The sequence below is a fragment of the Argopecten irradians genome, chromosome 5, assembly GCF_041381155.1.
Source record: "Argopecten irradians isolate NY chromosome 5, Ai_NY, whole genome shotgun sequence".
NCBI lineage: Eukaryota > Metazoa > Mollusca > Bivalvia > Pectinida > Pectinidae > Argopecten > Argopecten irradians.
Window position 1 is genome coordinate 20,038,516 of NC_091138.1, and position 58,334 is coordinate 20,096,849.

The 58,334-nt window shown below is 36.2% G+C and overlaps 5 protein-coding genes across 5 annotated transcripts; 2 read left to right on the plus strand and 3 right to left on the minus strand.

Moving 5' to 3' along the window:
* Positions 1-1,270: 1,270 nt before the first annotated feature.
* LOC138324310 (uncharacterized) lies at positions 1,271-34,812 on the minus strand. The gene is made up of 27 exons (XM_069269386.1): positions 34,687-34,812; positions 31,502-31,569; positions 28,989-29,066; positions 28,137-28,259; positions 27,676-27,803; positions 27,107-27,212; positions 26,505-26,622; positions 25,934-26,031; positions 25,660-25,740; positions 25,222-25,306; positions 24,449-24,550; positions 23,891-23,922; positions 23,381-23,474; positions 22,922-23,013; positions 22,430-22,510; positions 22,078-22,197; positions 21,501-21,698; positions 18,232-18,357; positions 17,818-17,907; positions 13,384-13,439; positions 11,891-11,949; positions 11,525-11,681; positions 10,964-11,028; positions 10,417-10,551; positions 9,913-10,061; positions 9,460-9,572; positions 1,271-2,303 (listed from the first exon to the last, which is right to left on the minus strand). Exons 2-27 carry the CDS (start codon positions 31,547-31,549, stop codon positions 1,271-1,273), a joined length of 3,567 nt encoding a protein of 1,188 aa, XP_069125487.1. The 5' UTR covers positions 31,550-31,569; positions 34,687-34,812.
* Positions 34,813-35,033: 221 nt separating this feature from the next.
* LOC138323152 (small ribosomal subunit protein uS5) lies at positions 35,034-37,147 on the plus strand. The gene is made up of 5 exons (XM_069267558.1): positions 35,034-35,293; positions 35,635-35,742; positions 35,998-36,171; positions 36,429-36,588; positions 36,893-37,147. The coding sequence occupies exons 1-5, from the start codon at positions 35,063-35,065 to the stop codon at positions 37,060-37,062; spliced, it is 843 nt and encodes a 280-aa protein (XP_069123659.1). The 5' UTR covers positions 35,034-35,062; the 3' UTR covers positions 37,063-37,147.
* Positions 37,148-41,396: 4,249 nt separating this feature from the next.
* On the minus strand, positions 41,397-45,557 carry LOC138323154 (actin-5). Its single transcript, XM_069267559.1, has 2 exons — positions 44,139-45,557; positions 41,397-42,481 (listed from the first exon to the last, which is right to left on the minus strand). The coding sequence occupies exons 1-2, from the start codon at positions 44,268-44,270 to the stop codon at positions 41,477-41,479; spliced, it is 1,137 nt and encodes a 378-aa protein (XP_069123660.1). The 5' UTR covers positions 44,271-45,557; the 3' UTR covers positions 41,397-41,476.
* A 147-nt stretch (positions 45,558-45,704) lies between these two features.
* On the minus strand, positions 45,705-49,783 carry LOC138323155 (uncharacterized). Its single transcript, XM_069267560.1, has 2 exons — positions 49,307-49,783; positions 45,705-48,310 (listed from the first exon to the last, which is right to left on the minus strand). The coding sequence occupies exons 1-2, from the start codon at positions 49,707-49,709 to the stop codon at positions 47,643-47,645; spliced, it is 1,071 nt and encodes a 356-aa protein (XP_069123661.1). The 5' UTR covers positions 49,710-49,783; the 3' UTR covers positions 45,705-47,642.
* Positions 49,784-50,564: 781 nt separating this feature from the next.
* Positions 50,565-53,491, plus strand: LOC138323156 (uncharacterized). Its single transcript, XM_069267561.1, has one exon. It carries the CDS (start codon positions 51,635-51,637, stop codon positions 52,952-52,954), a length of 1,320 nt encoding a protein of 439 aa, XP_069123662.1. The 5' UTR covers positions 50,565-51,634; the 3' UTR covers positions 52,955-53,491.
* The last annotated feature ends 4,843 nt before the right edge of the window (positions 53,492-58,334 follow it).

Genomic DNA, 58,334 nt, shown 5'->3' on the forward strand with positions numbered 1-58,334 from the left:
ACCGTCTCACTTCCTACAAGGGCAGGGTCAATCTAACAGCTTCCTAAGTAACCAGGCATGTCTGTATCTGCCCACCGAAACAATCCCCTACACATATAAACTTTACTAAACATTGTTCTAACACTGTATTTTTTAAATGCACCATTCATCAAGTTTACTCACAGCTAGCTGACATCTGCAACATCGCAGGGGTCAAAAGGTTAAATGTTTGTACCTCTCAATCCAAACTTACAAAAACATCATTATCGTTTTCAGATAAAACCACTTCACCGTTAACTTATCATTATAGCATACATATTTTTTAAGGCTCAGGATATAAACATTCAATGTACCTGAATTTTATCTGTCCTTCTTAATTTTTCTTTCTTTTTTATTTTTTTTTTTGCAAACAAAATGACTGGGTCAAAATTAGAAAACTAGGTTATAAGCCCTCCACAGAATAAAGGCAAATCCCTATGCCCCCAGACAAAAGAGAACAGGATGCTATAGGACAGCCTATGTACAATCTGACAGATATGCGAGCAACACTATTTGCCTGCCATTTCATTGGGTCATCAGATTTAGTTTCATACTTTGGAATAATATTTATTACATTTTAATTTGTTTCCAAATTAGTGATTCATAATCTGTCTATAATGTTCAATGAGACATCTTGTTGACAAAATGATGAGCTGCTACTATCTAATTTTATTTACTGTTATAATCTTACATTGAAGAATATGTTATTATCCCAAGGTTTGAAGTATGTTGTATTCTGCAGAAATGTCTTTTTCTCAATAGCTTAATAAAACAGTTACACATTATCATTATGAACAAAGAAAGAATTAAACGAAAAAACATAACATAAATGTTCCAGTGAGAAGTTACAAGTATATATCAAACACTAAAGTAACCCTGTCAATGTTGTGACAATGAAGACATTTGCCCTTGACAAGGTCAATTGGCTTCCGTGATCGACTGAGGAATGTATACCAGAGGAGAATGATTCTGCCAGACAATTGGTTGTATAAGTGTTGGTTTAGCCTCTCCATCAACCCTGTACCTGCCCCATCACAGTCCTACAAACGATTTCTATTGTTGATGTAACAAGCTTTTAGTGGCATTCTCCCACAAATTCTCACCACATGCTGATTGTTTATAGATGCTGTAAAAACAGAAAAGGAACAAACTGAGAGGCATGTCTGACAGATATATTTGTTGATATACAAGTTCCAGGTTAAAATCATGCAAGTCTGAACCAAGATCTGTATAATGGTGGTTGTCCTTGATGTTATGTACACCAAGCCTGAACCAAGATCTGTATAATGGTAGTTGTCCTTGGTGCTGTGTACACCAAGTCTGAACTAAGATCTGTATAATGGTGGTTGTCCTTGATGCTGTGTAAAGCCAAGTCTGAACCAAGATCTGTATAATGGTGGTTGTCCTTTGATGTGTTGTGTAAGCAAGTCTGAACCAAGATCTGTATAATGGTGTTGTCCTTGATGCTGTGTAAAGCCAAGTCTGAACCAAGATCTGTATAATGTAGTTGTGGTGGTTGTCCGATTGATGTGTTGTCCTTGATGCTGTTACCAAGTCTGAACCAAGATCTGTATAAATGGTGTTGTCCTTGATGCTGTGTAAAGCCAAGGCAAGCTGATATAATGGTTGTCCTTGTCTGTAACCAAGCCTGAACCAAGATCTGTATAATGGTTTGTCCTTGTGCTTGTAACAAGCTGACAATCTGTATATGTTGTCCTGATGCTGTGTAAACCAAGTCTGAACCAAGATCTGTATAATGGTGGTTGTCCTTGATGCTGTGTACACCAAGCCTGAACCAAGATCTGTATAATGGTGGTTGTCCTTGATGCTGTGTAAAGCCAAGTCTGAACCAAGATCTGTATAATGGTAGTTGTTCTTGATGCTGTGTACACCAAGCCTGAACCAAGATCTGTATAATGGTGGTTGTCCTTGATGCTGTGTAAAGCCAAGTCTGAACCAAGATCTGTATAATGGTGGTTGTCCTTGATGCTGTGTAAAGCCAAGTCTGAACCAAGATCTGTATAATGGTGGTTGTCCTTGATGCTGTGTTCACCAAGCCTGAACCAAGATCTGTATAATGGTGGTTGTCCTTGATGCTGTGTAAAGCCAAGTCTGAACCAAGATCTGTATAATGGTGGTTGTCCTTGATGCTGTGTAAAGCCAAGTCTGAACCAAGATCTGTATAATGGTAGTTGTCCTTGATGCTGTGTAAAGCCAAGTCTGAACCAAGATCTGTATAATGGTGGTTGTCCTTGATGCTGTGTTCACCAAGCCTGAACCAAGATCTGTATAATGGTGGTTGTCCTTGATGCTGTGTAAAGCCAAGTCGGAACCAAGATCTTATAATGTGTTGTCTTGTTGTAACCAAGCTGAACCAAGATCTTATAATGGTAGTTGTCCTTGATGCTGTGTAAAGCCAAGTCTGAACCAAGATCGTATAATATGTTGTCTTTGTTGTGTAAAGCAAGTCTGAACCAAATCTATAATGGTAGTTGTCCTTGATGCTGTGTAAAGCCAAGTCTGAACCAAGATCTATATAATGGTGGTTTTCTTGACATGAAATTTGTTTGTCCTATAGTGATAAACCAAGTCTGAACCAAGATCTTATAATGGTGGTTGTCCTTGATGTGTGTAAGCCAGTCTGAACAAGTCTGTATAATGTGGTTGTCCTTGATGTGTGTAAGCCAAGTCTGAACCAAGATCTGTATAACTTGATGTTGTCCAGTTGATCTGAGGTGTTGTCAAGCCAAGTCTGAAAAATCTGATAATGGTGTTGTCCAAGCCTGAACCAAGTCAAGATCTGTATAATGGTGGTTGTCCTTGATGCTGTGTAAAGCCAAGTCTGAACCAAGATCTGTATAATGGTGGTTGTCCTTGATGTTATGTACACCAAGCCTGAACCAAGATCTGTATAATGGTAGTTGTCCTTTGATGCTGTGTACACCAAGCCTGAACCAAGATCTGTATAATGGTAGTTGTCTTTGATGCTGTGTACACCAAGCCTGAACCAAGATCTGTATAATGGTGGTTGTCCTTGATGTTGTGCACACCAAGCCTGAACCAAGATCTGTTATTGATGGTTGTCCTTTATAGCTGGTAAACCAAGCCTGAACCAAGATCTGTATAATGGTAGTTGTCCTTGATGTTGTGTAAAGCCAAGTCTGAACCAAGATCTGTATAATGGTGGTTGTCCTTGATGTTATGTACACCAAGCCTGAACCAAAATCTATATAATGGTAGTTGTCCTTGATGCTGTGTAAAGCCAAGTCTGAACCAAGATCTGTATAATGGTGGTTGTCCTTGATGCTGTGTAAAGCCAAGTCTGAACCAAGATCTGTATAATGGTGGTTGTCCTTGATGTTATGTACACTAAGCCTGAACCAAGATCTGTATAATGGTAGTTGTCCTTGGTGCTGTGTACACCAAGTCTGAACCAAGATCTGTATAATGGTGGTTGTCCTTGATGCTGTGTAAAGCCAAGTCTGAACCAAGATCTGTATAATGGTGGTTGTCCTTGATGCTGTGTAAAGCCAAGTCTGAACCAAGATCTGTATAATGGTGGTTGTCCTTGATGCTGTGTAAAGCTAAGTCTGAACCAAGATCTGTATAATGGTGGTTGTCCTTGATGCTGTGTTCACCAAGCCTGAACCAAGATCTGTATAATGGTGGTTGTCCTTGATGCTGTGTAAAGCCAAGTCTGAACCAAGATCTATATAATGGTAGTTTTTCTTGATACTGTGTAAAGCTAAGTCTGAACCAAGATCTGTATAATGGTGGTTGTCCTTGATGCTGTGTTCACCAAGCCTGAACCAAGATCTGTATAATGGTGGTTGTCCTTAATGCTGTGTAAAGCCAAGTCTGAACCAAGATCTGTATAATATTAGTTTTCCTTGATATTATCTACACCAAGCCTGAACCAAAATCTGTATAATTGTAGTTGTCCTTGATGCTGTGTACACCAAGCCTGAACCAAGATCTGTATAATGGTAGTTGTCTTTGATGCTGTGTACACCAAGCCTGAACCAAGATCTGTATAATGGTGGTTGTCCTTGATGCTGTATTATGCACACTAAGCCTGATCAAGATCTGTATAATGGTATTTGTCCTTGATGCTGTGTAAAGCCAAGTCAGAACCAAGATCTATATAATGGTAGTTGTCCTTGTTGTTGTGTAAAGCCAAGTCTGAACCAAGATCTATATAATGGTAGTTGTCGTTGATGCTGTGTAAAGCAAAGTCTGAACCAAGATCTGTATAATGATGGTTGTCCTATATGTTGTGTAAAGTCAAGTCTGAACCAAAATCAGTATAATGGTAGTTGTCCTTATAGCTGATAAACCAAGTCTGAACCAAGATCTATATAATGGTGGTTTTCCTTGATGTTGTGTAAAGCCAAGTCTGAACTAAAATCTGTATAATGGTGGTTGTCCTTATAGCTGATAAACCAAGTCTGAACCAAGATCTGTATAATGGTGGTTGTCCTTGATGCTGTGTAAAGCCAAGTCTGAACCAAGATCTGTATAATGGTGGTTGTCCTTGATGTTGTGTAAAGCCAAGTCTGAACCAAGATCTGTATAATGGTGGTTGTCCTTGATGCTGTGTAAAGCCAAGTCTGAACCAAGATCTGTATAATGGTGGTTGTCCTTGATGCTGTGTAAAGCCAAGTCTGAACTAAAATCTGTATAATGGTGGTTGTCCTTATAGCTGATAAACCAAGTCTTTACCAAGATCTGTATAATGGTGGTTGCCCTTGATGCTGTGTAAAGCCAAGTCGGAACCAAGATTTGTATAAAGGTGGTTGTCCTTGATGTTATGTACACCAAGCCTGAACCAAGATCTGTATAATGGTGGTTGTCCTTGATGTTATGTACACCAAGCCTGAACCAAGATCTGTATAATGATGGTTGTCTTTATAGCTGGTAAACCAAGCCTGAACCAAGATCTGTATAATGATAGTTGTCCTTGATGTTGTGTACACCAAGCCTGAACCAAGATCTGTATAATGATGGTTGTCTTTATAGCTGATAAACCAAGCCTGAACCAAGATCTGTATAATGGTAGTTGTCCTTGATGTTGTGTACACCAAGCCTGAACCAAGATCTGTATAATGGTAGTTGTCCTTGATGTTGTGTACACCAAGCCTGAACCAAGATCTGTATAATGAAGTTGTCCTTGATGTTGTGTACACCAAGCCTGAACCAAGATCTGTATAATGATGGTTGTCTTGTAGCTGGTAAACCAAGCCTGAACCAAGATCTGTATAATGATAGTTGTCCTAGATGTTGTGTTCACCAAGCCTGAACCTAGATCTGTATAATGATGGTTGTCTTTATAGCTGATAAACCAAGCCTGAACCAAGATCTGTATAATGGTAGTTGTCCTTGATGTTGTGTACACCAATCCTGAACCAAGATCTATATAATGATAGTTGTCCTTGATGTTGTATACACCAAGCCTGAACCAAGATCTGTATAATGATGGTTGTCCTTGATGTTGTGTACACCAAGCCTGAACCAAGATCTGTATAATGATGGTTGTCCTTGATGTTGTGTACACCAAGCCTGAACCAAGATCTGTATAATGATGGTTGTCTTTATAGCTGATAAACCAAGCCTGAACCAAGATCTGTATAATGATAGTTGTCCTTGATGTTGTGTACACCAAGCCTGAACCAAGATCTGTATAATGATGGTTGTCTTTATAGCTGATAAACCAAGCCTGAACCAAGATCTGTATAATGATAGTTGTCCTTGATGTTGTGTACACCAAGCCTGAACCAAGATCTGTATAATGATTGTTGTCTTTATAGCTGATAAACCAAGCCTGAACCAAGATCTGTATAATGGTAGTTGTCCTTGATGTTGTGTACACCAAGCCTGAACCAAGATCTGTATAATGGTGGTTGTCCTTGATGTTATGTACACCAAGCCTGAACAAAGATCTGTATAATGGTAGTTGTCCTTGATGTTAAAAAATGGTAGTCCTTGATGAAGACAATGCTCACTCTCTTGGAGCACCTGTTTCAATTACCATTGTTTCTTTCAGGAATCTAGGTACAAATTTCAACCAAGTCAGCAAGTCTAATATACACGTGTTTCTTTAAAAAAACAATTTACAATACCACTTGTAAGAGTTCCAAGATAAAATTTAAATTTGCCTGGGTAAAATCTAGATTTTGTTTTGTCCTGGAACAACTGTTCTTTTCCCGGAGTACCGTATTTCACCGCAAATAAGACCCCCCTCCCAGAGAAGAAATAAAGGTCAAAAGTGGTGGGAGGTCTTATTTGCGGACAACAATATTTTAACTGATTTATGCTCCTGTATAAACTTTATTGCATTTTGAAAACATTTTTGCTGTCACTTCATAATTAGTTGTTGCTTTTGGTTTCACCAAAGTACTTTTAATATGAACTGCCCCATGACTAAAGAATATGCAGAACTGCATTCCTCTGGTATGTTTTCCCAGAAATAGAACCATGAATCATTGTGCATCAGTTTCCATGTCAATATTTTGAGGAGGAGACACATTAGTGTAACCTCTTCAAATCTATACAGCTTTCCGTGTAAAAACCCGACAGAGAAACTCGTTCACCTAAATCAAGTGATGTTTGGTGAGGATCACCAGAAGGAAGAGCCACTTGTTCTGATGTAAACAAGTCTTCTTGACTCGGAAATTATCTAATTAAATCACCGCCAGCACATCACTCTGTACTCTTATTGGTCATGCTGGCAGCGCATCCCAACTAAATGTACTTTCTAAGGCAATAATGTCATTTGCATCATAACCAGCTATGTAACAATAAATGTTAATTTGGTTTGAGTGGGAGATATGTTCTTACGTTGAAGTCTATTGTGGCCAAGTCTGTTTTATGAGCAGCTGTTATAAGGAGAATATATTCCAGCACTAAATCTATGAATACCTCAAACCAAAACTGACAATAGTTTTCATATAGTTTTACATGAAATAACTTTAGAAGGATAACTTCAAATATTCACGCTTATAAAATTTTCAGTTAAAATATGATGATGTACGTACATTATCTTCAGAACCAGATAAAACCATTAACTGTAAATTTTGAAAATTTGATATGAGGAAATGTTGTGTGTTCACAATGCTTTTTATCAGACTTTATGTGGAAAATGAAGATCATAAACCACGAAATTTGTAGCTTTCCAGAATCACAAACTATAATTCAATTAAGGCCATCCTCCCTGACAAACCTACAGCCTGGAGATTTATTTCCTATGTTAATTTGTAGGTCGGTAGTTTTTACATTAAAAAGTCTTGGCTATGACACATGAAGAGCTATAAACTTCACGTAATGGAAGTGAACCTGGCTGACACCAACAGGCCAGTCACCAGTCACTTAGAAACTTACACTAAAATTACAACATTGGTGAATAAGGTCAACTTACTTACAACATGTCAAGGTCAAATTTCACCTACTGACAGGGTCACATACCAAGTAAGAATTTTATATTAAACAAATACACTTGATCTTCAGCCAGAAACAACATTTCTAGTATCATCAAATATTGTTTTCTATCTCTAGTATCATCGAATATTGTTTTCTATCTCTCTAATATCATCAAATATTGTTTTCTATATCTCAAAATGGAAATTTTGATAATTTATTACTTTTACATGTAATTTAAATGAATTGAAAATGACAATTTCTGCATATTTCTCATTTGATTATTCATAAATGTCTGATGAATATATATTATATCACAATATTTATCATTTTGATAATTTAGTTACTATGTCATTTTTTATAAAAGGAGTAAATATTTTTCTCATCTATCTACAATCTGTCACTCCATCACACACTGGTGTAAAAAGGTGTTAACATCTCTGACTGGTATCAGGCACCAAGGTCAATCAAAGTCAAGGTCACTGAGCCAACTACTGACCTCCACATTGATGTATAACCAATTCCTCATCATCTTTGATGAAATGATACATATTTTTTTACATGAGTTTAGGAGGAGAGTTATAGTTGTTTAACATTTTACAAATATTCTCCAAATATCCCAACATATTGCCAGGGTTGGAGAAGGTCAGTCTGTAACATGTTTGTGAGATGGTAATCATGAGCACTATTTTTACATGCAAATCCCAAAGTAAACCCAGCTTATCTTTGTTACTGCACATTAATGTAGCAGCATGTCGAGTCTGATCCCTTAGACGTACAAAACTCCACTACAGGAAGTGCAGTCTATCCCGTCCACACTAACAGGAAGTCCGCTGATACCAAGTCTTAACATTTATCTCTTACATACAAAAGCTGTGTACATACAAACAAACACTAAGTCTCTTGGATGTATTCCACCATGTAGAACTGTTTAACAGCAATATATGTCAACTGTTATATGTCTCCCTGGGGTGTGGCCTAAAACCTACCAATATATAATTGGAAGGTTAACAATTACTGGTAACAAATGGAATTTTTATAACTTTTAAAGCATCCAAAAAGTTAACGAAAGATAAATAAGTTCACAAAAAAAATATTTCAACACAGCAAGATATTCCTTCAAAAACGGTTGAATAAACAAAAAGTGTTATTGCATTCAATTTGCAGAAATCATGTATAAAGTGAGTTTTTGCAACATTTCAATTTCTAACAGGAGGTCTCCAATGAACCCTTACTGTCTTTATGTCAAGTTCAATCACTATATGTATAACAAATATTAACAGTAATTGATTAACTCTGCATACTTAAAGAAATTTAATCTCCGTTCCCAGATGAACAATTGCAAGGATAAGTTGATTTTAAAAAGATTAAATATTTATGGGATTAGATCCTAAACCATTCTTTTTGACTGGTTGCACTTTAAACTGATAAACTTCAATGATATTCCATTGACAAAGCCATATACTGTAACATAGAGCTAGGCAAACAGTCTGTATTTAAGGGGAGACAACCCTTATATCAGGTAGACCATCAGGTATTGGTTACAAAATCTATAATTCAACACTTTGTTTCTGAAATAAAACATTCCCACCACAATTATTATAAACAAAAACAATTACAGCAACCACTTAGCATATAGCAACCACTTAGCATATATTACACCAACCACTTAGTATATATTACACCAACCACTTAGTATATATTACACCAACCACTTAGTATATATTACACCAACCACTTAGTATGTATTCAATGACATCATATTTTTGCTTTGTATGATAAAGGAGAGAAAATAACAAATGATACAGATTTCCACAATTTGACAATTGTTTGTGTTTCTTAGGTTGGCTCAGGGTTGAGACAAGCTACATGTGCATGTTTTCCATATATTTCCATATGACAACATTAAAACGATATATAATATAATAGCAATGATACAATGACTTCATGGCAGTAATTCGATCACACCAGGTGAACAGGTCAATACTGCATCACTTATCAGATATATGAGAAGTAATTGAGTCCTACCTGTACTTTTCCTTGGGGAGATCTATGACCTTAGTGACATGTGTTTTCCAGGCCTCCAGTTCGTCCAGTTCCATCCGTGCATCAAGTGCTGCCAGAGCCTGTTCTGTCTGGATCTAAAAAAGCAGTAAGATCACAAAAATTAAAATTTAATAAAATGCATATAAAACAGAAGACCCCTGAACAATGAGAATAGAACCAAGTATTCTGAAAAGAAAAGACCTTCTGCTTTACCTATGAATAGCCATCATACAAATCTATGTAACAACAATGGAAATCTAGGAGACCATCATATAAATCTAGATTGACTTCATACAAATTAAATTTAGGTATCCACCATACAAAAATATTATAATCTAGATGATATTAATAATTTTAATCTTTCACAGCTTTGGACAATGTCTTACCTTTAAGAAATCAATGTATTGACCAGAATATAACTGTATGTTTATTTACCTGGAAGAAGTAGTTGGATGCTAGTCCAGGCCCTGCTATCCTACGGGCCACAAAACTGTCCTTGGACGGGACCCTGCCACGACTTTTCACAACAGTGAAGTACATGACAGTATCCCATGCTCCTCGTCCTGTTCGCCTCAGCACTCCGACTACAAAAATACAAAAAAAAACAGTAAGACATATGAAAACGGGTCATGTAACTCATCTGAAAACAGATCCTCAAGGTATATAACTCTGTAAAAAAACATTCAACTTTAGTCAAAAGAACAATAATAAACTGGTGTCAATGCCATAGAATGAGTGTAAAAGGAAAGTCACTTTTAATTGTAATACATATAAAGGAATAAGGTTTATTTGAATTTTTTTATATGGCATGAGGGATTTTGAATGTTAAAGGTTTATTTAATTTTTTTTATATCACATGAGGGATTTTGAATGTTAAGATAAAAAAAAACCTTTATTTCAATCTATATGATCAAATATTAATCAATGACCAATACATACAGATGGAAACCCCTAAAGCAGCCATAGGACAGAGAACACCTCCGGTCAGTCCAGCGGCTATTGGCTGGATTAAACCCTGGAGTAAAATCCGTCCTATTAAGGCTTCGAAAACCAGGAACAAACGGTTACTCTCATCTGAAATACAAAATAACTCTATAAATGCTCTTACAACCATGAAAATAATTCTTTTCTAAATGGAAATCTCCTTGAAAGCACCACTTAAATATTGTTTTTTACATGTATACCTAACAAACTATCAGAATCATATCTGTGCCTTATATGTTCAGGAAAATTTTTGAGTAAGCAGAAATTTAATGCTTTAAAATTTTGTATTATGACTAAAGAAATATTGATAGAATATAACATTAAAACATCTCATTGCATTACTTATAGTGTGACGAAATGACGAATAGATGAGAATGAAATGAAATATGATCACTTGAAATAAGAACATGAATTCATGTCTAAATAAAATTTAAATGTGAAATCTACCCAATTTTTTATAGCAGTAACATATTTACACTACTCTACAATAAATAAAACTCACCTGGGCAGTCAAAATCAAAGATAAGAAAGAAACTGAAGTGGACTAGTAAGGTGACAGCTGGCATCCTGTAAAACAGACAATACATTACAGCTCTGGTAGTAAGTACTGTACAAACTATCCTAATATCACAGTACTACATACAATCTTAACCTGGTAAACTTGTTATCCAAGTTTCTTATTTATATGACAAAAGTGAAAATATTTGTCACCTTGATATTGGCACATGCCTTACTTATTCACTATGCACAACATACTAGAAAATGGAATTTTGTAAAGATCTCAATAAAACCGGTTGTGAATCCGAGTGATACAGAGTCCTCGTGAAGTAGATATGTAAAAAGAGTGAGTTCTTTCAGTAAACTTAGTATTTATTCAAAGCATTGTTAACAACACTTTGAGCAAATATTAAGTTTAGAGGAAGGAACTACGGTATTGGACTCACTCTTTTTACGTACTGCTTTAGTTTAACTAACATTTCATATAGGAAAAAAAGTTTCTTTTCTAGTTTGAGTCACATTCCTAATAAAAGTTATAACCTTTAGTTGTTAAATAAAAACTGACCAGAGAGGGGCTGTGATGGCAGCGGTCAGTGAAGCAGTGGACGCTACAACACAGCAGGCTGGGAAAAACAAGACTAGTATCACTGTTCCGCACGCTCCCTTCAGCACGTAGTTCCAGAAACGATTGAGGTGACGTGTAAAGCTCTTCCCCAGAAAACCTGTAAAAACATGCAACACACAACTGTCTTTAGCTCACCTGAGTCTTTCAAACTTAAAAAATAATAAGCTGACGTGCATTTGCCTAAGAAATGTAATATCTTTCAGAGGTATTACAACATCAAAAATCTACTTTCAAACTTAATAACCTGAGTTTTGCATTCAGACATATATTTTTTCAGAGATAAAATAACATGTTAAGTGTACTGACCTTGATCTGGAGCATCTTCAAACTTTTTGCGTGAATCCCAGACATTGATCCACAGCTGACTGAGGCGTGAGCACAGAGTCTGTGTGATTGAGCGTGTGCTACGATACAACTTCCCCTGTAATAATACAATTTGTTACTTAGCTACAACAGCCTGAGGCGTGAACACAGAGTCTGGGTGATTGAGCGTGTACTACGATACAACTTCCCCTGTAATAATACAATTTGTTACTTAGCTACAACAGCCTGAGGTGTGAACACAGAGTCTGGGTGATTGAGCGTGTGCTACGATACAACTTCCCCTGTAATAATACAATTTGTTACTTAGCTACAAACTGAGGGAACACAGAGTCTGGTGATGGGTGCCGTAATATCATTTGTTACTTACTACAACAGCCTGAGGTGAACACAAGTTGGTGATTGAGCGTGTACTACGATACAACTTCCCCTGTAATAATACAATTTGTTACTTAGCTACAACAGCCTGAGGCGTGAACACAGAGTCTGGGTGATTGAGCGTGTACTACGATACAACTTCCCCTGTAATAATACAATTTGTTACTTAGCTACAACAGCCTGAGGCGTGAACACAGAGTCTGGGTGATTGAGCGTGTACTACGATACAACTTCCCCTGTAATAATACAATTTGTTACTTAGCTACAACAGCCTGAGGTGTGAACACAGAGTCTGGGTGATTGAGCGTGTACTACGATACAACTTCCCCTGTAATAATACAATTTGTTACTTAGCTACAACAGCCTGAGGTGTGAACACAGAGTCTGGGTGATTGAGCGTGTACTACGATACAACTTCCCCTGTAATAATACAATTTGTTACTTAGCTACAACAGCCTGAGGTGTGAACACAGAGTCTGGGTGATTGAGCGTGTACTACGATACAACTTCCCCTGTAATAATACAATTTGTTACTTAGCTACAACAGCCTGAGGTGTGAACACAGAGTCTGGGTGATTGAGTGTGTACTACGATACAACTTCCCCTGTAATAATACAATTTGTTACTTAGCTACAACAGCCTGAGGTGTGAACACAGAGTCTGGGTGATTGAGCGTGTACTACGATACAACTTCCCCTGTAATAATACAATTTGTTACTTAGCTACAACAGCCTGAGGTGTGAACACAGAGTCTGGGTGATTGAGCGTGTACTACGATACAACTTCCCCTGTAATAATACAATTTGTTACTTAGCTACAACAGCCTGAGGCGTGAACACAGAGTCTGGGTGATTGAGCGTGTACTACGATACAACTTCCCCTGTAATAATACAATTTGTTACTTAGCTACAACAGCCTGAGGTGTGAACACAGAGTCTGGGTGATTGAGCGTGTACTACGATACAACTTCCCCTGTAATAATACAATTTGTTACTTAGCTACAACAGCCTGAGGTGTGAACACAGAGTCTGGGTGATTGAGCGTGTGCTACGATACAACTTCCCCTGTAATAATACAATTTGTTACTTAGCTACAACAACCTGAGGCGTGAACACAGAGTCTGGGTGATTGAGCGTGTACTACGATACAACTTCCCCTGTAATAATACAATTTGTTACTTAGCTACAACAGCCTGAGGCGTGAACACAGAGTCTGGGTGATTGAGTGTGTACTACGATACAACTTCCCCTGTAATAATACAATTTGTTACTTAGCTACAACAGCCTGAGGCGTGAACACAAGTCTGGGTGATTGAGCGTGTACTACGATACAACTTCCCCTGTAATAATACAATTTGTTACTTAGCTACAACAGCCTGAGGCGTGAACACAGAGTCTGGGTGATTGAGCGTGTACTACGATACAACTTCCCCTGTAATAATACAATTTGTTACTTAGCTACAACAGCCTGAGGCGTGAACACAAAGTCTGGGTGATTGAGCGTGTGCTACGATACAACTTCCCCTGTAATAATACAATTTGTTACTTAGCTACAACAGCCTGAGGCGTGAACACAAAGTCTGGGTGATTGAGCGTGTACTACGATACAACTTCCCCTGTAATAATACAATTTGTTACTTAGCTACAACAGCCTGAGGCGTGAACACAAAGTCTGGGTGATTGAGCGTGTACTACGATACAACTTCCCCTGTAATAATACAATTTGTTACTTAGCTACAACAGCCTGAGGTGTGAACACAAAGTCTGGGTGATTGAGCGTGTACTACGATACAACTTCCCCTGTAATAATACAATTTGTTACTTAGCTACAACAGCCTGAGGCGTGAACACAAAGTCTGGGTGATTGAGCGTGTACTACGATACAACTTCCCCTGGTAATAATACAATTTGTTACTTAGCTACAACAGCCTGAGGCGTGAACACAAGTCTGGGTGATTGAGCGTGTACTACGATACAACTTCCCCTGTAATAATACAATTTGTTACTTAGCTACAACAGCCTGAGGTGTGAACACAAAGTCTGGGTGATTGAGCGTGTACTACGATACAACTTCCCCTGTAATAATACAATTTGTTACTTAGCTACAACAGCCTGAGGTGTGAACACAGAGTCTGGGTGATTGAGCGTGTGCTACGATACAACTTCCCCTGTAATAATACAATTTGTTACTTAGCTACAACAGCCTGAGGCGTGAACACAGAGTCTGGGTGATTGAGCGTGTACTACGATACAACTTCCCCTGTAATAATACAATTTGTTACTTAGCTACAACAGCCTGAGGCGTGAACACAGAGTCTGGGTGATTGAGCGTGTCTACGATACAACTTCCCTGTAATAATACAATTTGTTACTTAGCTACAACAGCTGATTGAACACAAGTCTGGGTGATTGAGCGTGTACTACGATACAACTTCCCCTGTAATAATACAATTTGTTACTTAGCTACAACAGCCTGAGGTGTGAACACAAAGTCTGGGTGATTGAGCGTGTACTACGATACAACTTCCCCTGTAATAATACAATTTGTTACTTAGCTACAACAGCCTGAGGCGTGAACACAAGTCTGGGTGATTGAGCGTGTACTACGATACAACTTCCCCTGTAATAATACAATTTGTTACTTAGCTACAACAGCCTGAGTGACACAGTCTGTGCGTGATACAACCACTAAAAGTCTGGTGATGAGGTGTACTACGATACAACTTCCCCTGTAATAATACAATTTGTTACTTTAGCTACAACAGCCTGAGGCGTGAACACAAAGTCTGGGTGATTGAGCGTGTACTACGATACAACTTCCCCTGTAATAATACAATTTGTTACTTAGCTACAACAGCCTGAGGCGTGAACACAAAGTCTGGGTGATTGAGCGTGTACTACGATACAACTTCCCCTGTAATAATACAATTTGTTACTTAGCTACAACAGCCTGAGGCGTGAACACAAAGTCTGGGTGATTGAGCGTGTACTACGATACAACTTCCCCTGTAATAATACAATTTGTTACTTAGCTACAACAGCCTGAGGCGTGAACACAAAGTCTGGGTGATTGAGCGTGTACTACGATACAACTTCCCCTGTAATAATACAATTTGTTACTTAGCTACAACAGCCTGAGGTGTGAACACAAAGTCTGGGTGATTGAGCGTGTACTACGATACAACTTCCCCTGTAATAATACAATTTGTTACTTAGCTACAACAGCCTGAGGTGTGAACACAAAGTCTGGGTGATTGAGCGTGTACTACGATACAACTTCCCCTGTAATAATACAATTTGTTACTTAGCTACAACAGCCTGAGGTGTGAACACAAAGTCTGGGTGATTGAGCGTGTACTACGATACAACTTCCCCTGTAATAATACAATTTGTTACTTAGCTACAACAGCCTGAGGTGTGAACAGAGTCTGGGTGATTGAGCGTGTACTACGATACAACTTCCCCTGTAATAATACAATTTGTTACTTAGCTACAACAGCCTGAGGTGTGAACACAGAGTCTGGGTGATTGAGCGTGTACTACGATACAACTTCCCCTGTAATAATACAATTTGTTACTTAGCTACAACAGCCTGAGGTGTGAACACAAAGTCTGGGTGATTGAGCGTGTACTACGATACAACTTCCCCTGTAATAATACAATTTGTTACTTAGCTACAACAGCCTGAGGTGTGAACACAGAGTCTGGGTGATTGAGCGTGTACTACGATACAACTTCCCCTGTAATAATACAATTTGTTACTTAGCTACAACAGCCTGAGGTGTGAACACAAAGTCTGGGTGATTGAGCGTGTACTACGATACAACTTCCCCTGTAATAATACAATTTGTTACTTAGCTACAACAGCCTGAGGTGTGAACACAGAGTCTGGGTGATTGAGCGTGTTCTACGATACAACTTCCCCTGTAATAATACAATTTGTTACTTAGCTACAACAGCCTGAGGTGTGAACACAAAGTCTGGGTGATTGAGCGTGTACTACGATACAACTTCCCCTGTAATAATACAATTTGTTACTTAGCTACAACAGCCTGAGGCGTGAACACAAAGTCTGGGTGATTGAGCGTGTGTACTACGATACAACTTCCCCTGTAACAATACAATTTGTTACTTAGCTACAACAGCCTGAGGCGTGAACACAGAGTCTGGGTGATTGAGCGTGTACTACGATACAACTTCCCTGTAACAATACAATTTGTTACTTAGCTACAACAGCCTGAGGTGTGAACACAGAGTCTGGGTGATTGAGCGTGTACTACGATACAACTTCCCCTGTAACATACAATTTGTTACTTAGCTACAACAGCCTGAGGGTGAACACAAGTCTGGGTGATTGAGCGTGTACTACGATACAACTTCCCCTGTAACAATACAATTTGTTACTTAGCTACAACAGCCTGAGGTGTGAACACAAAGTCTGGGTGATTGAGCGTGTACTACGATACAACTTCCCTGTAATAATACAATTTTTTACTTAGCTACAACAGCCTGAGGGTGAACACAAAGTCTGGGTGATTGAGCGTGTACTACGATACAACTTCCCCTGTAATAATACAATTTGTTACTTAGCTACAACAGCCTGAGGCGTGAACACAAAGTCTGGGTGATTGAGCGTGTACTACGATACAACTTCCCCTGTAATAATACAATTTGTTACTTAGCTACAACAGCCTGAGGCGTGAACACAGAGTCTGGGTGATTGAGCGTGTACTACGATACAACTTCCCCTGTAATAATACAATTTGTTACTTAGCTACAACAGCCTGAGGCGTGAACACAGAGTCTGGGTGATTGAGCGTGTACTACGATACAACTTCCCCTGTAATAATACAATTTGTTACTTAGCTACAACAGCCTGAGGTGTGAACACAAAGTCTGGGTGATTGAGCGTGTACTACGATACAACTTCCCCTGTAATAATACAATTTGTTACTTAGCTACAACAGCCTGAGGCGTGAACACAGAGTCTGGGTGATTGAGCGTGTACTACGATACAACTTCCCTGTAATAATACAATTTGTTACTTAGCTACAACAGCCTGAGGTGTGAACACAAAGTCTGGGTGATTGAGCGTGTACTACGATACAACTTCCCCTGTAATAATACAATTTGTTACTTAGCTACAACAGCCTGAGGCGTGAACACAAAGTCTGGGTGATTGAGCGTGTACTACGATACAACTTCCCCTGTAATAATACAATTTGTTACTTAGCTACAACAGCCTGAGGCGTGAACACAAAGTCTGGGTGATTGAGCGTGTACTACGATACAACTTCCCCTGTAATAATACAATTTGTTACTTAGCTACAACAGCCTGAGGCTGAACACAGAGTCTGGTGATTGAGCGTGTACTACGATACAACTCCCTGCAATTTGTTACTTAGCTACAACAGCCTGAGGTGTGAACACAAAGTCTGGGTGATTGAGCGTGTACTACGATACAACTTCCCCAGTATATCACATAGAGCATATCACAATCTACTTTTATACATAAAACAGAGATAAAGCACTTACATTTTCCTGGTTCAGTGTTGTGTCTGGTATAAAAGGCTTAATGCTGAATAGAGCCCTGAGGCTGATAGGACTGCACCATGGTATCACTACCTGGAATGTCGAAAGGAGTTGGGGATTAAATTGGACAGAAAATTATCTAGTCAGATTTTTAATAATAACAAAAAGTTTGTATCAGAGATATTTCTAAAACTAGAAACTTACAAATTACCATCACTAGAATGAAATATCATTCTATCCTTGATACATAAAAAACATGCTAGTCCAGTATGCTTGCACATATAAGTTTTGATACAGCTTTTCATAAATCAAAATTTAATCAACATGCAATTAAAGCAAAATTGTAGTTCTCATTTTTCTTTCATCATGATTTTTTTTCATTTCTGTTTATTTGAACTATTGAATGGCAGAACTCACCCCGAGAAGGAAAATGGCATTCCATGTCCAGGACCAGGTACGATGGAGGTAGTTCCACCATCTCCAGAACGGGTAACGTGACGATGTAACACGGTGGTGTAACTTCTCCACAGTGTAACTAACGCTCTGGAATACAAAATTAGAATGTGATATACGCCAATACAAATAGGTCACAGAGGGGCTGGGGTTTATTGATAAGGATATATTTATCTATTATGGCCTGTTTGAGAGGGCACTATAGCTATTGTCGAGGGATGGAATAGTGCCCTATCCCATCACGAGACAATACTATGAGGCAATAGTGCCCTTTTAAACAGGCCATAATGGGTTTAGTACATCACCCTCAGATAGGACTTGTTTTTCTGTCATCGTAACATAAGCACGTCAAAGTGACACCTACCTCGCAATGTTATCTTCATTTCCAAACCATATTATTACGTTAAAAGTACATCATATGAATTGTCGCGGAAATCTGTGTTTCTATAAAACGGGATTCAGCTTCATGAAGATTAAAAGTATATCAATATAGAACATGATTGAACTGTCTTCTGTAGAAAAGCAACATTTGCTTCCATCCCAGCACACAACAGCCTGTCCGCCATCTTGACATCTTGGTCGAAGCGCAATGTCATAATGACATCATGTAATGGTGACGTCACAATACATTCACATTCAATTTTGCACCACTTCAATTAAGTGCCCATCTTGTCTGTGCACTATTGCAACTAGTTGCCATATGTGTATAGTCCAGTAAAAATACGAAAAATAGAGGCCTAACCTCCAAATAATTGCAAAAGAATTTATTTTCTGCTTTTTGGGTTGATGGATCTTAGTATTTTACCGTGAAAAAAGTCGCCAAAAATCATATGTTCGGAAAGTCATTTTTTCAACACCCAAAAAATAAGAAAATATATAGAAATTACACTTTTGACCACTTTTAAAGTACAATATCTGCTATTTTTGCAATACTTGAAATATGAAATCGGGTATATAGTAAGACAAACTTTAGGTTAGTACAAATAAGTTGAAATGATACAATAATTTCAGTCAATCCAAGAAATAAAGAAGGATGAAAACGGCTCAAAACCTTTTGAATTTAGCTAGCATTACCGTTTTTGTTCTTTTTAGATGCAAACATTTATAAAATCTTACCCTGAACTATATCAGTTTATGTTTTATGCCTTAAAGAATTACATTTTCTTTGATATTAATGCATGATCGATAATACATTAGCTAGAAAAACCTAAATATTAACATGTCAAGTTGACTGATCGTGCCAATTTGAAGTGTTTTTATACTTAGATTTTTGGCAAAACACCCATTTTGGTAGTTAATATTATACATAGATTTTTGGCAAAACACCCATTTTGCTACTTAATATTTCGGAAAATAAAAAAGCAAATGCTTCCAAAGATGTTATATCCTTTTTTGTATATTTTGTACTTGTTAGTTTTATCATTTTTTGTAAAATCGGTTTAAATGTGCACATCTTATTTAGTAGTAAAAACTTCCTATCACGTTAATTTGGCTGAATACCAAAATATGTCTAAGTCCATAAATCTGCAATACAAAAATCTTAATTTTTCGAATATGTTTTATTCGTTTGTCATAAAATTTTGCCAGTAAATAAATCAGAACTGTGATGATTTTTAGCTATGAAATTGATCTTGAACTTCTATTTTATTCCTTTATCTCAATGAAAATTATATAATCCCCATCCAGTTCCATTATGGAAAAATGTAAAACTGACCTATGCAAATATTTGATAAAAAGAAACTTCAATCTCACTTAATAAAGAGCGCTCCATTATGGTGGTAATATCTGCCAAAGAATTTTGCAATCTGATAAGTCACAAAATAGATATTCACATTTTTGACATTTCAACTTAAGGACTTAGCCGATTAGAGAAGTTTAGACAAATTGGCACTAAATGAGGATTTGATCGACCTCACGTCTTTTATATTTGGGGATATCTTGATATAGTAGTCTCTTTTAGGTGAGTATAGCCTACATAGAATCTGAATTAATAACTATCTAAACACTTGAGACGGTACTTACTGAATAATTCTTGAATGAAAAAGACATATTATTCAATTTGGACTTCAAAATGTCCTTGGAAAAGGCCAAAAGACCAACTTTGAGCAACCATATTATCTCAGGTAGTGAAAGTAAAATGTTTTACTTTTAAAGCCTTTAATCAACAAGTTTTATTTAAAAAGATTCCACCAAAATGAGTATCAATGGTATTGTTGATAATAACAATTTTTTATCTTAACAATCCAACAAAAGCATATTTGGCTGTTGCAAGGACATAATTATGTAATTTTCATGCTGTCATAATTTTTTCCCTGTGTTGATTTCAACTTATGTTTTTGGCAATCTGTGCTGTCCTTAAAAATGTTCTTGTCATACATTAATTTTCTAGTATCTCATGATAACCATGTAAGTTTATATTTGGCTTTAAAGTTGGCATATTATGCAAATATCCCTATTTTTCTGATTTTTTGGGGGTTAAGAAAAACACTTTCCCAAATTTTTATTTGTGGCGACTTTTTTTTTTGTATAAAACAAAGTCAGATCTGTATGAAAAACAAAGAAAAATTTATGTTGTAATTATTTTGGGGTAACACCCTATCTTTACTGGACTAGTAGCCAATCAGAATACAGTATTCTGTCACGTGATGTACTAATACACAGAATTCTCAGATTTATCTCCCAACTATCGATTCAAGATTTATTTGTGACTCCTAAGGTGACCAAACTTTTCACTGAAAGATCATGCATTTGTAGCACGATGGCATGGTGATAGTAAAATAATGCCATGACAACAATTCAATGATGGCTTAATAAAACATTGTAGTAATGATTTAAGGACATCATGTCAGCAGTTCATTCACGATAAAAAAAAAATGTTGCATTACAATATTTTCCACAATATTTGAACATCTAGATTTGCTTGATGAGAATAATCTGACAGCTGACCTCCTACCTTAACTATTAACTAAAGAACAACTTAATTTTATAATGAATTCACTTCACCTTTTCACACCCAAAAACATTGCACAGGGGTAACATTTTGCAATGTAAAGGTCAAAGACTCTACTGTACTTGTAGTTGAATATTTCATGAATTCTAATCACTGGTATAAATAAATTGCACACGGAAATTAGCTAGTTTACAGTAAAATAAATGACTTTTGGTTAGATCACCTGAAATATAACCAGACAGAGGAGGAAAAGCTTTTATTAATCTCAATAACCTAGCCTTACCCTGTCTCCTTCCCCAAGCATCAGTGAACGACTTGGCGGACTTTCCTTGTCCATGACTACTGTTGGTATTCTCTCCTGTTGGTTTCCGACCTTCTTCATCACAATGTAGTTCTGTGGCAACCAGATCTGCGTGGCAAATGTAAACTTCCTTCTGGGATGTCTAACTTTCCCTAGCTCTTTAATAAGTACCGCTTCTCTCTGAAAGTAAAGAATATCCCTCTTCAACTATACATATTTATACTGTCATGATGTCATATTACAGTTACTCAGAAACTGTTAGTTCCTATATATAGTTCAGTTAAACAAATACTTGCTGCTAATTCATTTAACAAAATAAATCAATTGATGCTTGATAATCAATATCCATGTTTCAGAGATCAGTAAATCCCATTTACAGATAAACCTGTCTATAACGACCATCCATAGGACAGAGACAAAAACATCTTTATAGCCAGATGGTCTTTATACACAGGTTGTGTTGAATTTTATTATTTTGGACCCTAGAAAAGTAATCAAATCAAGCAGGTGGTCTTTATACAAAGACCCATAAGGTGGTTTGTACAGTACTTTTGCTAACCTGCTTTAGAAAATTGAGGTCTCGCTTGAGGAAGTAGACAGCTTGTTTGAGTCCTCCGTCCTCACAGATATTGATCGCTTCCTCATGGGCAGACCAAAGGTTTTGTTCTACAAACTCAATCTAAAACAAAATCATCTTATGAGTACAAAGCAAAATAGGAAATATTTGTAAATAAAGTTATGCAGACAGGCTATATCCAAAATGTATTCTGATGATTGAGCTATTTATGGTTTAAAAAAAGAGGGGTAATTTAATCAGTACATTTTTTTATACATCAAAAAGTATGTTTAGCTACCAGTCTAGTTATAGCACATTAGGGAATCCAGAAATGAAACATGTCTTTAATGTATACCTCAAAAGCTCGGATCTGTTCATTCATCCATGGCTCTATTCGAGATTTCACTCTGTATCCTGATTTCAGATGAGAAATGAGCTGCAAAGCAACATGAAAGGTTAAACAAAGTTAACTAATATTGATTAATAAATATATATAAATGACAAGACATTTACCTACTTATCTCACTAGTAAGGCTGTACTTCAATTATTTTCTTTTTTGTTTGTCTTAATAAATGATGACACATTTTGCCAAAAAAATTTTGAACTAACAAAACATTATCTTCTAAAAAAAAGTGTTGTTACTTGATGGTCGACTACCAGTAATGTCTGTGTATTAACATAACATTATTCCCCTACTTTCCTTGGGTCCAAATAACAACATATCGATACAGCACAATGATGACATGAAAGGGGTATAACTCTTACAATGTGTACCCAAATATTAACTAGAACACTGAATCCAAGTCAGTCCCTTTACTAATCAAAACAGTGTGGAGCTGTATTCACCTTTTCTTTGTGTTTCACCATTTTCACCTGTACATTATTGACAGCTTTCTTCATGGCTATCACAGTTTTAGCTTGAGCTACCAGTAGATTCCCTGTCAATCAAATACAAGTTGTACTTGAGATATTAAATGCATTCAATAGACTGTTAAGTCTCCTCATATTGTTCTACCTAAATACTCCAGATTTTAAATAAAAGTAGTTTTTCTTTCTCAAGTTCCATATCATATACGTTAACAAAATAAGCTATGATATAGGTAATTATGGTACAAACTACAAGCAATGCTATTATGAGATTGTGGCAGAATTTAGGTTCAGAAGAAACTGCTTTTCTTCCTGATATTTTTTTGAGAGAACTCTATGTCATAAGTTAAGTTAACATGTTCCTAGAATCGGTAGAGTAAAAATCACTTCAGATTCTTAATAAATCACCAATAAGTGACACAGAATAAGGATACCTACCTATACCCTGCTGTAAGTTCTCCAGTTCTGTATTACTACATATTGCACTAAATACCCGGTCTAAATACTCATCCATGATAGAAGCATTCACTCTCTACAAAACAGGAAATTCAAATAATTACATTGGCAAAATATCCTCAGGTAAATTCAGGGAAATCTCAGGTCAAGCTCTTTTAAAATACAGTATCTAGAAACAATTCTACCTATTTTGCCTTCATCTCTTAATGGCATCTCAGTTTCCCTTATGGAGTAATCAAGGGTACTCCTTTATGTATATTAAATTTTCAGTTAAGATAATTTGAATAAGTCTTATTATTACATCACTTATGTCACCAGGAAAACCAATGTGGTCTCTGTATGTTGATTATGAGATACCAAAATGAGAGCAAAGTACTACAGTGTATTTAGTGTATCTTTTCCTCATAAAGGAACCCAAACTCCTTTTATTTAGGTGAAAAGTGTTGCCATTGCATCATCAACCATCCATACTTGAGCCACACACAAACTTACCTTAGAGACCTCTTCATTTGTTAGTCCTTTACCTTCAAAATAAATATACAACATATGTTAAACAGAATCTGCAATTGATACATATGATTGATGTTTAAATATTATCAATCAATTTCTGTTAAATATTCTTTGGTTTTATTGCCTGTTTTTGTTTCACAAACAGTCAGTGATATGCCAGATCTTCAGTGTGGAGGAAATTATTGTAATCAAATAAAATCCAACAACATGTTTTCTAAATTAGCAGCTTTGGTACACACACAGAAACTCAATAGCCAAAGAAAGATGGCTAGTGGTAAATAACTCTCTAAACACCTAAAGGCTAATTCTAAGGTTAGAAGAGTTCTCTATGAATTTTCAGGGGTGAACCAGTTAGCATTTGACTACTGTGGCCAAGAAAACGCAGTGCCTAAATATTTCAGTACCATTGATTAAAAAAATCTAAATTGTTAGTTTTTCAAACCTCTGACCAGAAATCAAGATAATTTTAATTTTTAGGAATTAAGGTATAACTGCACTAATTTTTTTATGATTATTAATTATACACAGGTTAAACCATACCCTGTAACTCCCGAATCAGCTTCTGTCTGTACTGTACGTGCCATCCCCTTGACCCCCGGTCCAGTATACTACTGAGGATTGGCAAGCAGTTGTTGATTAAATCTATAAAATAAAAGTTTTAACGACAGTTTGCTTTCTGTAAGAAATTAAGCTTCATTTTTTTTTCAAATTTTGTATGATTACATTTGATATCATGAAAGTATTACTTTATATGTATATACATGGATTACAATTACAGAAAAACATGTTTATAACAACCATGCTTACAACAAATTCATGGTTATAATGTAGTAATTTCCATTCTGTGTCAAGGTTCCTATAAGATATCTGCATTTATGTATAACAAACTATGCTGATGATGACATGATTCAATTGGTCTTTTGAGATTTGTTATAAGCATGCTTTACTGTATATTATATAAAACTTTACCACTATTTAACAAAACAATATCTCAAATGCTTCTAAATAGATTTGATAGCAACTATCCACTGAGCTTAAGGTCTTTCATTAATTTCAAAACATTAGAAATTTCACAAATGTGACAAAACCTAAGCTAATATTTGAGAATATGACACTTGCTAAGACTAAGATGTTCTTAAAATTAAAAAATGTGACCATTGACAAAGGCAAAGTTAATTCAATCGGAAAAAATCTGTTTCCCTTGTATGTTAACAAAAATTTAGATCCATTTAATTTGGTACTTCGTTTGTTCAAGAGAACTTTGGAACAGGAATTTATAAACATTCTCTTTTTGTGGATTTAACCTTTTTTACCTTTGTTGAAAAGCCTTAAATCTATATCGAGGCCACTTGGTGTCTGGTAACAGTATGGTATAGGCGGAGGCCTGATAGGGGTACCCTGTAATAATAATATTAGAATCAAGTTTTAAAGTGACAGAGTGAAGTTTTTAAAGTGACAATGTGGTCTTTTTAGAGCAGTTTGGCATTGTAAATAGGTAGTAACTTGTTATAATTATCTCCATTACCAATAGGTATCTATTGTGACATCACTAGTTTAGAGAGAAGCACTCATCATATTCTCTGAAAATTATTAACGCTTACAAACACATTATGTCACAATCAATATCTCCTCGCTACTCTTTAATATGCAAAGACGGAATAAAAGACATTGATCTTTCTAACGAACAAATAAAATTAATCAACACCTGTTCCTTTACAATGACACAACCAAATACATGTAGTTATACAGACCTTTGAGCTGTCAGTCTGCAGCTGTTCACATTTCTCTTTCACATACGTACAAAATGTCTGAAATTCTTTCTTGCAGTGAGGCTGAAAAAAGTCAGGTGTAAACATTTGCAATTTTTTTTTAAATCATGAAATGAAATTGCATTTGAAATTATTTCATAATCAAAGATTAGTTGTGGTTCTTTTAGTCCCTTTTAACACTGTATTGATACAATGTTTCAAATATTTTTTTATGCCCGGGAGGTTATTTGATATTTAGAATAATTTAAACCACTACCTTAATATCCAGCTCTGCCACTAGGTAGCGCATGTGTTCATCCTGTATCTTACTGTCAAGGTCACCAGAGGTGGTGGAGGGCACGCCAATAAGGATATCTAAAACAAAATATAAATACCTCATGTTATCATAACCAATCAGAATATCTTATACAAATTATAAATACCTCATTTTATCATAACCAATCAGAATATCTAATACAAATTATAAATACCTCATGTTATCATAACCAATCAGAATATCTAATACAAATTATAAATAATCTCAGTTGTCATGTAACTTTAACATTTGTTCTTCCATGGATATGGTACTATTATAATAATTTGGTGTTTCAGATAGATTTGGGGCTGACCCCATCTAACCCCATACATCATTTCAAGTTCAAGAGAACAGGAATTAAGTAGGATTCATCAACTTCAATCCCTTGTTTATTTGCCTAACTCAGCGTCAAAGTGAAAGATTAATTTTTATAGTCTAATGGCATATATAGGGGGAATAAATGATGAAGTTGTAAAGTGATGTGATATCTATTCATGGAAAAGATCTAGGTCAAATTATTAAAACAACTTACCTAGAATCTTCATAAAACCTATACCTAGGCCTCTGAACGAGTTCGATACACTAAAGAAGTGCGAGACAAATCTGTTACGGGCCGTGATAATCAGCAACCTCAATACTAAAGCCATATCCTGAAATACAAAATTGATTCAACCTTATTTCACTTTAATTGGAAAGTAAACAAATATGTGTCAAAAATGTTTGTTTTTTTAATTACTTTAAAAAATTCAAATGTTTTTTACATTACTATTCTGTATAAAATTTAAATAGTGAAACCTATCGCTTTCAAGCTGAAAGGATTATGGCAAAACAATCTGTTTATTCTTGTTCAATCATCTAATGTGGGATTATATCTTCAGAATCATAAAAAGTTTATGAATTGTAAAAGTATGGTTTAAGAAAGTTCAAATTAATACTTTGATAATTTAGCATGATCATAGCTATTTGCATGTACTGTTTTGTTGCCACTGAGAAACATGAGTATCCACAGCTATATATTTACATTATTTAAATCTATTGTGATTCTTAGATCTATATATAATCAGTAACGTTGTTGATCTACATAGGGGAGCTAACTTGTAAAATGAAATAGTTTTCGTTTTCCTGGTGACTTACGTTGAGCAGTGAGTCTTGTGCTGTTAAAGAACCTTTCTGTAACAGACGACTCAATCTCCACTTATGTACTTGTCCTGGGAAATTGATACTGTCCACCTCAAATTGTCTGAAATAATGAAAATTCTCAATCAAGGAGATGGAAACATAAAAGCATCTTATCCTAATGGCATCTTTATAATATTGAAATGTGTGAATTTTTGTATGAAAACAAAAGATGCTTTAAACTGTTTCCAATTTTATTTTAAGATCTTGTCATCAACATTATAAGTTCTTAATCATTTCCTTGATTGTGGCTTTGTACTCAATCCCTATATCTTATGTCTGTATGAACCACAATACGCGATTTTTTTATAATCCATCAATCTGGTTTCACTATCTTCACTAACGCTTAATTTCTAAGGGATCTAAAATCAGTATCATCATGTAACAAGAGATTTTCTGTCGCCCCCTAGAATGTGATTCCTCAGCAACACTCGAGGATATCATATCTCAGTATCAACACTGCAAATAGCAACACTTCAAAACACCCCCAAATTGAATGCATTACCCATAGTTCCCTAAACCATTACCCATAATTCCACACATCTTCCAGTTGTTTGTCTGTCAGTTTCTTCAGAACACCTGCTGAGTTCATGGCCACTTGATCCAGTTCATCAAAAGTTGGGGCTTTGAACAAGTCATTAAAATTAATCTTCCCCTACAAATGAAATTATTTAATGAAAATTAATTCAAGTCATTTACATGAGGGTTTTTAATATTTTAACACATTTTACTGACTCTCATAATAAGAAAGCATGTCAAGGTCATCCCAATAATGTGAAATTCCTTTGGATTGCATACAATATTACAATATGATATATCACTTTGTCAACATTAGCTTTAAAGTTAAAACACCACAATTTCTTCATTAGTGATATGACGATTTTTAAATTAGATAATAATCAAAGATACTATTCAAATGATGTTTTTAATAAAAAAAAATTAGCAATGAGTTGAATTCTGTTTTAAGTAATTTCAATAAAATGCTTGCCCTGTGTGTACTCTCCTTCTCTCCATCCTCTGTAGGTGCTGTGCTGTCTCCGGCTACTTCAGTGATAGAGGGAGGCAAGATTATAGGGAAACTCTTCCAGTGGAACAACATACTCTCTGCTAACTGTCAACAAAAATTGCATTCCAAAATATAATTTAATTTCTGAATTATGAGAAACTTTCTATTTGTAATACCAGTATGTAGGCATCAATGTCATCGTTACATTCGTTTTGTTGGGTTGAAATGGTAAATTCTTTCTTTGATTTCTGTTACATCATATCTGTAAAAACCTGATGTAAGGCTTATTAAAAGTTATTTTTGAGAAAAATACAACGATAAACTTATTATATACAGAAATAGGGCTTATTTAAGGATACATAAAGACAATCTGCCCCAATCATTGATTATGAGAATCAACATGTTATATTAGGCATTAGAATAGGATTAAAGGCCAACTACCTTTCCGAAACAGCTTTTAATTTTTAAAATGGGAATGTAAAACGAGATAAATAGTTTTGTAGAGTCGCAAAAGTTATTAACTTACTGTAATACTACTAGTATCATCACTTTCTGAACAATTTGATAAAGATAAATAAAATGTTAATTTTCATAACGCGGTTGTCTTATGTTTCCTGCAATAGTCCTAAACACGGTAGTTGACTATCACTGCGTCAGACGTCAAAACAGCTAAATGCCTCTCCACTGTTATCATATATTAGCAGGAAATATTACATATGTTTGATATTGTAACCTCATCTTAGGCCATCAGTATATGTTTTCTGATGTTATTAATGTTTTTGAGAAAACTTTATGTTTTGCTCCAGAAAGGTAGTGGGCCTTTAAATATCTCACCTCCTTGATGGATTTCATCACCTCTGCCATCTCATCTGGTACAGCAGAGGCATCAAACTGGAAGAACAGGGTCTCCTTCTGTGGATGGCAAAACATGGAACCATTGGTTTATGTGGTTAACCTATTCGTTTGGTTAGAACAAAATTAAATAAATATTGATGGACCAGTTCAAATTATCCAAAATTAAGCTTCAGGAAAAAAACAGGAGTTTGAACTATCCGAGTATTTTTTATATATACTCTTGTATTGTGATTTTTTTTTTTAAAAAGACTGTAAAGTTAAAAATAAAACAAATACAGAACAATTACAATAATATAATTAAACTAAACACAGTTAAACTGAATTGCTTTATTTGCTCAGACATTGAATTCATGACCTTTTCTTAGACAATAAATATTCAAACAACTTATATTATAAATGATATCACTACACGGGGGCACCACCTTGAAGTACCACCACCCCACCCACGCAAACAATGACATTTCAATGAAATCAGATTTATATAATACATGAATTCAAATACACAATGTATAATTTACACATATTTCCATAGTATAAGGAATGAAATGATTGCCACCAAATTTTTATTTCATTGAAATCCCTTTAGTAGTTTAGGAGAGGTTATTTAATCATTGGGTAACAAATTAATGGGGTACCTATACCTCTGAAAAAGGTGGAGGTATCTTGTCCAATAGATATCTACACAGTATTAGGATTATTGCCACCAAGTTTAAATAAAACACTCGCTAGTATATATCTTTAACACCTTTTTATCATTATCAGATTAACCTTTCAACATGACCCCTTCTGAAAGTTTAATCAATGTGACCTTCGACCTTGGATGTAATATGACCTTGACATGGAAAGATTCAGATGTTTTATGTCATTTTTATTATTTAATTGGAACATGAAACCTGTGAGGAATGCTTCAGATAGACTAGATTTGGCTAACTGCCAGGTCCAGAGCTCAGGAATCTCACTGTTTGTAGTACATGATAAATATACCAATAGTTCAAAGCAGCCTTACAATTAACTCAGCATAGAACAAGTCCAGTAACTAACCACACATGTATAAATTCTTCTGGACTAGACAATTACCCGTATGGTAAACAACAACTATAGAAACAATAAATGATAAATATAACTCATTCTGAGTTGGACACAAATACAAACAGCACACCAATATGTCATAAAATGCACAGTGCTAATTTTTTTTTTAAATAATAACATATTGCTATAATTTCTGTAAAGAATGGTGTAAACATTTAGACCTGATGTGGAAATAATGCATTAAAATGTCTTTTATCATATCTCATTCATACTAAACATAGATAGCACCATGACCATTCATGATCAGGGCCTGGCACCATAAAACTTTCTCAGTCAAATTTTTTACTCAAACCTATGGAAAATCATATACTTGAGTACAAAATCTCTCTGAGAAAGTTTTATGGTGCCGGGCCCCGGTCAGACGTTGACTCACGATAATTTTAGGCTGTGAAAAAGAAAATTATACAATGGACAATATATCAACAATGAAAATTAACAACAAGAGGCCCAGAGGGCCTGTCTCGCTCACCTGTTTTTTGTTGTTTTTTTTCTTTTGAGTAGTTCTGTAATTTAGTAATTAGTGATTCAAAAATCACAAAGACCACAATTGAAAAAATAGCAAAATTGCCCCCATGATTTGTTTAATTTTGAATCCCAATCATATAATGATGCTATAGATATACCATACGAATATGCTATCCAATACATCGTTTCAGAGAGAAATTAATTCATATGAAAATAGTTGCCTAATTAACCTTTTTGGCCCGCACCTAAGGCCCCAGGGGGTCAGCTCTATCATTTTTACGATTTTGAATCCCCACCCTCTAAGGATGCTACCATTGCATTATGAGTGCTATCCCATGCTTCGGACCAGGTGAGCTAATAACTTTCAAAAAGTTTATTTTTCAAAAAGGCTACCATGGCATCTATCTTTGACCTGAATATGAGACAAATTTTGGAAAATGTTGAACAAATATAGTAGTAGATTGGATTCCAAATGATGAAACATGAGAAATAATGTGAAAGCTGATAGAATAATACTGAAGGAGGCATGGTGACCATCCAGGTCGGGTTATCCTATTCCGTCTTTACAGAGTTAGCTCCCTTGCGGGTAGGTATCAATTGTTATGTCATTATTTTGTGAGTGCAATTCACGTCGTTTTCTCCGAAAAGTATGACGTTACACTAGCAAACATATGACGTCATAATCAACACCTACCCACAAGGGCAGATAACTCTGTAATATGCAAATACAGAATAGTGTTACACACACTAACTGATACTAAGTGGCAGACATATATACAGGAATTATATAAATATAACAGGCTGAATATATACGATATAGAAACATACAATATACAGTCCTGATGTATGTTATATATGACATCTACATATATAAGCAACTGCTTGATTATAGAATATTTTTCATTACCCAGTACGACTAGCCTAAAAATCTTCCTTACCTCAGGATCCATCTCTTTCAGGGTCAAATCTTCCATTACTTCTGTCATCTTATTATTTCAATGTTTACCTGGAAATTTAATGAGTAATTTAGATTTCAAAAATATAAAAAAAATTATTCAATTACCATCTATAAGGCTGTTCTCAACTTAACTCTACATACTTAACTCTACATTCAAGAATGTACACAGTTATGTAATTTATACAAGAATTTCTGATTATATACAATTTGTTTTACGCAATAAACCGGTATATTAAGAAACTCTAGGACAGAAGACATACCAATGAGATGACATGAAACACAACCTACTTATTGATGGCAAAGTATTTGGCCTATGTGGGTTTATTTTCTGTATTTTTTTTATATTGAATGGTATTTCTGAACCTACAATATTATTTTGACATACCTGGTAAGTATTAAACTTCTTACATGTTGATTGGTTATCTTTATTGTATTGATACTTGAGTAAATTTAATGCAGAACAATATCAACATGTATTTGTATAACTAACTGTATCATATAATATCTTATTATTCTTTTTTAGACCTATATTTAGAACCAACTTTGCTCTGCATGTAAATATTTATCAAATAAGGAAGTTTTTACAAGTTGTTAACTTTAAACTTGATAAATAAAATCTATCATTAAATGTACAGATACTTAACACATAATCTTGTAGTAATATTGAAGCATAAACGGATATCATTACTACTTCATCATAAGTGATACATGTATTCACAATAAGCAGCATATCTGATTTTCCTAATAATTATGGAAAAATGTGGCCGTGAATCATATCCCAGAAAATAGGTGATTTTTGGAAAATGAAAGTTAATCTAGCCAAAGTTTTAACTAACTTCCTGAAAAACAAGAGCTGTTAGAGAACAGCAAAGCTCGCCTATTCAGTTCAACATTATGACTTAAGCTTAAACAATTGACAAAACAGAAACTTGCTCAAAAACTTAAACGTGAAATGGGACGCCAATGCCAACGCCGACGCCGGGGTGACAACATTAGCTCCCCCTATTTTTCGAATAGGCGAGCTAAAAATTGACAAAATAGAAACTTGCTAAAAAACTTTAACGTGGAAATATAACAAATTAACAGACTCAAAAAACCCCTAAAGGGCCCAAAATTGGTTGTATTATCACGTTCAGCATCCATACACATTAGGAAAATAAAATCATAAACATTTATGATGACTTAAGCTTAAACAATTGACGAAACAGAAACTTTTTTCAGCTATTATCATGCACTATAGGTATATATGAGAACTGCATGCGATTCTCCAAAAACATACACCTAGGCCTGTGGTTCAACCACTTTTGTTATTAATTAAAGTTTATAAGTTTTAACCAGTGAAAAACTTTGGTGCCAATGTCATTGCAAACACAAACAAGCACAGAGTAAATTCATGGATCTCAGAGTGATTCAACAATAAACCATTGCTGAGTGCAGAATATTTATATTAATTTACCTAATCAGTGCCTCCGCCAGGTATCAAACTCAGAACCTCTGGCTTACTAATATACTAGTCAGACACTCAACTCCTAGTCAAATTTTTATATAAATTTAATTGCTGTGTTTGGTCCGGATCAGCCAAGGATCAAACTCGGAACCTCTGGAGTGCAAGTCCGACTCAACCAAACGAGCTTAAGAGAACTTCTCCCTAGCCAAAAGGTATACTGCAGCTAGTATTTGTCAGGATTGGAATAAGAACATTTAAAATTTAAGTTTCAGATTCCTGTACAAGTGCCCAGGCCAAAAAATCACTATGCAGTTCTCCAGCTTGTCAAGCCAACCATCAATGAATATGCATTCTGTACCAGAAAAATGTTAACATACATGTAACTCTACTGGTTGTTTGAATGTCCTTATCCTACATATCAAATATATGTGTTGTTAGATTTGATTAATGACCAGGCTTTTAGCCTAATCTGCATTAATCAAAAGGGGGTTTTAATTAAAGAATATATTTTATTTTATGTATATATGCAGCCTGATCCATTTAAGGACATACACATGTATGTACAATGTATCAAAGAAAGATAGAGTTGTCATAAAATAAAACCTATCAAACACTGACAAACAGTACAGCCAATTCCCAGCAACTGCTCAACATATATATGATTTTATCTCACGTACTGCCTGGTTCAGGGAAATTGAGCAGGGAGCTGGCTGGATGGAGCATCATGTGACAAAGTACAGTCAGACTCAGTTGGTAGGGCATCGGGCTAGTGATCACAGGTTCTGGGTTAGAGCCAAAGTCTAGCCACTAAATATTCTTCTCCCTCAATTGGTAATTTGTCAGTATAACCTTTAACTAGTATTCAGTCATAGCACCTTAATCTAATAGGTCCTGTGATGTCAGGATTTCAACCCATCTAAGGCCAACTTTTCAACAGTTATTCTATTTCCTTTGTTCCAAGCAATATGACATACACAGTTGAGGATGCAATATTATTGAATATAGCAAGATCGTCAGAATATAAATCTATAAACTCTGATCTTACAGTCAAGAACATGTAGTGTAGGGGCCTGGATTGCATGGACATAGTTGATCATTGGTGACCAGTTAGCTCAGTTGGTAGAGCACTTGGCTAGTGTTCAGAGGGTCCCGGGTTCGAATCCCAGTCTGGCCGCTACATTTTCTTCTCTTCTGTTACAGAAATGGCACCCAACTAAATAACCCAAGGTGGTGGTGTTTGTAAGGGTATTGTATGTCTTCAATGGTGAAGACTTCGAGAAAGGAGGGATGAGTGTATAGAGTAGCGGCATTTGACTGGGTCGATCATCAGTGACCAGGTAGCTCAGTCGTTAGAGCACTCGGCTATAGGCCTAGTGTTCGGAGGTTCATGGGTTCGAATCCCGGTCTGGCCGCTACATTTTCTCCTTTCCTGTTTCAAAAGTATCATTGTGATCAAGCTCAAGATTTGCCAGTACTCTTCCCTTCTTGGTTAAGTTCAGATGAATTTGGAGTTTTCGTGTAATTAAATCATTATTATATTGACCAACTCTGTTGACACCAAGGCAATGATTATTGTTTTAGAAATGTGCACATGCACTTTCTTCCAACTGTGCAATGAAAACAAACACGGCAACTTAGCCAATTCATTCAGATTTTCAATAAACCCTGCCACAAAAAAAACTTCTGTGATAAATTAACACAACCTTAATTAAACTTACCGTCACTTAATCCGGAGCATAAATGCAATAGAACTTCACAACATAATGTAACCGTAATTCATGTTTACATTTAGTTTGACAGTATGCATCTTTCGTTTCTCCATCTCTAATCTCGTCAAATCTCGGATACAGCGCGATGAAAACGAGAACCTTCCGTTAAACTTCCTTTTCCGGTTTAATCACGTAAGCGAGGACACGCTATCCATTTTAGCTCCCGCAAATCCTGTCTCTAACGATGCAATCAGTTATAAAATTTTATCACTTTATATATTAAACGTTTAAATAAAACATTATTTTAATGTTTCCATAAATTTTGCCAAAATAGATTGTTATTTAACATTAAAACTTTTAATTCAAATGCAGCTAGATATCACCAATGGCGGACGCAGCACCTGCCGGTGGAAGGGGAGGGTTCAGAGGGGGTTTTGGATCTGGAGAACGTGGCAGAGGAAGGGGCCGTGGTCGTGGACGCGGTAGAGGACGGGGCCGTGGACGTGGGGCGAAGGAGGAAAAAGAATGGATGCCTGTCACCAAACTGGGACGTTTGGTGAAGGATCTAAAGATAAAATCTCTGGAGGAGATTTATCTGTTTTCCTTGCCCATCAAGGTTATTATAATAAATGATTTATCATCATATATACAGTTGGAGAAATGGAGAGTTTAAATTTCTGTTTTAAAAAATTGGAATACATTGAAAATAAAATAATTTTCTCAATTCTTAAGTCTGTTTAAAGATAATAGACTAGATGTAGATGCTTAGAAAATTGATAAATGTACGGGAATTTTGTAAACCGTTTTGCAATTTTCTGTGGTATAAACGGAAACGAAAGAATTGATATCAAAATTTTTACCTTCTCTTGAACTGTGCAGAGGACCGGACTCCTCAAGATGTCGGACCGCTTGCTGCCGTATCTATTGACTAAACTAATTTGCTCGTTTTTTCCCCAGGAGTTTGAAATTATAGATTTCTTCCTTGGAGCTGCCCTTAAGGATGAAGTCCTCAAGATTATGCCGGTCCAGAAGCAGACCAGAGCTGGTCAGAGAACCAGGTTCAAGGTGATTATTTGCATATTGACTTAGAAATCTTTTCGGGAAGAGGATAGATAATCCTGCCTGAGGCATTTTGATCTGTTCAGAACGTTTATGCTTTCAAAGTCAAATGATGTTGGTATACTTTGTATAACTGTTTATTTATGTTGGAAGGAAATGTTGGAGGTTAACACTACAGTCCTAAAATTATTTTTCTGAATGTCATCGAACAACATTATTAGATTGTCGATTATCATTGAATTATAACTTTACTTTATTAAGGCTTTCGTTGCCATCGGAGATCACAATGGACATGTTGGTCTGGGAGTGAAGTGCTCAAAGGAAGTGGCGACTGCTATCCGAGGGGCTATAGTACTAGCCAAGCTGTCCGTTATCCCAGTACGAAGAGGCTATTGGGGTAACAAGATCGGAAAACCACATACAGTACCATGCAAGGTAAATAAACTAAAAAAATAAAATAAGTGATATCAAAAGCAAGGCAACTGACTGTTAATAAATCAAAACCGAACTCTTTGATATATCTTGTGAAAGGAAATATAGTTCCAGGTTCAAGTTTTGTGTCTAATACAAAAAAAATGAGCCTTTTTATTAGTTTTTAATAGTAATTACAACAAGTTATTTTTCAATAGCAACAATAATGAATACAAAAGACATAATTTGTTACGTGCGAGTGTTATTGTGTTTGATCATAGGTGACTGGTAAGTGTGGCAGTGTCACAGTGAGACTCATCCCAGCTCCCCGTGGTACAGGCATCGTAAGCGCACCTGTACCAAAGAAACTGTTGAACATGGCGGGTATCGAGGATTGTTACACCAGCGCAAGAGGTTGCACAGCAACACTGGGTAACTTTGGTGAGTGTCATCACATTCAGGGGAAAATTGGATTTTGTTTATTCAAAGTGTGGTGGTTTTCTTACTCAATAATTTTAGGGGCCTGTACCTTCTGAATTGGGGGGGAAACACTACATTTCATCTAACTTGAAACGTGTATATTTTGAGAGTTTCTTTTATATTTGGGAACACAGCAAAGTTTCTCTAGGGGAAGGGGCCTTTATTCAACCCCAAATATACCTTAAAAAGCACTGAATTGTGAAATTTGATCAGTTTTGAAATTAATATGCAAAAATTAATGCGGAAAACCGTAATTTTATTACAGCCAAGGCAACATATGCCGCCATTGCGAACACCTACTCCTACTTGACACCAGATCTGTGGAAGGAAACAGTGTTCACCAAGTCTCCATACCAGGAGTTCACAGATTACCTGTCGAAGGTGCATACCACAGGGTCCAGTGGTGTTCAGCGCCAGGAGCAGAAGGTCTACTGATCGAGGGACTTGCTCAAGCATGCCACAGCTGCTCTAGTTTAGCATTGTGTAATGTCTGAATAAACTGAGAGTTGGCATCGATAAATATTTGTATGTTGTCTGTTACTGATTACCACAGGAGCTTGGTATTCTGTCAATGAATAGCATAAATATATAAACTACCGTATTCGACCCAATAAGCGCCCAGGGTGCTTAAAAAATTATGAAAATGAAAAGCTGCTAATAATTCAAAATTATTATAAATCTATAATGTTTTGTGTAGTTTTGGTCTTTATTTATGCCTGGGAAATTAAAATTGAGGCCTCAAAAAGGGGCAGGCGCTTATTTGGTCGAATACGATATGTAGGGATATATTTTATATATTATTGCCAGAATGTCAAGTTCCTGTGGTTACTTCATATGAGTTTACTTGAGGTCATTGTCTTTTATTGGGGCTTTTCATCTGTGGTCCTTCTGTCTGTTAATAATTCTTGCTACAGCTGTTTCTCAGAAAGTACTGAAGGGATCTTTCTCAAATTTCATATAGAAGTTCTCCTAGGCCCCTAGTTGTGCATTTTGGGACCAATTGGTCAACAAAATGGCCGCCAGACAGCTATCTTGGATTTTGATAGTTGAAGCTTGTTGCCACTTTCTCAAAGTACTGAAGGATCTTTCTCAAATTTCATAATGTAGTTAAAATTTGAAAAGCAGAGAAAAGATCCCTCTTTTGTTTGTCGGACATAGATCATTGGTTGGTGGGTGCCCAAGATCCCTAATTTTAATAAATGGAAATTTGTTTCTGCTATCATGATCTGTCTCAAATTTTATATGTAGGATGTTGTCAAAGTTTGAAAAGCAGAGAAAAGATCCCTCTCCATTGTTGGACGTACATCATTCTTTGGTGGGCGCCAAGATCCCTCTGGGATTTTTTGTTCGTAATCTTCATAAAAATCTTGAATTTATTTTCAGTCATATTTAAAGAAAAACTATTCTCTAACTTTATTTATTAACAAGCTTAAAATCTGAAGGTTATTACTTTGAATAAGACAAAAAAATGTTTAGCTGCAACAAATCGATATTAAAATAGGACAAAATTTCTTCTCTTAGTAATTTATGTAATGCTAATAAGACTTGTGATTATGAAGGTCATGGATATTCTACCAGAGGGTCACAAAAATGTATTTTTCTCTCGTACCTCGATGATTTCTTGCAAATTTCCAAAGGACGAGTTAAGCTTGTGCATTTGAGCGTTTGTCAATAATTAACTTCTTCATAACTGCTGCTTAAAATTGAACAATTTGATTGGTAGCATCCTTATGGGGTACTGACTGAAAGTTGTACAAATGCTTGGGCTGAGGTAATCCAATAATATTAGATGTCGATATTGAGAAACTTCTGACTGGCAATATCGGACCCCAATATGAGTCTTTGCAAGTTCCTCGATTGTTCGAGGTTAGACGCGACGTAATGATCAAAAGTGTCACGTCGTGCTATACCTCTAACATTATTGTTGGAATAGGCTGAGGGGCGGTGCCAACACTGGTCAATTTTGCCGTTTTCATATTTATAAATGACTTATCTGAAACTAAGTATTGGATAGCATCACTGTGGGATGGGGATTCAAAATTGTACAAATTGTGGGGCTGACTCCCAAGGGGTCAATTTGGCTATTTCCATACACTCGTATTGCAATGGTAGCATCCTTATGGGTGGGGATTCAAAATTGTTAAGTGGTAAGGTCAAAAGGGTCAAATTTGCTATTTCATATTGTAAGAGTTTTTATGATAATTACTTAATAAACCAAGTGAGTGATGGAGATCCTGTGAGCCTCTTGTTGATATAGGGTTGAAAAACCAGATCGATTCTTCATACATGAAATTTGCGTAAAATTTATAACGCAAATCCCATTGTATGCATCTTTTATAGTAAAACAAGCCTAGTTTCTGGAAAAATGTTAATATTTTAGTAGTAGTAATTACAGAGTAAATGGTAATTTTGATGAGGTCATGAGGCTGTATTGCACGAAACCAGCTTGTATTGCACCCGTATGCATAAGAGTATAATGAAATATAGCACACTTATCATAATTTTTCATGGAGTTAATTAGTTCATGCAGAAAAAGACGTTACTGTAATGTATTGCCCTGGTGAGGGGATATATTGCCGCTATTTAAATTGACGTCATTATTGTTGGGACCACAATTAAGATATCAGCCATTCTATTGCTAATCCTAACATAGATGTGAGCCCGTAACGCCTCGCTGGTATTATAGGCATCCCCCACCCTTGTGTGATCCGGACTCGCCAATGTAGTCTAGCTAAGAATAGTTTTTACAGAGTTATTTCCCATTACTAGTGCCACAACTCCATAAGTAAGGCCACTATATGATTAATGATGGGTTATTGATCATCTTGTCTGTAAACAATTTTCTCAGTAAGTACTGATATTTAGGTTTCCCGTGGGACACCAGGTGGCCGACAGACAAGTACTGAAATTTCTATCGTATTATATACGTAGGCTTTTATTGGACCTTATTTGCACAAAACACTGAAATACCAATTAATTGGCCATAGACCTCTAGATCCTATTGCTCTCGAAATCGAGTCCAATTGTGTTTAGTTTTGAGAAAATTCGTTACTGAATAAATTACAAGAGGTGACCTACTGCTGATTTCAAAGGTTTAAATAGTTTCTTAAATTGTGTGGAAAACTAGGTCTGAAATACAGTACCTGAAAAAATGAAAGTTATCACTACTGATCCACAGGTATATGAGAATCCGTTACAGGTTATATAATTTTGGACCCACCAGGGTGCCTTTTAACAGACCGTTTTTAGACGTTTTAGAGGTCTAGATCAAAATTCATCCCCTTCGTATTGCGTTCGTGATTCCATTGAGTCCATTGTCGCCGATGCTTGACAAAGAAGACACGAACAGCCAAGATGTCCTCTCGATTACCTTACGAAGGGCAAGATGGACACACGAATTCAACACGAAAATGAAACTTCGCGTGGTGTTCTGATAATGTTTTGGCATGCCAAATATTTGGCGTCACTCACTAAGTTACTGCCGAAGCCTGAGAAACTTCCCAGGCGATCATACGATAGCTAAAGCATAGGTGTTTGGCTAAAGATGCTCTCACGAATGACCCAATGCGCTCACGATTAGCGCCGAATTTGACATTTTTCTTTTTCGTGTGTCCATCCTGTGTCAAAATCGGGACAGTGTGACGCCAGTATTAGCGACTAAAAAATCACATTTCTAGCACGTCATACAAAGAACTATGTAGAGTATGATTTTAACCTATTTTTGATCTGGACCCCTAAAGCGTCTAAAATGGTCTTAGGGCACTCTGGTGAGTCCATAATTATATAAACTGTAACTAAATCTTAGACCCTGTGGCTGGTACTAGGCCTATTGCAAAGGACACAAACGATGGTATTTAGGTTTCAATTACTGTAAGATATCTCTCAAGTTTTATGTTTGGAGAATAGATGTGCAGTCACGGTTTTCAAATGGAAGGATATATTTGTAAGACGTCGAGGTATGAGAGAAAATCCCACTTTCATAGCCAAGTTTTGTTGACAGTCGTACCACGGAGTAGTAGTAATATTGCCATAGGCGTGTTCCTATAGGATCACTTGGCAGATCCAGACAATGATAAATCACTACCACCTTCAATAAACTACCACTTCTAAACAACAACAAAAAACTGTAGTGATGAACATCGATTTCATTTTCAAAGTCGATAATCGTAATGTAAAATCGGTTTTTGTAGGAAATAATTGTATCGTTCAGGCAATAGTATTATCGTTGTTAGATATTCTGTCCGCGATATTGTAATTTGCTTTGTTTCTTATACCGTATTTCTGTACTTTTTATACTGTAACCAAACCAATCTTATTAAAATCAATTACACCGTTACGGTAACGGAGAGTAGTAGTCTGGATATCAAAAATAGGGTTTTTAATCAGATTGGTAACCAAACATATACATACATGTATACGTTACCAAATTGTAAAATGGAATGCGTTTGAAATGTTACATTCACATTATGTTAGTTAACACAATTCTATTGAATATGATACCACCCTGAGTGGACCTGTATATTCTATCAGGACACGTTGTCTTTTACTCATTTTACTTATTGCATTAAATGTCGTTCCGTTGCATATGGAGTTACTTTTTGGGCGATAAAACACGGAGCGTTTTCAAACATTTAAAAATATTTCCTCAAATGAAGAATTTAACTAAACCCCAGAAGAAAAAGGTTTTAATCCAGTGCTTTACGAAATCATTTTATGTGGAGGAAGAAACCTTATAGACCAAATGAATGAATTAAGATTAATGATGTATCTAGACACACATAATAAGACAACATGTTTATTTACGAACTCTGTCAGTCACAAAAATAAAGCAAAAATATTACAAAAGGCACTAGAAACATTTCCTGTGAATGATGCCGGCTCCCGACTCATTATACTCCTGTCTACTTATCCACATCTGTTCAAATGTCGACAATGAGGCCAGGATCGACCCTCCAATCCAGACCGAGTACTTCCGTTCAGGTGGCGCGACGACCCTCACCTTGATAAGTTCCGGTGCCAAGGACGCCACTTCCTTGCTCATGCGATCCGCAACACCCGGAAACATGGTAGAACCACCAGACAAGACAATGTTGGAGTATAAATCTTTACGAATGTCAACATCGCATTTGAGGATTGAATTATATGTGGATTCGTGCATTCCCGCCATTTCCATCCCAATAAATGAAGGTTGGAACATGGCCTCTGGACAGCGGAACCTCTCGTTACCGATGTTGATGATCTGTCCGTCTGGTAGTTCATAAGTCCTCTCCATATCTGTACAAGTGGCAGACGATACCATATCATCATCAAAGTCCAGTGCAATGTAGCAGAGTTTCTCCTTTATATCGCGGACTATCTCTCGTTCGGCCGTTGTTGTAAAGGAGTATCCTCTTTCGGTCATGATCTTCATCAAATAGTCCGTGAGATCCCTCCCCGCAAGGTCAATTCTCAAAATAGCGTGCGGTAGGGCGTATCCCTCGTAAATAGGTACGGTATGCGTTACCCCATCTCCGGAGTCTAACACTATCCCGGTGGTACGTCCCGAGGCATACAAGGATAACACGGCCTGAATGGCGACGTAAAATGCTGGCGTGTTGAAGGTCTCGAACATTATCTGCGTCATCTTCTCACGATTGGCTTTTGGATTCAGTGGTGCTTCCGTCATGAGGATGGGGTGCTCGTCTGGGGACACACGGAGCTCGTTGTAGAAGGTATGGTGCCAGACCTTTTCCATGTCGTCCCAGTTGGTGACGATCCCGTGCTCAATGGGGTATTTCAGAGTGAGTACACCTCGTTTACATTGGGCCTCGTCTCCGACATATGTATCTTTCTGGCCCATCCCAATCATGACGCCCTGAAACACGCAATAAGCAATGCAACTATAAGTTGTCTATAGCAAAGTACTGAACAGCGTTTTAAACATTTAAAACATCCATCCAAAATCATAGTTCATGCAGCTATCTTAATATCTGAACACGATTACATTACTTGATTTACATTGTTTTTACGGCAAGGTTCAGAACCTCGATTGATGAAAACACGGCATCCCGAACCTAATGCCAGTCGAAACAATTGACTAAGATTTTCTTTTGACTAATTCAGACATCTTTCTTTGTTTACTTTATATTGATTCTGAAGACCTTATTTCAACATAATGACAATTTTGTTAACCGAGAGATGTAGTATCGTCCATCCATTACCCAATAGGTTTGTTAAGTGGAAATGGTTTTATTTATTTTAGTGCCAAGGTGGCTCACTATATATAACCTAACCAATACAATGAGCAAAGGTGCCTTGCAGCTACTAATGGTGGTACCTAGTAGATATGGAGTCCACACGCTGTTATATAGAGAGGGGAAAGTTCAAGAAAACTATAAGGTCAGAAGATAAAGTGGGCACATGCATGATGCGCATTATCACTTCTTTGTTCACAGACGTGGACGAGATTGGCAAATTGTCTTCAGCTAAAATTCGGATCCACCTTTTGCAGAATAGTATTATTTGTTCATGTTTTCAAGCGGTTTTCTTCCTAAATATTACTTGATACCGCAAGGTAATTCTACATGTATTCGTCACTGTTTACAGATGGTTTGGATTCTGTCTTGTCTAGAAGCCAGAGACTATAAATGGTAGCTGATGAATTTTGCTAAAGGTTAGGCGCTTAAATGGACCGATTCTGTACGGATTCTGTTGACATGTGACGAGTTGTTATTTTATATAACGAAACCACTGTGATTTGTGCTGAAAGATCATCAACCGATGGAGCTATTGTTGGCTTATAGGCAATGAAACACAATAGCCTATATTACGTATGTACATTGTTCTGTGTGGTATACTAATCGATAGTCATACCGGGTGTCTGTCACCACGCCCAGATTACAAGACCACTGTGCTATTATAGGGGTGCTAGTTAGTCAACATGTATGTCCACATGTACGTAATGGAAGAAATGCGTAATGCTGTTTTGATATCTTAAAAAAAAGTACAAAAACAAGGGTAAATGTTAAACTTATTACTTGTATTCACTGTATTGTACAAATCTGTATGTATTATGGTTATATATTGTATGCCAGTAAATGTACCTACTACTGAAATACGTCACTCAGAATGAAGATTCCAATTGTTAATTACAAATGATTTACTCTGCTCATAAACACTAATGACACTAAACAATTACTATAGAAATATGCATTGTATTTTCAAGACAAGGAAATGTTAAGTCGGACAATGGATAGTGAACTATTATGACGATAGTGACGATTATTAGTGAATATTTAGTTTGATTTAAAGCTCTGTGATGAAGCGTTTTTTTGATTAGATTACAAACTAACCGAAACATACAGAAAACAAATATAAATAATGTCTTACCTTATCAGAAGTAATCTTTGAACAAGGACAATTAAATAGAACAAGTTATTATATCTTTAGATGCAAATATATATTTAGAACAAAAGAAGAAATATCAAAGTATACAGATAATAAATCTCAATTACAAGAAAATGCAAACCTACCTGATGTCGCGGCCTTCCTACAATGGAAGGAAATACACTTCGAGGGGCGTCGTCCCCGGCGAAACCAGCCTTGCACATTCCCGATCCATTGTCAAGAACTACGGCACTCAAATCCTCGCCCACTGAAGCCATGTTGGTCCTTGTAACTTATCAGACAAATGAAGCCCCAGAGTTCCTAGTTTGCAGATTATCTGACTGTCTACAATATGTATCACTATTCTGGTGATACCCGATTGTCCTATTTACCTTGCTGAGTAAAAGTATACGCTGCCTATTTGATGAGCTCACCACGTATTTGCCTGTTCCACAGGTACGCGTTGCCAAGGTTATAAGAAAACCCCGCTATGGAAATGATTTATATTTATATGAATGACAAATGCCACTAGTTGGTATATCATGTTTCTGCCAGTGATAATAATTCTACGCTTTTGTTCTTAGATTACACCGGTATACAGCGCAGGGACCGAGCTTATTGGCTTTTCTGATAATACCAGATTATTTGGTATCCATTTTCCATTCATTTTGTAACTACATAGAATTTAGAAGCGTCTGGTCCCTGTGATAATTCAACTAGTCTTATTAAGTGGTATAAAACCAACGTACGAAGAGAAAACTTCCAATCTTACTTTCCAAATACAGTCTCGAGACTATGTGGAAAGTAATCAATTGTTTATTGTAGGCTATATCATGGGGAATAAGCGATCCCTCCCTGTAAAACGATGATTTGTTGACGTGCAACATTGCTCTAAAATATTGTCCTCCATCGGGATTAAATCATCATATCATTGTACTTGAAGAAAACTGCGATGAGACCTCTGATGATGAAGAAAAGAATGAGGAAATTAGCCGTACAGAAAGTCGTACATCGAATACACCCTTTCTTTTCTTAAATCAAGGGAAAAGGTACATTGTATGGTATTTTTGGTTGGAGCAAGAGTTGTACGCGTCTTAGGTTGTTGCAGGCGGAAAATGACCATACCTCTTTATTTCGAACGACATGAGCCCAAATACAAATAAATGCATCGCATGGAAATTCCCTTGGATTCTATCTTCTTGGCAACATCGATATAGTTCCCACTCTAGAACAGTTCTCTGGCATCAAGAATCGCCTGTTACATAACTGACTACCATCATGCTTGAGCAGAGATCTTACTCGAAAAGACTTAATGCAAATAAAGTACTTTTGAAAACGAAGGCTGCTTTTGTTCTGTTTTACATGTATGATAACGTTTATAAATAGTAATCGGTAATCAAAGAGAAACTGATGCTTTATGATTTCACAATTTTACAAACGTTTATTGCTCCTCAAATAGAGATGGGAGGCGGGGGCTTGTGGAATCACTCCGGCGTTACAATCGGTATTGACTAAAGCTTTGGTGCAAGTTGTGAAATGTTCAATAACAACTGACAATGATGTCTACATAGTTATATGCTTACAAGTGTTTTGTGGAATATAGGTAATTACTGTAAGGGAGAAAACATATGATTTGAGAACTTTAAGAGGCCAAACAAACTTAGTTAAGGTTACGGGGAAGTTGTGAAAACATACAATAATAATGATAATAATAATAATACATATTTTACTTTCGTGTCACACATTTAAAATACATATAGAATAACCATAAAAAATGTCCAGCCCAAATTGACCAATGAGAAACGCATTCCTTAAACATATTCATATATTATACAGTGAATAAATAGATTGACTTCTACACAAAAATAGGGTTTTACTTGTCGTGTTGGGTATGAAAAATCATAATACATTGTACTTTGAAAACTTCAAGAGGTTTTTAAGTTAAAGTTATGAAATGCTGTCTTTAAAAACTGGCATTGATTTCTACAATAATACAGAATTATAACTATGGTGATGTGTATGGAGTGTAGGATATGTAATGGGTTTTATCCGACATTGTTTTTTTTTTTGCATTATTACAAAATAAGAAGTGTTGTGTTAGGTATAAGAAATCTTTTTAAATAAGAAAACGCGGAATTCGGGGATTTCAAAAGACCCAATTGGTCAAATGGGCTAAGGGTTTGATGGAAATTGTAAAATGCTGTTATATGTCACAAATGGCGTTGATTTCTGTACAATAATACCAAGTCGTAGAATGTTACAATAATACCAAGTCGTAGAATGTTAGGTGTTGTGTTGGTTGGTTCATCGGGAAGAAATGCCGGATTAAATGCTGTGAAAAAAATTCTGAAAATATCTGCATTACATAGTGTTATAGTGGGTAGAAGAATTTTAAAATGTCCAACTTAAAGCCTGTCCTACTTCCTCTTATGTGTGAATTTATGTTTTATTTAACATATCATACCGTTATCATCATCCTTTGTTGGTTTCGACTAAGTAATATGTGTTTTGCTATATTTGCTGGTAGCGTTGTTTCGCTCACTTTCGCTAAAAATTTTCAAGAAATTTCGAATAATATTTCATTATGATAATAAATCTTAAAATTAACGGATTCCCCTCTTTATAAGGGGTGTGCCAAGATTTAAGAGCCATACTATTGAGTGTTTATTTCATAAAAAAATGAGCAAACAAAGCTCTAGGTAAGGTACAAGAAGCCTTACTGAATTGAGTAATCTTTAATTTTTAGCAGGGAAAAAATACTGTTATCAATAACTTGATTTCTTCACCGATATGAGTACATATGTTTTGGACAGAGACAATAAGTTTAAGGGAGTAAGCACAGGATTTTAAGAAGGGTTCCACATGTCTAAGTACTTTGATTTGCATTTGATTAAGATTTTGTTTCTAAAGGCTGCCAGAGGTGTGCTATTTATATAACTATCTAATCGGAGTTTTCCGTTCTGCATTGAAAAAAATGACAATATGACATTATCTGCCCTATCCAGAAAGCCTTATGCTTTATTTAGCTGGAAGTTCGGAGGGAGATAGCTGAAGGCTAGTTTGCATTATTTCGTGACGAGTATACTAACAAGTTGTTGCATTTATTGCATATATGAAGCTACACTTAAATACCAGTATACAAGTCAGCTAACAGACATTTTAGCTTACAGGTTAAATAAGCATACCAAGAACTAGGCAATTTTTCACTACTTTGAGAATGGCGTCTATGGCTTTGGATCCAGAGATGACCAAACAATGGGTAAATTCTTTATTTATGGGCCAGGTGGCTGAGGATTCGCTTTCTATTCGTGCTTTGGATTCGGAGAAAGGGTATGGGTTAGTCCAAGGTCTGTGAACAACATCAAAAGTGAAGATATTCCAATCCAATCATTACAAATAGGCTTATCTCTCTCTTGTATGCCTTCTCGAATATTCTCATCCTAATATTTCATTTTTTATACGAGATGGTTCGTTAATATTTTTCAATCTTTTCTTCACCTTCTTTTGTCGTACTGGTAACTGTCCAAGAACGTATACAGTTAGTCCTTATAAATATACCACTAGCTTATCCAACTCGAACCTTCTAGGATTGTCCTATAAGAAGCAGCGTCTTTTGTCAGAAATCTTAGGTACCAAATATCAGACCTTCCTTACAGATCAATCCATGTCCTTGACGACATCAGAAAGCTATGACGAAGCGTCACTACGACATCAGTACTACTTTTAGCGTATACACCAAACATTGGCCAGAGGTCTTGTGTGACGTCAACATCCGTTAAATTACAGAGGACGGAGAAGGTTGATCGGTCTACAACTGTCATAATACCGTCCGCCATATTGACACGAATTCCTATGGACATGCTGTGCTGTGAGCCTGTCGTACTGTCACTAAGATTTGGAAAACTACCATGATTCCTCTGGCGGGATTGACACGCGCTTCTAACCTGACCAGTGACGTCATCACGAGAAACTACGAACGACCACGTGAAGTCTGGTTCCCATCCAATATAATGGGCATTGTCAACGACATCAGATCGCCCTATCCCAATTTCAAACAACAGGTTTCGTCCGGTCAAGTTAAAGTATATACTGTAGTATGCATCTATTTCGAAGCAGATAGTGTTGGGGTACTTTAAAGGAAGAGTGCCCTTTGCTCCATAATACTTTTGGAGTGTATTGCTACCCTCAATTGGCCAATTGAACGGGAATTCATTCGTGAGATTTCCCCATGGGTTCCCAGAGTTAAATAGCGACTTCCGGTTACGTGACAAAAACGCTCTTGGATTAAGAGTTGTCTCGTCCATGTGCATGGGAAAGTCTACAACAGAAAAATGAAACTTTGTAATCACATATCTCGCGCATTCTAGAATTGTCAGAGAATCGTTGAACGGTAGTATGTTACCGTTTTCTTTGTTTGTCCCAAAGAAGGACACAATTACAAAAATGCACTCATGCTCATAATCACCCTAACCTTAGTGATCCACGTACTAAACATAAGACAATAACAGAACATACTACAATGTATACTGTATTCTTTATAATAATATCATAATGTTATGCCTGTAGGTTTTGGGTTAACATAAGTCTCATCTACCAAATCTAACTGCCAGCTTCAATCATTAGATGTTTTATTATTTTATTTAAACATCCTTACAATGTTACGATAGTACTGAATAGCTACATTCGTTTGGCCCTAAATGACCCTGACTGTCGTTGGACCGTTTAATAAAAACAAACAAACCAACAATGAAAAGCTATAGTAAAATTAAGTAATAGCTGTACATTAATAACATGTTCAATATGACAATGGTTTAAGCATACGTGCTATACCTCTTTAGTGTCAGTGAGCAAATGTACTAACTAATGCATAACAATAGGACGGGTATAAAATATTAACTTAATGCTCAGAACAATGAGTCCTATGACGAGATCTATAGAATATAGCTATCTTTTCCAATAAACATGCCAAGAAATTGGTAGGTAACGTTTGGAGACATAAGCAGGACAGATAATATTGTTCAATAACTTCCTTATTAGTCCAACATATGGTATGGTACCAATATAATTATTCTTGTTTATTCTATCCAAGCATATCATACAAAAAAAACACAGTTAAATATGAAAAGAGATTGTTTGCACCAATTCTACCAATGGCACCAATAATGCCTAATTTGGAATACATATAATTGATAATAATTTCTTTTATCAAATAGGATTGGCGTGGACGCCATCACACAGTTGTAATCTCGGTGTGATTATGGCTCAATGCTTATAACCATAAACTACAAGAAATGTAGAAGAAAAATAGTCTTACCTTCCAGCAAGATATGTTCTGAATTCGTCATCTTTGTTTTACCCAAAATCGAATCATTTCCTTGTTGTTGTCGGGTAACACTTGCTTGCTGTTTTATTTTTTGCTTGAGATGTGTGTCGTTGTTAGAGTTACATACCACCCTGCACTCCTTCAGTGTTTGTTGGTACTGGGTTTCCATCAAATCCACAACATACGGTCTGATATTTTCCATTACACTCTGTTCTATGATGGTGTTCTTAAAATCCACACCATGACACAAGCCTTGAGCGTGAATTTGGAGGAATGAAGAAATAACAAAGGCGATATGTTGGACAAGAAAACGCATCTCTGACACTAAAGATGGACTGTGTTGTGGGAAAAAAAGGATTATAAACTTGTTTTCACTACAAGCTTGTGCTGACATGGGTGGACAGTATGTAGTGCCTGTTGATCACTGGATAGTGTGATGGAATGTGAAGTATCATTCAGATTGTTTCACACTCGAGTTACAGCGAGATGTCCTAATACAGCATACTACTATAAATATATGTATAGGTGGTAAGCACCGGAACTGCCTTTTCGATGATGGCTTCGTCAACAGTGTTCGGGTTTTCCGTTCAACTCTATTATAGGCCCTGATGTCGTGGCTAAGTATAATGAACCCCATTAACATCAAATTCTCTACAGAAAAGCAGTACATGGAAACATTTTGTAATTTACATTACCTTTGCCCAATGGAACCCTTTTTGACTTCTGTCATTCTTTCCTATGAAGATTTTGTTTAATTGACAAGTACATACAACTTGGTAATGTTTAGGATAAAAGTGATTGTGTAGAGTTGAATAATGCACTAACCATTTGTGTTGTATTGGGACTCACATGATGGGTAAAACTCTGACTTTGTGGGTTAAGTCAAATACCAAATCCCATACTCAAAGCGGAACTGGCAACACATAAATACGTTTATAATCTTCAATTTTTGTTGTTCGACAATTTAAAATAAACTGACTTATAAAACAATTTGAGTTGTTTCAATATATCTGTATTTTGTCATAACATTAGTTTGAGACATCAAGTGACGTCGTCAAGCATCATTTCTATATATGGCATAGAAATGTCCAGACACACCCACTATCTCGTACAGTTAGCGTTTAACTGTTTTCATATTACATATCATGTATATCCATAAGACGATATGCCGTATAACGATAATTTTTGTCCAAATTTAAGAGAAAAGTGTTAAAATGAACGGAAACAAAGATTGCTGCATGTAGAAACATTTGTCTGAAAGTTTATTTGCCGTACGAGTCATATGTTCAAATATCAAGAAATAATGTAAACAATGCCCAATGGCGACATTTTAAATAATTCTAAAGATAACTGAAGATTTACCATGTATAAGTCGCTGGCCTATACACATTTAACACCAACACTCATTATTAACGCATAAATTCCGTATGCAAAAGAAATTAATTCTTGTTAGTAACAGCCAATTCAGAAATAAATAAAATCCGCTGAATAAAGAAATTCACTGTGTACTTATAGCAGATGAATCCTATCTTATTCATGCTGTCTTTTTTTCAGTCGTAAAAAGAACATTTGACATGCGGTTAATCCGACTATCGAGCACTGCCGACCTTTAAAAGATCGTTTCTGATCGAGCTGTCTGTCAGTGGCTGTCCTATAAGATTGTTCTGTCCTGTCCATGGGGGTATTCGGCTGTCGGAACACTGGTTCAAATAGGTGTCGGTTTGACAGAGTACTTGTGACAGCGATTACAGGTAAATTTGGGTCTGGATGTATCAAGACTACGTATTTCTCGTCGTGTGTCGAGGTAAAAGAATTTAAAGTGTTGATTTGATGTTACCGAATCAAAATCTTCTTACCATCTACTTTACATAAATTGTCTTGATCTTGAAACCTTGTACAAATTACTGAACATTCGATTTCTGATGGACATGGAACTTTGAAATTGTTTGGCGTCTTCTGATGACAAAAATGGTACATTAGTAAATTACAAACCGACACATTCCGAGCGGAATTGACTTACTGAGCTGAAAGATATTGTTTATTCCGTGTGTTGACGGATGTTGGAATTTAGAGACTATGTGATAAACAGGCGTGTCGCCAATTCTAGAAGTGGGAGGAGGAAGGGATGTGTGGTGACAGACACAAGTACATGTGTAAATCTGTAGGAGTGTTATATAATCCAGGTGTGATACACATCTACAGGTGTACTAATGTAACTATATTTATGAGTGGCCGTTATTGTGAACAGGTAGGTGATATATAAATTGATGTAACATTTTGAGCACCTGTATTAGGCGGTAGAACGGCCAGGTGTTACAGATGTCGGCAGTACTCGCCACCGATCCATTATCATACCCATCGCCTACTCATCCACTTCGCTCGCCTGTCCAGCATCCACACTCTGGCACCATGCAACGTAATTATGCTTTTGCTACGTTGCCTAGTTACCTTCGGTACAATCGCAGAGAGACCGTAAAATCGGACGTTGCCAAGGATACCAATGCTTACGCCAATATAAGGCAGAAAATCAGCTCAACAAGCTTAACGGTTCCTTATGAGAAAGGTTTGGACACACTTAGAGCACTACAACGCTCAAACGATACTTCAACTGCACAACTGGGGACAATTTTAAAACTCCAAAAACGGCGAACGGATTCAATCACGTATAACAGAATTTCGACAAAACAAATCATCAGTGATGTGCTTTCAACAGGTAGACAATCGCCGCGAACCCGACTAGGGTCAGAAGGAGGTTCGTCCGTCCGGAGTACGGAATCCAAACTATCAAAGGTCAAGGCCATACGGACACGACCTTCTTACCGGAAGGACAGGATAGAGTCAGAAACAAGTAGCATTGGTTCTAGAAGCAGACCCACATCATACACAAGTTGGTACACGGACGATTCAGTATGGGGAGATAAACTAGATGAAATAAAAGAACGATACGCCGACAATAGTGAATTTATAACGTCTATGCGGCGCGATAAAGTTGACAGCAAAAGTGATGACAAAGGAGAAAGCAAAAGTGACGTCAGTGAAACGGAAATCGTGTCACGATTGGACAGCATCAGTATTTCTCCTGATTACGTAAATCTTAAACATTCGAAAAACAAAAATTCAAAATTGAAGAAAACGGGATTTCTACCAACAATTCCAGTCCATGACGAAGAGCAACTGTGTGGAAACAGAAGTTCGTCAAGTCATACAACTGGAAGTAGAAAGTCTTCTAAAGTGAATGTTAACTTCATGTGCCAAGAAATCGACGATAAAAGCTATATAACGAAAAGGAGAAAAGTTGAGTTTAACCTTAAGCCTAAACGTCCAGTGAGATTACCACCTATACAATCAAAGCAGGAAACAAAAGTCTTTAAAAAACCCAAATCAATTTTGAAAAAATACGATGACGTTTTAGACGATATGCCACCATCCGTTTCGCCGTCTCCGACATTTGGAGAAATGAGGGAGAGGAATGTCATATCTAGTTGGCAAATTCATCTCCCTCGTTTAAGGTCACCCATTCCAAGTGCACGGAGACAAGCAATGTCTTTTCAACGACAAAGCATCAAAGTGAAATGTAGCAAAGAATTCGAAACTGTGGCAAGTGACATTCAATCTGACAAAAATGGAAATGAAATGTAGCAAAGAATTCGAAACTGTGGCTAGTGACATTCAATCTGACAAAAATGGAAGTGAAATGTGGCAAAGGTTTCGAAACTGTGGCTAGTGACATTCAATCTGACAAAAAAGTAAGTGAAATGTAGCAAAGAGCTGCAAGACTTTGGTATGATAAATATATATACAAATGAAACGATATATGAAATTAAGAGATTTACAGTGTCAAACATTTGGAAGTAAAACAAACTTATTGACGCCTTGAAACATGTGGAAATATTTTGTTTTATATATATTTTAACAATGCAAGAACAAGTAGTGTACCGATGCAATACATTATTAAAATGCAACCGGAATCGTGTTTTCCAAACATTAAAGCATGAACAACTGTATGGGGGACACTTGTGCAAATATTCGTTTAAACTAAAGTAAATATTTACGATTTACACCCGTACCTGGCGTCAAAACATCAATAAAAGATTCCAAGGAAAAGGAGTTTAAAAAAATTCCTTTACAATTCTTATGATCTTCGGCGATAACAATAAAGGTATATAACGAGTCTTGTGGGGATCTTCCTGTATAATCAATTCAATATTATCAAGTGCCTTTCTAAGTATACTTCAACTATCGTATGTAACACAGGGATCTGAGAATTAGTTCAGGTTATTTAAGCATTATTCTCAATATCTACGGTTTGTGAAGTCATAGACAAAATAAACCGAAGAGCATTCTTCATATTATAGACGCGAAGACGTGAAGTAGCACTGGTAGACAATGGCACAGGGACTTGAGAATTAGTTACAGATTACTTATATCTTGATTTATCCTAGTATTCATAGATCATTTTCAGACATTTTAGGTATATAAATCTTTGAAACGTCTGACACATGATGATCTATGCACACTTTAATAAAAAAAAATGTAAAGAAAAACTAATTTTCATGTCCCTGTGGACGAGAGAAAAGGTGTTGGCAGTTAGACTTTTAAAAATAATTAGTCACCTTTTAGAAATTTCTATTGTATCTTGAAATGTTTTCCGAAATACATGTTTAATCCTAATGTCAATCGAACATGTCTTCTAGTTACCATGGAATGGCGTTGTCAATCAAACGGTGATAACTGGTCATTAAAATCGCTAGGTATCGCTATCGACCTGCTACGTGATTATAGTGCTGTGCTGTAGAAAGTTGTAATTGATGATCGGAATAAATGACATTTTTACTACATAGAGCGGAAATTATTCACAGATATTACAGACTTCGCGGTAATAATGTAGCACATAAATGTGCGGTAATTCAGCAGTAGATAAGTAAATGTCGTCTTCTGTAAATTAAAAACAAGTTTATGAAAGAAATTCTTCTTATTTTTGTTCTCTTTCGTCATATTGACATAAGATTTCATTTTACATATATACTAACCATAAGCCATACTAGATATAATTGTACAAACAAGGATATTCTAAAATGGTTATAAATTATCCTACAATATCTGGAATTATTTTCGTTCAAAACCAGCTGATATGTATGTGTTGTCAACATGGATTTATAAACATTATTCACTGTGTATGATTAAACAGCTTTATCGTACCATCTGTTATTTTTTTAGTGTTGAAGTCTGTGTGGAGTTATATATCTTTATTTATTTGAAGAAAAAAATGAACGATTTTGACCAAAACACATAACATGTACAGTGTATAAGAGGTTATGTGGTATACTGTAGTTCAGGACGACAGTACATGCCGATATCCATCGCCGCATATCTCGTCCGATTTCTTCTCTTTATTCTGATTTAATCGACTGAAATGGCACGCGACTTTATTGAACTTCAGAATAAAGTTAATGTTTCTCTATACCTATTTACGGTATATACAACTCACCTGTGTATTACGGTAGCCTGGCGCGGCAAACGGAATAGTCGTAGCCTGGTGAGCTGTAATCTATAATACACTACACGGGACTTGTGTGGAATAATGTCGTGTACTTTTATAAATAAAAGAACGACTGGGTGAATTGGATGGGTGAATAACTGTGATAATCTTTTTGATGAAGGTAGACTAATCATAAGATATTTGTATTAATGGAAATGGAAATTAATTTTGAAAGTCTATTCCTCGCAGGCCTCGTTGTATCGAAGGACATTTTCACATTTAAAAAAAAACATTATCTCCTGCGGTCAATTTGGTTACAAGAAAATCGGTAGGGAAATATACATCTGGCAGACACAAAGCAAGCAAACAGATCAATAACTGTTAACAAAGAATATATAACAGTAAAAACAAGATCTATTAGAAATACACAAAATAAGTAGAATTTGCATTGATTTCTTTGCTTATTGAGGCGCCAAATTACCATAAGAACAGATTATTTACTCTTTTAAGCATGAACACAACTGAAGCTACCAAACGGACAAAGGAAACAAATATTTATAGACAAATTTGAACTTTTCGTTTGGAAACCCAATTAGTGGTCTTATTAAGGAGGTGGTCGCTAAGACAGGTTTTACCGCAGATAAAATAATTTTGCTTGAGAATGTGTTTGGCTTTATAGACATTTATTGTCTATATAGTCAAACGTATGTGGTCTAACTCTGCTTAAGATTCGTTGTTCCCATTTTGTTCAGATAATTGTGTCCATTGCTAGCTCCCGTAAAATAAAGACTCCATGGACGCCCTCAATCGTACATATGCCAGGCATATCAAATTGTTTACCTAGATTGTTTTATCGGACAATTGGAGAAAAAATACATTCCAACTGCCGTAGATCTAAAGAATATCTGGCCCAGTTTATTTACCGCATTAATGTTTGTGGGTCAGGTTTCAATTGCTTTGTCCTGCTATTAATCGGCGCTGAGCACAAACAAGTAACCGTTTATATGACAGATAAGTAGGCTCTTCTATAAAGAGATAAGTACTTTAAGTCCTCGTATACATTCACAATTAAAATATTTACTATCCTATGTAACGGTATGTAGAGGAATTCGTTGGGCAAGCTCGAAACATAGAATCCTGATGCGACCTTAATTATAGTTATAAATTACAAATATGTAATAGACAAATGATGAAACACATTCCTAACAATATTTCTTCTTCTGCCGACTTAAGATAGTTGATGTAACGCCTCGCTGGTATTATAGGCATCCCCCAACCCCTGTGTGATCCGGACTCACCAATGCATTCTCAATGGTTACAGTTTGTTATATGATTTTGCTATCAATGCTATACAACGAAAAGTAGACCTAATGGGTAACGTGTTTGCGGGGGATATGGTTTTGGGCTCCGTCCGTCCGTCCGTCCGAGATCCTTTTCCGGGCTATAATTTTACTCAAAAACCGTTCAACGCAGCTCCTTAAAACATTCCTGTTTACATCAGACAAGTGCCCTAGTTGTGACTTTTGCTATTGCGGACCTTCCATTTTGGGATTTTTTCCTCGTTTCCATGGAAACTTTGTCAAAAATACCAAATTTCTGTATCCTTTGGTTTCCGGACTATAAATCCAAAACCGTTCAACGCTGCTCAATGAAACTTTCTGAATATGTCAGACAAATGTCCTTGTTGTGCCTTTTGCTATTGCGGACCATTTTTAGAATATTTTCCGTTACCATGGAAACACTTAAAATACCAAATCACTGTTTCCTTTTGTTTCTGGACTATAACTCCAAAACCGTTCAACGTAGCTCCAGGAAATTTTCTGAATATATCAGACAAGTACCCAAGTTGTGCCTTTTGCTATTGCGGACCTTCAATGTTAGGTGTTTTTCTGTTACCATGGAAACTTGTTACAAAATACCAAATTACTGTTTCTTTTTGTTTCCGGGCTTTAACTCCAAAACCGTTCAATGCAGCTCCATGGAACTTTCTGTATGTATCGGACAAGTGCCCTAGTGGTGCCTTTTGCTGTCGCGGACCTTCAATTTTGGGGTTTCTTTTCTATTACCATGGAAACTCAGTCAAAAATACCAAATTACTGTTTCTTTTTGTTACCTGCTGTTATTTTTACAGTTTTACAATACTCGCATACACTTAAAGTTATACTTGAATCATTGTTACTTTGACCTTGATGTATTTGGGTTTTATTCAAACTGCGGGGCGCGGGAGATAATGCCACGTTTTGTGACTCCTTGTTATGATTATAACAGTCTTGGGTTGTAAAAAAATATATATGATCAAATGAGTGAATCCTTCGTGTAATAATTCCCTAACAGTATTTATAAAATACCATGGCATATATGTATCCTTACCATTCGTATAATATTGATGGAGTTATTAATTATTTATGTTTTTTGTAATCTCCATCTTTGGTGACAATAAAGAGAATAATAATGAGCAGACAGACGTAGCTAAGTTATGATTCTGTTATTTGTCTAACGATTTAGTGAAGTAATCAGTGTATCTATATAGGACACATTTGCTTCGTCTGATCCCCCAGACGCTGCTTGACTATCTAGGTAATAGGTTTATAGATCTCATCCATATCAAACCCAGTTTAAAACCTTTATTTTGTACAAACACTAACCAGTTAGATCTAGGGTAAGCCTTTGCGGTTTTAAATGACAAAAATAGATATACATACGGCACTTCAATTCGAATACAATTTAAAAAACTTAACCAATATGTTATTGTTCAGAAAATGTTCTTTTAAAATAACCAAAACAACTGACTGAACCGTCAACATATACATGTACCATGTATTGCATGTAGATTTTTAACTCATAATATCTCCACATATCTAAAGGAATCGTTATATCTCAATGGAATTTTATCTACCCCATAATTTAGCACACTACCAACATTTTATCCAAATGCAAACAATTGCATCTAGTATTATTACATCTATCAAATGTAACGTGCTTTCAAAAGTTCCTTGATGCCTCAGTAGTGTTAAAAGATCTACCAAGTACAGAGGAAGTTAGTGACTTGTTCCGGGTAATTTTTCTCTTCCTTCTAATTTTGACAGGCCTTATAATGACCATAACGTCAATTCTTGTTTCTTCCTTTGCACATCAGTCATCGAGTGAGTGTGGCTATCGTTAGACTTACAAGAACGTGTGTGAAAAAGACTTAATTATTTTGTATGTGTTAAAGTTTTCCTTGATAAATTTTACCTAGCTAATTATAAACTATGCTATAAAGAAATTCAAAGAAATTCCACACCTTTCTCAATATCACACAGATACACTGTTAAAGTTGTCTTGTATAATCCTGTAGTAGTCAAATTCTTTCCTATATATATATATTTGAGGTCATGAGAGTTTAATTTTTAAATCCTTGAGATGGTAGTGCCTGTGATTTGTCTAATAAGTGAAATATTGTTGATAATGCTCTGTGATGACACATCTGGTATGTATCATTGAGCAATACACCTCATTAAACTGTGTCCAAGGACAACCGTTCTCTCAGGATTGTCATTG

Bases quoted from the DNA above. Each gene is read 5' to 3' on its own strand.
- LOC138324310 (XM_069269386.1), bottom strand. From the start codon at position 31,549: ATGACAGAAGTAATGGAAGATTTGACCCTGAAAGAGATGGATCCTGAG. The intron at 27,804-28,136 runs GCAAGCATTTTA...TTTCATTTGTAG, and splicing joins AGAAGGAGAGTACACACAGG to GGGAAGATTAATTTTAATGA. The intron at 22,511-22,921 runs GTGAATACAGCT...GTTGCTTTGCAG, and splicing joins TGGTGAAACACAAAGAAAAG to CTCATTTCTCATCTGAAATC.
- LOC138323155 (XM_069267560.1), bottom strand. From the start codon at position 49,709: ATGTCAGCACAAGCTTGTAGTGAAAACAAGTTTATAATCCTTTTTTTC. The intron at 48,311-49,306 runs GTAAGACTATTT...TTTCTGTTGTAG, and splicing joins AGAACATATCTTGCTGGAAG to ACTTTCCCATGCACATGGAC.
- LOC138323152 (XM_069267558.1), top strand. From the start codon at position 35,063: ATGGCGGACGCAGCACCTGCCGGTGGAAGGGGAGGGTTCAGAGGGGGT. The intron at 35,294-35,634 runs GTTATTATAATA...TTTTTTCCCCAG, and splicing joins TGTTTTCCTTGCCCATCAAG to GAGTTTGAAATTATAGATTT. The intron at 36,172-36,428 runs GTAAATAAACTA...GTTTGATCATAG, and splicing joins CACATACAGTACCATGCAAG to GTGACTGGTAAGTGTGGCAG.
- LOC138323156 (XM_069267561.1), top strand. From the start codon at position 51,635: ATGTCGGCAGTACTCGCCACCGATCCATTATCATACCCATCGCCTACT.
- LOC138323154 (XM_069267559.1), bottom strand. From the start codon at position 44,270: ATGGCTTCAGTGGGCGAGGATTTGAGTGCCGTAGTTCTTGACAATGGA. The intron at 42,482-44,138 runs GTAGGTTTGCAT...TGCGTGTTTCAG, and splicing joins TAGGAAGGCCGCGACATCAG to GGCGTCATGATTGGGATGGG.